The sequence below is a fragment of the Salarias fasciatus genome, chromosome 19 (genome assembly GCF_902148845.1).
Source record: "Salarias fasciatus chromosome 19, fSalaFa1.1, whole genome shotgun sequence".
Classification (NCBI taxonomy): Eukaryota; Metazoa; Chordata; class Actinopteri; order Blenniiformes; family Blenniidae; genus Salarias; species Salarias fasciatus.
The window spans coordinates 25,316,753-25,373,660 of record NC_043763.1 but is presented as its reverse complement, the minus strand read 5'-3'; the positions used below and the strand labels follow the sequence as shown (position 1 = coordinate 25,373,660).

The 56,908-nt window shown below is 49.3% G+C and overlaps 4 protein-coding genes across 10 annotated transcripts in view; 2 read left to right on the top strand and 2 right to left on the bottom strand.

Annotated features, from left to right (window-relative positions):
- Window positions 1-7,832: 7,832 nt before the first annotated feature.
- Window positions 7,833-15,763, top strand: LOC115406662 (uncharacterized). 7 transcript variants are annotated; one of them, XR_003933554.1, is made up of 3 exons: window positions 7,833-11,699; window positions 11,812-11,910; window positions 12,510-15,673. XR_003933554.1 is itself a non-coding variant. In XM_030116824.1 (2 exons), exon 2 carries the CDS (start codon window positions 8,770-8,772, stop codon window positions 14,740-14,742), a length of 5,973 nt encoding a protein of 1,990 aa, XP_029972684.1. In that variant the 5' UTR covers window positions 7,833-8,030; window positions 8,663-8,769; the 3' UTR covers window positions 14,743-15,673. The 7 variants fall into 7 exon arrangements, 5 of the variants coding, with proteins under 5 accessions (XP_029972684.1, XP_029972686.1, XP_029972685.1 ...); XR_003933553.1 differs by having other exon boundaries at window positions 7,833-14,992; window positions 15,625-15,763; XM_030116824.1 differs by having other exon boundaries at window positions 7,833-8,030; window positions 8,663-15,673.
- Window positions 15,764-16,819: 1,056 nt separating this feature from the next.
- On the top strand, window positions 16,820-21,292 carry LOC115406664 (uncharacterized). The gene is made up of 3 exons (XM_030116829.1): window positions 16,820-16,965; window positions 17,055-17,888; window positions 18,612-21,292. The coding sequence occupies exons 1-3, from the start codon at window positions 16,956-16,958 to the stop codon at window positions 19,322-19,324; spliced, it is 1,557 nt and encodes a 518-aa protein (XP_029972689.1). The 5' UTR covers window positions 16,820-16,955; the 3' UTR covers window positions 19,325-21,292.
- cfd (complement factor D (adipsin)) lies at window positions 21,221-23,154 on the bottom strand. Its single transcript, XM_030116831.1, has 5 exons — window positions 23,001-23,154; window positions 22,772-22,928; window positions 22,152-22,293; window positions 21,796-22,086; window positions 21,221-21,689 (listed from the first exon to the last, which is right to left on the bottom strand). Exons 1-5 carry the CDS (start codon window positions 23,083-23,085, stop codon window positions 21,510-21,512), a joined length of 855 nt encoding a protein of 284 aa, XP_029972691.1. The 5' UTR covers window positions 23,086-23,154; the 3' UTR covers window positions 21,221-21,509.
- A 33,442-nt stretch (window positions 23,155-56,596) lies between these two features.
- The window catches only part of foxi2 (forkhead box I2), a 2,160-nt gene continuing 1,848 nt past the window's right edge, over window positions 56,597-56,908 (bottom strand). The window contains exon 3 of the mRNA XM_030117226.1: window positions 56,597-56,908. This exon is cut by the window's right edge and continues 263 nt beyond it. Within this exon, the coding sequence (XP_029973086.1) occupies window positions 56,597-56,908 (312 nt within the window).

The following is a 56,908-nucleotide window of genomic DNA, read 5'->3' as shown; positions in this document are numbered from 1 at the left end:
TCCACATGCTCTGCCTTCTTCTCTCTGCTGTGTTTGTTTTTGCCAAAATGCCTCCAGAAGCCTCTTTTTTTCTTTTTCTTGGCCAGGACTGTTTCTAACAAAACTCTGTTGGCCTCCTCTAATCTGATCTTCTCAGCCTGGAGGGAGTCCCTCTCGTTCTGGAGGGACATTTGATCAGCCAACGAGGCCTTCTTCTCTTCCTCCATCCTCTTTCTCTCCTTCACCTCCTGCTCCAGCTTCTCTTCAAGAGCTCCGAGCCTCATTGTCCAGTCCTCCTCTTTTTGGAGCTCCAGCTGTGCTCTGTCTGCCAGCAGTGCAGACGTGTTCTGGAGCATTTGATAGAGTCTCCCATTTTCTGTCACATAACTAGACATAGTATGGTCTGAGTCTCTAATCTTCCCCTTCAGCTCGGTCACTTCTCTTTCCAGGTCTGTGATGTGCTGCTGGCTGAGGCTGTCTGCCTCTGCTCTGGTCGTCTTCTCCTGCTCCGGCAACACTACAGTCAACCTGTGGTCTTCCTCCACTGACTTGTCTGGGCTGTGTTGACTCTCCTGCTGTTCCGTCTGAACTTCAGGAACATCCACAGATTTCTGCGTGCTCTCCCTCAGTTCATTCTTCAACTGCAGAATCGTCATTTCGCGGTCTTTCAGTGTCGCGAGAAGCTCGTCGATATGAGCGCGCATGTCTGAAAACTCAGGAGGGTTTCCTTTATACCAGCGGCTGTTTTTGGTAAATCTTCCTCCACCCCGACGACCCTGTTTTTCTGCCAGTCTCCCATTTTCTGTCATATAACTGGACACAATATGGCCTGAGTCTGTAATCCTCCCCTTCAGTTCGGTCACGTCTCTTTGCAGGTCTCTGCTGTGCTGCTGGCTGAGGCTGGCTGCCTCTGCCCTGCCCGTCTTTTCTTTCAGCTCCGGCAACACTGCAGTCAACCTGTGGTCTTCCTCCACTGACTTGTCTGAGCTGTGTTGACTCTCCTGCTGTTTCCTCTGAACTTCAGGAACATCCACAGATTTCTGCGTGCTCTCCCTCAGTTCATTCTTCAACTGCAGAATCGTCATTTCGCGGTCTTTCAGTGTCGCGAGGAGCTCGTCGATATGAGCGCGCATGCTTAAAAGTTCCGGAGGAATTCCTTCAAACCCGCGAGGGTTCTTGGTAAATTTTCCTCTACCTTTCGGATGCTGATATTCTGTCATATCTCAAGCGTGTTTCTCAAACAAAATGGAACTGTTGGATTCTTTTGGATTCTAACTCTTCTCTGCTCTCTGTCGCTCGCTGCTTCGCTCTCTGTCGCTCTGCTCGCTGCTTCTCCGGTGACTCGATACAAGAGTGACAACAGAGTCCAACACCGCTGGGTAAACAGTAGACATGAAAGCTAAAGACATCAAAGTCAGCTGAGAGCACTTCCATCACCATGGTAACGGTTGCTAGGTTCCGCTGTGGTCGTCTCTAGCTCATGCTGCTTCTCCTGGCACAATCCTCTTGGGGTTGTGTTTTTTTACTGTCCAGCTGCACTGTGATTGTGTCTATGTAATCTGCCTTTTGTGAATAAAAACTGATACATAAATTAAATTCATGCTGTTAGTAATTTTTTTCCATTTCAAAGACATTCCAACTTTTTGTTTGCAAATTCAATATTTCACCTTAAATTGCAGAAACTGACAGGTTTTAATTAGATCTTTTCCAGTTTATTTTCAGCTTCATGTGAATTTTATTTTACAAATTTTGACTCAAGTTAGACTTGAGTTTGACTCAGTATTCAGCATTTATTCGAACACTTTATCTGAACATTATTTCCATGTCTTCACTTATCTGCAACACTGCTAATTTTTAATAGTCCTTTTTCTAATTTACACCAAAAGCTTTCCAGTGAAAACGCATCAATTTAGCGTTTTCGTTTCAGAAAAGTTTCACATTTATGCTGCAATATTGTGAGAAACGACAGAAACACTGAAAATGATGCAGTTTTCATGTTGGGCTACTAGCTGGAGCTGTTAGCCATTTTTGTAATGAAACCACACACACACACACACACACACACACACAGAACAGGACACCGTAAACATTAAAATGGTGACTCAACCCATCATTTTGACTTTATCTGCAGCACTTGAAGACTTTTGGGAACATTTCATTTCCACCTTCCATCCTTCATCTCACCATTTCACATTCACTTTCAACACTCTGGTGCTGTTTTGCATTTGATTTTATTAGTCCGGCCAGTTTCTGACTCTCTGGGATTAAAATTCACTCGATTCAACCTTCTTTTTCAATGATGTGTTCTGCATTACTGACTCACAGTTCTGCAACAGTCTGCAGACCGTGAGCTGCTACAGTCTATTTTGTTAGATGAACGTGTTTAATCATTTCTGGTATTGATGGCGTTAATAGCAGGATTTCCTATGAAAACATCTTGTAAACATGTTCAAAAGTTGCATTGATTCATCAAAAACCTTTAACAGAGTAAACTGTCGCCTCTTTGCACATCTGCTCCGCCTGCCTCCCCAGCTCTAGAAGCTCACTCTGAGTAAAGGAACTATATAAAGTAGCGTTAAGGTGTTGCAGGAGGCTTAAATCGTCTCACAGCCAGGTAGAAAAGTCATCGATCTTAATCAGAAAGGTGGTTTTCTTTACATTAGAGTAGCCTGAATGTAGCTCCATCCTAAACGACTAAATTCCATGAAGTCCTGAGATTTCATACTTTGGTCTATTTGTATTGTGTAGAAAATATGCAGAGAACTGATGCGAAAATAAACATAATAAAGACTGTAAAGGCTATTTTCTAAGTAGAAACTACTTTTCTGGGGGTTATTATAGCTTCCTCTAGACATTTCCATTAATGCTGAGGAGCGGTGCCGAACAATACCGATCAGTGCCGGGCAGCGCCGAGGACGAGGAGCGCGGTGCGTCGGACCGCTGCACAGCGGGGCACACGGAACACAGAGCGTCGTGGCGCCCCTTGTACGACCGCGGCGCCCCCCTCGGGACGTGGCGCCCTAGGCGGCCGCCTAGTTCGCCTATGCCTAGAGCCGGCCCTGCAACCTACAATGGCACCACTAAGAAAAGGAAGTCCTGAAGCAGCCCGAACTGAAGATTTACTGAACAGAAAGGTCTTAAAGCAGAGACTGTCTCAGCCTCCCTCACTGGAACTGGGAGCTGGTTCCACACGACAGGAGCCTGAGAGCTGAAAGCTCTGCCTCCTGTTCTACTTTCAGAGAACCGAGGAACCTCCAGCAGGCCACGAAGCGTTCTCCTGGGACAGTGTGGGACTAACAGCTCTTTAAGATATGATAGATTCTGGTTGTTCAGGGCTTTATAGGTTCAGAGAAGGATTTTAAATTCTATTCTAGATTTAACAGGAAGCCAGTGAAGAGAAGATAATATTGGGGCGACATGATCTCTCCTGCTGGTTCTCCTCAGAACTCTTGCTGCAGCATTTTGAACCAGTTGGAGACTTTTTAGGCAGTTGTAACATGGAATTCCAGTATTCTACTCTGGAGGAACAAATGCATTTCTCAGCATGGCTTTGAGTCAGCATGTTCCTGATTTTAGAAATATTACGCAGGTGAGAGAAGGAGGTCCTGCAGACCTGTTTAATGTGGGAGTTAAAGGATAAGTCCTGGTCAAAGGTCACTCCCAGGTTCCTCACAGTGTTACTGGGAGTTAAAGCAACACCATCTAGGGTCACTATTTGTTTATATAATTTTTTTTTAAGCCACTGGTCTGAGTCCGACCCAACTCATGCTTGGAAGACAACTGAGGACCTACTTTGGAGACGAAGCTGCACCCTGCATGGCCGGACCTCCAGCTCGCCAGAGAGACGGATAAGAGAACAAAAGAAAAATACCGACGGACCCACGACAGCAGGTATGGTGCCAAACGGCTTCCAGAACTCAAACCAGGACGAAGAGTCGCAGTGAAACTGGACAGCAAAAATGGATGGACAGAACCGGCAACTGTTCTGACAAGGTGTGATTCTCCAAGATCTTGTCCAAACAGAGGAGTGCCGAGGAGGAACCGTCGACACCTAAACCTATCGTCAGTGCCCCAGCCACTCCTGTGGAGGACCAGCCACATGCGTCTCCTTCCCATGAGGATCCTGAGCCTCATCTACCAGATTCAGTTGATGTCAGGCAGAATGCAACTCCAGCTCGAACGACCATGAGTGGCAGAGTTGTTAGACATTAATGTTTGAAGATAATTATGGAAAGAAATCATGTTTACATATTTGGAGCATGCACAATGTGAAAAAAAATGAATGTGATTCATATATTAATCTACTTCTTAGTGTCTTGAAAGACTCAAAGAAAGGGCGATGTGATGTGAGGTGTTATTTTATTGTGAAAGGCAGCACTGGAAGTGATACACTGTGTTTCCGTTTTCTTGGCTTTATGTTCAGATGCACACGAGCGCCAGAGAGCGGCTGTATGTTTGCATGTGCTATGCTGAATAAAGAGACTTAAACATGACCTGGTATCCTTATTGACTCTGCGTAACACCACAGCCTGCTCTTCCCCACCGCTCCACATCTGACCACCAGGCAGTTTCCAACTCTTCCTTTTATTTATTTATTTTTTTAACCTGTCCTGTCCAGCATGGAAGCAGCAGAATGGGAGTCCGGCTGCTGTTATACGCCCGACAGATTTGCTTTTCCAAGAGAAGCTTACAAGTGTGAAGCTCCTCTTCTCCTCTTGTTAACATGCTTTTTTTTTCTTTTTTAATTATTTTATTTACTTTGAGTGTTGATACATGATATTGCTGGAACTGACAGAGAGACAGAAAGTGAAAGAAACAGAAAGTGAACAGGCGATCTAACAACGACGAAAGAGGGCGAAGAGAAAGGAGAGAGTGCAAGGACAGACAATTCTTTATTTTTTTTTAACAATAGACAGTTGGCTACTGCACCTACATAAAGACATGACAGAGGGCATCTTAAGGACTTTTTGTTGGAGAATATAGCTGGCAGTGAACTGGGGCGTGCAAACTGAGGATTCAAGTATGAAATTACAGCAGAGCATCAGGAGAGGCCTACAGATCCCCACTGGTCTAACCCACTACAAGAAAACGAGGGAACTGAGTCCACAGGTAGAATGTGAAGAGTGATTAAAGATCAGCGTGATCATGGAAATGTGATAGTGATCATGCATATATGACCTCTGACCCCTGAGAAGACCAGAAGCAGGCTAGAGAGGCACCCAGGGCCCAGATAACTGGCGGCAATCCCAGAGCCCAGATCCGAGCCACTCCCCCAGGCAGACGCCCCCCGGCTGGGAACCCCGGTGGCCCCTTACCTCAGAAGTAGCGGCTGTACCGGTCTTGCTCCAGCAGCGGTGTGCCGCATCCGCGGCGGTCGAAGGGCCCGACGCCGGAGGCCGACTCATATCGAGCCGGCTTGTCCATCTTCGTGATCTTCTCTTTGTCTTTGTCTTGAAAAGCAATGATGTATCTCAGGCTGAGAAAGAAGAAGGGAGTTTGTACGGAGCCGCTCGGATTATATCCTCTTGACGCGGGGCGGGGCGCGTGCCAGCGCCCGGGCATGATTGGCACGGCAAATTTTTTGGTCTGTCTCAGTGACTGGCTGGCGCCAAAGGAGGGTACCAATAGCGAAGCCCGTAGGTGGGCTAAGCACCACACGAACTAGAACTCCTTCTAATTTGGCATTTTATGCACTTATCAGATAATGGCAGACTCCTTTACAATTCACTTAACAATTCACCATATTAGACGACAGATCTGAGGTGGTGATGGGAGGTGGCCCAGTATAAAAGCAACCTTCCTCCCACCGATCTTCCTCTCGCGCCCCTGCTGACACTGGCGCCTCATTTCCGGGTCAGAGGCTGCCGACTGACGCTGTTTCACTTTAGTGGCTGCTTCAACTCGTGGTGGGGAGCGGAGGGGAGAAAATTCTGCACTCTCCTCAAACAAATGCATCTGGAGAGAGAACCGTTTTAAAAAGAGAAAACATGAAAGCATTGGGAGAATCACAAGGACTGTAACTACATTTTGATGTAGAATTTACTCAGTGTTTAAAAGTTGGAAAAATCTGTTTTTTTTTTTCCTTCTTCATTTTAGTCATTACTTTCCCCCATTTTATAGGTTTGAGCCTATTAAAATTAAGCGATATTATTTTAAAAATACGGTGCATAACTTTCTTTAATCGTAACACTGATGTTGGCAACCTGCATGTAAGAACAGGAACTGTAGAAAACAGCCACAGAAAAAGAACATCTGAACAGAACAACTCCCAAAACTATGGTCTCTGTTATTGGACCTGTTGACTCCCCAGTCCATCGTTCGCTGGCGCTCCTCGCTGGCCCTGATGGAGAGAGGACAGAGATTAAAAAGACTCCTCTTTTGACTATCTCCACACAGTCATTCAAAGCAGTCCTGGTCATATGTGTACATTTCTAATTATTAAAGTCTGAGCATTTTCCACAAGAACAACTTCCACGAGAACAGAGCAGAGATGTGAGAACCACAAATAACACGGAGCAAAATCACAAGCGCTGAACTGACTGGAGTTCAAGCTACGATCCGGTGCCGGAGTGGAGTCTGAGGTCTGCTCAAATAGACGGCCTGCTCATCGAGAAAATGATCTCCACTCCCAGTCGCAGGTGTGACGGCCAGGCCTGTACCCCCAGGGTGACAGACTGGGTGGAAAACTGAACCGCCCGGGACTATTTCTCACACTATTTTAAGTTATTTGGTTGTTCATACAACTTAAAGGTATAAAGATCTAGCAGTACTTCCCATCCGTGACCACTAGATGTCAGTGTGTGACCACAGGACACTGCTACAGTACTGCAGAGTAACTTCCATTACTGCTGGATTTGACTGACTGTAACTACTTCCTGGTCAATTATAGAGTCCACACTTCTTACTGATGATAATAAAAAGATTACATTCTTCTGAACTTGGTTAAACATCTTCATTAAACACAGTGAAAGGTAAAATGAAGAGATAAACATCTCAATTAATATATTTTCATGACACCAAACTCATCAGTCTTTCAATTATACTTCATTCAACACAAAAGTCCGATCTGACAACATTTCAGGTTGTAAGCATTCACACTTTAGTCACAGAATCAACTCAATTCAGGGTCTTCATGTAAACAACAATCCAAACTTCTCAAACAATCTTCACAGTGGTGCCTGTGAAAATGAGCACAGGTCAACCACCTCACACACAGTCATTGCTTTTCACACCACAAATCACCTCTTCAATCACACAAAAGTTGCAAAGAAAGAAACTATTTACCGTGTGCACCCTTGACCTCTTGCACTTCTGTCTCTGTTTCCTGTGTCTCTGTCCATCACACTGATGTGATCATAGATATCATATAAGAACCAGATGCCTCAAGGCGGACTCAGCAACGTCGTTCACTGGCGGCCATCTTGGGACAGTGGACCACTCTGGGGCGCTCTGGGTAATCTGAGGGAAGGTGAGTGATTTACACTAATTAAAATGCTCAAGTCATTGAATTCTTGACGGATTTACAGACAGTTTGATTTATTACTAACGTTACGTTGCTATGATGCAGACTGAATGTTAAAATCACAACTTTTCTTTTTGCATGCGGTTAAATGTCTACATGTCTGACGTTCATAACAAACCAAGTCGTTTGAAAATCGATTGACATTAATGTGATGAGTGAGTGAGCGGCCCTGTACCAAGATGGCCGCCATGTGACGACGTTAGTCCCCATTGGGTTACTGCTATCTATGGATGTGATAGTCACACATCATGTCCATCTACTTCCTGTTTCCCACTCAGCTCTGTGTCCGCCCAGTGGTCAACAGGGGGAACTGATGAACTGTTGTATAAAAGGCGGGGTTGGGAAGTGTCCGGGTTGGTTCTCAGCAGGCGGAAGTAACGTGAGGCGTCAGCGGTCGCTCGCCGGCGGTGTGAGTTGTGGACTAGCCGACCTGCGGGTTGGACCAGATCTGCCATTGAGTCTGGTACTTGCCTTACCTCACAGATGCGTACGTCGTGGTTGATGCCCGGATCCTAGTAAATGACAGAACGTGAGTGCCATTCATCCGCCGTGTGAGTTTGTTCCCGTGATCTGTGCGTCTGTGCAAGCCGTGCTGGCCTCCGCACCGCAGGAAGATGTTGTTTGTTCCCGTTCCTGTGGCTGTGAAGGTGCCGGGCCACTTGTTTAATACTCTGATACATGTTATTCCTGAGCGAGTGACCGGTGGAGTGTCGGGTTCTGTGCCGTCAGGGGCGCTCGTTCTCCTCCCCCTGTGCAGTCCAGGCGGGCGGTGATAAACTCCTAATACGTTTCCTCGTCGTTCAGTAGTGTTGTTTCCGCCCCGGTGGGGCGGGAGCCTTTGTTTCCACACTGGCTCTCGTCATGCAGGCAGCGGTGAGCTCCTTAGGTTTCTATTCCGCGTGATTTATCTGTATTGTTTCCGCCCTGCATATATGTTAGAGCGCTCGTCTCCTTCACCTGTGTGTCCGGGCGGGCGGTGTTTATTCTTCAGCTCCTCTTAGTTATTTGCCTTCGATGAGATGATTCTTTGTTCTGGTGCCTATTGGATAGTAGACTTAGATAATTTACGTTTATCCCTGAGTATGGCAATTTATAATTTATATTAATGTGAGTGGAATATAGAGGCTGAGGTTGATTTTTCTTTATTATTGTTTATTGCAGAACTGCTTGTGGATCAGGATACATCAACTAATAAACACATCTGAAGAGCAATAAACCTCCCTCCGTGTGTTCTTACCGACACTCCTCTTGGATGCTGGATCCATTTCATGAACTGTGCCTCTTCCAATTTACCTCATTTACATTGGTCCTTCGAGCCGGATCCAGCATTCCAGATGGATTCAGATGAGGAGCTCTTCCCGGATGTGCGACCCAAGCGGCAGAGACAACGGCCGGCCAGGTTCCAGGACTTCGAGGTGGACTACCTGGGTCGTCGTCCTCCCAGGGGACGACAGCGGGGGCCGCCTCTCTCTGAACCTCCTCCAAAGCAGCATGCGGCTCTCTCCCCTTACGGGCCAACCCCTCTGAGTCCCCGTTATGCCCTCCGTCCTCCTTCGGGTGGATCCCCCAGGGATGCTGCTCATCTGGAAACATATCAGCTAGCCCAGGACCACCTGCGAAGGAGAAGCGCACTGAAAGAGCCCGTACCTGACGCCCCCCCTGCCGATCCATGGATTTCTTATGGAGGCCCCCCCTATTCCGATCCTCGAGTCCTCCACGAGGAGAACGCCAAGCTGCTCCAGTCTCAGCAGGCAGTTCGGGCCACATTAGAGGAACTGCATGAAGCTCGCACAGAAATGAGGGAGCTGCTCAATGTGGTCCGCGAACTCAGGAACGACATGGACCGGTCTGCCAGTTCAACCCCCAGCCATAGCAGTTCCAGACCTCGGGGGGCCAGTGCCGCCATGTCCCAGCAGAAGCCCGTTCCACCACCGCCTGAGAAGGAGGATGAGGAGGACTGGCCCCCTCCCCCTCCCCCTCCCCCACCCTGGCCTGAACCTGAAGATGACCTGCCAGCAAATATGGGTGGTCTCAACCTGGGCCAACAAGTCTTCCAGCATAACCCCCCACCTCACGCCTATGGATACTCGGCTCAAACACCCACTGTGTTTGCTTCACCACCACCACAGTTGGTGCCTCCTGCACCCACCAGTGGGATCATGCAGTATCCTCCAGTGCAGCCTCCTCAACCACCTTACAACCCTGCTCCCATCTCCTCCGGCTTCAGACCTCCAGGACAGCAGCAGGCCTTACCCCCTCCGATAGCCACCAGAGCCACACCTAGCTTCCCTGTACAGCTCCCTGGGGCTGAAAAAATGTATAGAGGGCCCACACCAACGATTCCCAAGTTCACCCGGCCAGACCCAAGTGAGTTCACTCGACTCCGTATCGCCTTGGAGAATCTTCTACCCCCAGACTCCACGGAGCTCTTCAAATACCAGATACTCACAGATCATCTAAGGCTGGAGGAGGCCCAGCTCATCGCTGATGCCTATCTGCACTCCCCTAACCCGTACACGGATACCATGAGAGCTCTGTATGACAGATATGGCCAACCTCATCAGATCGCTCTGAGGAAAATAGCTGGGGTTCTGGAAGCTCCTGAGATCAGACGTGGGGATTCGGCAGGCTTCCAGCGGTTTTCACTTCAAGTTCAGTCCTTGGTGGGCTTACTCAAGACCCTGGGCCCCGCGGGAGAGGTGGAACTCAAGTGCGGTTCACATGTAGCGCGCCTTCTGACTAAGCTCCCAGCAGACCAGAGAGCTGACTTCCGCCGCCATCAGTTCAGGCAGCCTGGCGCCGTTCATACCCTGCGTGATCTATCGGAGTGGCTCAGCTACGAGTCCTGGTGCCTGAGCTTCGACAGCCAAGATGGCGCCCGACCGAACAGGGAGCGGCAGCTTCCTAAAATGAACCCTCGCACCAAGCAAACTGTGGCAGTCTTACATGGCCGAGAAGAACCTTCTGGGGCTGGGTATGCACCAGAACCTGGGAAGAAGAGACCAGTGGGGAAAGCTCATTGTCCCTACTGTCAAGGCGATGACCACTACCTGAGTCAGTGCAGTGAGGTTGCCAAGCTCAGCCAAGAGCAACTTAAAGGGTGGATCAAGGCCAACAAGCGATGCTGGCGCTGCGCGCGCAACCATCATGCGGCTCAATGCAACTTAAAGAAACCGTGCCACATCTGCCAGGGGAAACACCTCCTCGCTCTCCACGAGATAAACCTTAGGCCTGGGAGAAGGGACAAGGAGTCTGCCTCTAAGGAAGAGAGCTGTCTAACTAGCTCCGCCTCAGGCTCCCTCTACCTCAACAGGCCCGAAACCAGTGATCGAGTCATGCTGAAGGTGGTCCCAGTATTGCTGCATTACCGGGGGAGAACCATAAGCTCCTTCGCCCTGCTGGATGATGGTTCGGAGAGGTCTATGCTGTTACCTGCCGCAGCCGAGTCCCTCGGCATAACAGGTGTTCCGGAAGACCTCCCACTACGGACAGTCCGGCAGGACATCGAAGTGCTGCACGGACGGAAGATATCCTTCCGGGTTTCCCCAACTACTAACCCCAAGATCAGTTACAAGGTTGACGGAGCCTTTACAGCCAGTCGCCTCAGCCTAGCCCAGCATACTTACCCTATTGAGCAACTCCAGAGGAAGTATAGACACCTCCGTGGTCTCCCTATCCCTGCTCTGAGGGACGTCAGACCATCGCTGCTCCTTGGCTCCGATCAATCCCACCTTATCACACCAATAGAACCGGTCAGGCTTGGATCACCTGGTGGACCTGCAGCAGTCCACACTCGGTTGGGGTGGACCCTCCAAGGTCCGGTCCGTTCTATGGGGCGGCCCGATAACTCTGTGCAGTGTCTTTTCACCTCTCTCCCCTCCCAGATGGACGAGCTGTACCGCCATGTTGAGAGACTCTGGCAGATGGATGCAGTACCTCACCGACCTGAAAGAGAGGTGACCCGGTCCAGACAGGACCAACAGGCAGTTGCATTGCTGGATGCCCGAACTGTTCGGACCGAGGTTAACGGGATACGAAGGTATGCCACCCCACTGTTACGTCACACAGCCATGCCTTCACTACAGGCACCAAAGGAGTCGGTCATGGCCCTTCTGCGGAGTACCGAGCGACGGCTCCTGAAAGACCCTGAGCGGGCGGCGACTTACCAAGCAGAAATGCAGAAGCTGATCGACGCGGGGTTAGTTGAAGAGATTACTCCGGACCATCCACCGGTGGAGTGCTGGTACATTCCCCATCATCTCGTAGCGCACAATGGGAAGTATCGGCTTGTCTTTAACTGCTCCCACCAGTACCTTGGACATACTCTGAACCAGTACCTGCTGCCTGGTCCTACTCTGGGATCCTCCCTGGTCGGCGTCCTGCTACGGTTCCGGGAGCGTCCAATTGCGGTGAGTGGTGACATAAAGGGGATGTTCCATCAGGTCCGCCTCCTCCCCGAAGACCGATGCCTGCTGAGGTTCCTGTGGCGTGACCTGGAAGTGCACAAGCCCCCACGGGTTTTCGAGTGGCACGTTCTGCCCTTCGGCACCACGTGCAGCCCCTGCTGTGCTACGTATGCGCTACAGCGCCACGTGGCTGCTCACTGCCAGCCTGATGACCCGGTCAGATTTTCTGTCACCCGCTGCTTCTACGTCGACAACTGCTTACAGAGTGTGAGCACCGCTGAAGATGCAAAGCAGTTGGTGGACCGCCTCCGAGATCTCCTATCTTCAGCAGGCTTCGAGCTACGACAGTGGGCCTGTAACGAGCCGCGTGTCCTGGACCACCTCCCTCAAGAGGCCCGGTCACAGAGTCTAGACCTGTGGTTGGCCAAAGACAGAACCAGCCCTGAAGAATCCACCCTGGGGCTTACCTGGCACTGGGAGAGAGACTCTCTGGGTTACAAGCACAGGCTGGTGTCCTACCACGATCTGACTCTGAGGAACATGTTCAAGGTCCTAGCTTCACAGTATGATCCTCTGGGCTACTTGTTACCTTTCTCCACTAGGGCAAAGCTCATCATCCGACAACTGTGGGACAAGCAACGCGGATGGGATGACACAAACCTACCTGCAGCCCTTCTTCAAGCCTGGTCAGACTGGGAGGATGAGCTGAAGTTCCTGCCTCACATCACCCTCCCGCGAGCCTATGCACCTACCGACCGTGGCTTCGGGACCTCCTCAAGAGGAGTGCACATCTTCGCCGACGCTTCGGAACAGGCTTACGGCGCCGTGGCCTACCTGAGGACAAAGACCAAAGAAGACCAAGTCCATCTGGCATTCCTCCTCGCTCGTTCCAGAGTGGCCCCCAAACGTGTGCATTCCATCCCACGCCTGGAACTTTGCGCAGCTCTGGTGGCAGCACAACTGGCCAATCTCCTCACCAAAGAACTCACCTTGGAGGTCGACCACACTATCCTGTGGTCTGATTCGACCACGGTCCTTACCTGGCTCCATTCCCAGTCCTGCCGGTTCAAGGTGTTTGTTGGAGCCAGGGTGTCGGAAATCCAGGAACTGACCGAAGGCTGTACCTGGCGCTATGTAGATTCAGCCCGGAATCCTGCAGATGATCTGACCAGAGGCAAAACCCTGGATGAGCTCCAAGATCCCAACCGATGGTCCCACGGACCCCCCTTCCTGCTGCAGAGCCCAGACCAGTGGCCAGAAAGGCCTAGTGTTGAACCTCCAGAGGAATATGGGGAGCTCCGGAAGACTGCCTTCTGCGGTACTGCATCAACCTCACCTACCCCCTGCAGCCAAGAAGACAAGGGATATAGTTCCTGGCAGGAACTCTTAGATGACACCGTAGCGGAGCTCCAGGGTGTGACCTCCACTACCCCACCGACAGCCGTGGATTACCAACACGCAGAAGTCAAAGTCCTCTCAAGAGCTCAGAAGGAGTCCTTTCCTGAGGACTACAAGGCCCTTGTTGCTGGGAAGTCAGTGTCATCTACAAGCCGTCTCCTCAGCCTAGCACCTGTTTTTGACCAAACCACTGGCCTGATTAGAGTAGGTGGACGGCTTCGACGGCTGGAAGAGGTCGATGTCCCGTTGCACCCGGTCGTCCTAGATCCTGCTCATCCCGTGACCCATCTGCTCATCCGAAGGTATGACAGCGATCTACATCACCCAGGTCCTGAACGGGTTTTCTCTGAGCTGCGGCGGTCATTCTGGATCATCAGAGGGCGGGAGGCAGTCCGTAAACACCAACGAGCTTGTGCCGAATGTCAACGTTGGAGAGGTCAACCTTCTGTCCCTAGGATGGCTGACCTTCCAGAGGCCCGCCTTCGCTTACACAAACCCGCCTTTTACTCCACCGGTGTGGACTGTTTTGGGCCCATGATAGTGAAGGTGGGGAGACGTCAAGAGAAACGCTGGGGGGTCATATTCAAGTGCCTAACGACCAGAGCTGTACACCTGGATCTCCTTAGGAACATGGACTCTGATGCTTACCTGATGGCGTTGAGACGGTTCATCGCAAGACGAGGGGCACCTGCTGAGCTGTGGTCGGACAGAGGCACCAACTTTAGAGGAGCGGAACGCGAGCTCAGAGAGGCTTTCGACGGCATGGTCCCGGAGCTGCAGCAGCAGCTTGCCCGTCAGAAGATCAAGTTCTGCTTTAATCCCCCGGCCGCACCTCATTTTGGAGGAGTTTGGGAGCGAGAAGTACGCTCGGTGAAGTCCGCGCTCTACACGTGTGTTGGGTCTCAGCCAGTTCCTGAAGAAGTGCTGCTTACTGTGCTCCTAGAAGTCGAGGCCATCCTGAACTCCAAACCGTTAGGCTATGTCTCCGCCGACATAGCAGATATCGATCCGGTGACCCCCAACAGCTTGCTGATGGGGCGGCCTGATGGCTCGCTGCCCCAGGTGGTGTATCCGGAACCCGAGATCCTCAGCCGTCGCCGCTGGCGACACTCTCAAGTCCTGGCGGACCAATTCTGGGCCAGGTTCATTCGAAACTACTTACCGGGTTTACAGACTAGACAGAAGTGGCAGACCTCCCCACCTGGTTTACATGACAACGCGGTCGTCATGTTGGTGGAGCCCCAACTACCTCGGGCCCAGTGGCCGGTTGGGCGTGTGGTCAGGTGTCATCGGAGTGACGATGGTTGCATCAGGTCTGCAGACATCGAGGTTAAGGGGCGCTTCTTCACACGGCCGGTAGCCCGTCTGGTCAGGTTGCCAGCTCTCCCCTCGGGGGAGGACCTTCCTCCGACCTCTAGACTTACCAAGACTGACTGAGCCTGTATACAATGCAAATGTTCTATGCACATTTGGGGGCGGCTGTATAAAAGGCGGGGTTGGGAAGTGTCCGGGTTGGTTCTCAGCAGGCGGAAGTAACGTGAGGCGTCAGCGGTCGCTCGCCGGCGGTGTGAGTTGTGGACTAGCCGACCTGCGGGTTGGACCAGATCTGCCATTGAGTCTGGTACTTGCCTTACCTCACAGATGCGTACGTCGTGGTTGATGCCCGGATCCTAGTAAATGACAGAACGTGAGTGCCATTCATCCGCCGTGTGAGTTTGTTCCCGTGATCTGTGCGTCTGTGCAAGCCGTGCTGGCCTCCGCACCGCAGGAAGATGTTGTTTGTTCCCGTTCCTGTGGCTGTGAAGGTGCCGGGCCACTTGTTTAATACTCTGATACATGTTATTCCTGAGCGAGTGACCGGTGGAGTGTCGGGTTCTGTGCCGTCAGGGGCGCTCGTTCTCCTCCCCCTGTGCAGTCCAGGCGGGCGGTGATAAACTCCTAATACGTTTCCTCGTCGTTCAGTAGTGTTGTTTCCGCCCCGGTGGGGCGGGAGCCTTTGTTTCCACACTGGCTCTCGTCATGCAGGCAGCGGTGAGCTCCTTAGGTTTCTATTCCGCGTGATTTATCTGTATTGTTTCCGCCCTGCATATATGTTAGAGCGCTCGTCTCCTTCACCTGTGTGTCCGGGCGGGCGGTGTTTATTCTTCAGCTCCTCTTAGTTATTTGCCTTCGATGAGATGATTCTTTGTTCTGGTGCCTATTGGATAGTAGACTTAGATAATTTACGTTTATCCCTGAGTATGGCAATTTATAATTTATATTAATGTGAGTGGAATATAGAGGCTGAGGTTGATTTTTCTTTATTATTGTTTATTGCAGAACTGCTTGTGGATCAGGATACATCAACTAATAAACACATCTGAAGAGCAATAAACCTCCCTCCGTGTGTTCTTACCGACACTCCTCTTGGATGCTGGATCCATTTCATGAACTGTGCCTCTTCCAATTTACCTCATTTACAAATGTATTTAGGCTTCATTTGCACGGATTGAATTTGAAGTGAAAGGCAACTATACATCCATCGTAACCAACACTGCAGTTACGTCTGTACAAACGAATGCAGCTTGTTTATGTTTTTTGGTTCCTTGTGATCACACCCGTTTTGACAGATTGGATTTTTTGGTATGTTTTTCACTGTTAAACACGCAAAACATTTCTGTTTCCATGAAAACATTATCAGGTCTGCAGAATATGAAGGTCTTTAAAGTCAACCTCGTCTCATGATCACTGTCGTCTTATATTTGGACCAAGATGCTAATCATGAGAAATGTACTTCAGTGGCCTGCTGTGTGTAGATTTCACTGAAGTAGGAGTAAATTTACAGAAATAGAAAAAAATGGCACACGCAGGAAAAAAAAAAGAAGAGTAATCTGAGTATTTTTGAGTCTTTATTTTCACTCCTGCAAAGAGGGTTAAAGGGTACTCATATTATCGTCAGTTATCGTCATCTGGCTTTTATCCGTCACTCAGATAAAATCTGGCTCATGTCTCACACTTCAGAAAACTTCACTGGTCAAAATCGTGTCACATGGGAACAAAAGTCTTCAACAAAACCCGTCCAGCAGAAAGCAGGAGCTTGATAACAACCACAAGCTGTGACTTGGAACATGTGGTCTGTGTGGGGGACTGCTGATTGTCCGTGTACAGAGGGGTGAATGAACTCACCGATACCTCGAAGTCAAGGTTGGGCTAATTGTCACTTTTTTTTTTTTTTTTTTTTGTCTGAAAACATGATTCTCTGCACATTGAAACTTCTTGCTGTCCACGGAGCATGCCAGCAGTAATGGAATTAGTGCAATTTAAAAAAAAAACTGTGTACAATATGTAGAAAAACACAGAACAGAATTAGGTAAGAAGAGTTTAAATAACTTCATGAACGGTTTGAGCTGCGGCCTGCAGCAGCCTCGGGTCACTGAAGCTTGTCTGAAAGGGAAGAACAAGGCAAAGGCCTCCAGAGTGTTTGAGTCAGGCATGAGGAAGAGGCGCTTCCACCTCGATGGTATCGCTGAATGCATTTGCTTTGCGTTCCACCTGAACGCTTGTCACCAGGAAGCGCCCTCACCCTCCATATAGTGGCCGTTTCAGAAGCAGAGAATCCAGTTTGGTGGTTTTCCTCGTCGGGCTCGAGCGTCGGAGCAGACCGGAGCAACATGTCCCACGGTGAGCGCCGCTCATCCACTGCGTGCTCGGTGCGAACGCCTGGCTTGGGTTGTGTCTTGATGGAGCCACATGTTTGTGTTGTGTTGCAGACAGCGCAGCCAGCTCCAGGGAGCTGATGGTGGTCCTCTCCGCGGTGGAGCCGTGGTCCGCTCTGCGGTCCCTGCTGCAGGACGGCGGGACAGACCCGGGCCGGCAGCTCGCCGTCACCTCGCTGGGATCGGACCAGCGGTGTGATCTGAGTTTCGAGGGCCGCTCCATCAGCCTGCGCCGGGCAGAGCTGCGCCCGGACGTGCCGGTGGAAGACTTCGGCCGGGCGCTCCACGGCTGCTTGGGGTCCCGCCCGGACGGGATCGGTGTGTTCCTGCTGCTGATCCGGGGCGGAGCGTACACCCAGACGGAGAGCAGGGTCCTGGAGGCCCTGCAGACGTGCTGCGGAGCCGAGGCGCTCAGACGCCTGGTCGTCCTGTCGGTGGAGGACGCTCAGGTCGTGGACCAGCTGGACGACGACCTGCTGGATCTGATCAGAGCGTGCGACGGCCGATACTGCAGAGTGGCGCCGCCCGCCGTGGTCGACGGACTGCGCGCGCTCGTCCGGACGGTCGACGACATGGCGAGGGAGAACGGCTCCGGCGGCTACACCGAATCCATGCTCAGCGCGGCCAAGCGGCGGAGCGGCGAAGACCAGGCCGTGGAGATCCTGAGACAGAAGCTGGAACAGGCGCGGGAGAGCGAGCGCGCCTTCAGACAGCTGGCCGAGCAGCGGGAGGCCCGCAGAGCCAGGGACGTGCAGGAGCTGAAGGCCAAGCAGGCCGACGAGAGGCGGAGGGACGAGGCCGACAGGAAGGAGCACGAGAGCCGGAGGCAGAGCCTGGAGGAGGCCTTCCACAGCCTCACCGTGCAGCTGCAGAGGACGCCCCCTGCTGGTGAGCGCCGCTTCACACCAACAACACACTCAAACTGTCTCGGTGGGCCAATGACAACAGAACCTGACCTGTAACGGGAAGAACGTGAGAGTCACGTCAAACATTTACAGTCACATCTAAGATAGTATGTCATCAATATGAGAACGTTTCCATCCACAGCATCTCCTTTAAATAAGAAATTAGCACATATCGGTGCTTTTAAAGACAAACTCTGAAAAGGTAAAGACAGTCGCTAAGGCACCGTTTACACCACAGTTTGAAAATCAAAAATATTTACTGTTTCGGGACTCGGAGCCACTGGAAACACAACTTTTACAAAATGCTCCCACTTCGTCTCCATAGAAATGAGGGAAAACACAACCCTCGTGTGCTGCTGGTCCTGGTTCTGGTCCAGATTCTCCTGGTCCTGGTCCTGATTCCAGTCCAGATCCTCCTGGACTTGGTGGTTTTAGAGTTGACAGTCACTGTAATAACAGTCCAACTTGGTGTTCTGTCCATATGAATGCCTGAGCTCTCCATTGCTAATGTTGAGAGTGTCTCGTTCTCTGTGTGGTTTCATTACACAAGCAAACAGCACCATCTAGTGGACCAACATGAGAACTACATCATTTTCAGTGTTTCTGCCGTTTCCATGTAAACAGATGCAGTTTTCAGATCGATGTGTTTTCTCTCGAGGCGTCGTCCCGTGAACAGATTGAGAGTGAACTTGTGGTTGTGCTTCAGATGAGGAGTCCCAGAAGACGTCGGTGGTCCTGCTGGGTCTCTCCGGCAGCGGGAAGTCTTCCGCTCTGGACCTCCTCCTGCAGCGGGCGGGGGGTCGGTACTGGGCGGCGGGCCCGGCCCCGGACGGGGCCCCTCCCACGGCGCGCTGCCAGAGGAAGGAGGTGTGCGCGGCGGGGCGGCGGCTCATCCTGGTGGACACTCCGGAGCTGTGGGACGAGGACGGGGTGGAGGACGTGGAGCTGGTGAAGGACTGCCTGGCGCTGGCCCTGCCCGGCCCGCACGTCTTCCTGCTGGTGCTGCAGGTGGGCCGCTTCACGCAGGGCGAGAGCGACATGCTGGGTCACCTGCAGAGGCTCTTCGGACGGGAGTTCGCCGAGCACGCCGTCGTCCTCTTCGTCCAGGCCGAAGGCGGCCGGCACAGACCGCGGTGGATCGACGACTACGTGGCCGGGGCTCATCCGGCGCTGCGGGATCTCGTCCGGAAGTGCGGCAGCCGCTATTACGAGCTGAATGTTTCAAAGTCCCACAATGCTTTGAGCTATCCTCAGGTGAAAGATCTGCTTCTGGGAATCAACAAGCTGGTGGCCGCTCATGGAGGAAACCCCTACACCACCAGGAGGTTTCCTCCCCAGGAGTTGAAGGAACGGAGCAAAGAGATCGAAGAGAGGAAGGAGGGAGGAATGGAAGGAAACTCTTTACTGAGAGATGCTTAATCTGTTCCTCAATCTCTGACAAAAACCTGTATGATGGGATTTAATTTCAAAAATCAGTACAAATCTAACCAGAATTCAGCCCGAATGATTCAAGTCAAGTCAACTTCTTTGTGTCCTTAAAGACACGCTGCTACTGTAAGATTAATGCTCCACTCACAGCCTTCTGATTAGCATCTTGGTCCAAATGTAAAGCGACGGTGATCATGAGACGAGGTTGACCTTAAGAGTTTAATATTCTGTAGACCTGATCATGTTTTCATGGAGACAGAAATGTTTCAGGTGTTTAACAGAGAAAATTACCCCAAAAACCTCACATCTGTCAAAACGGGTGTGATGACGAGGGACGGAAGACATAGATAAGCTGCATTTGTTTTCCCATGTACAGATGTAGCTGCACTGTCGGTTAAATTCAGTCAGTCGAACCCGGCAGTAATGGAAGTTACTCTGCAGTACTGTAGCAGCGTCCTGTGGTCACACACTGACATCTAGTGGTCACAGATGGTAAGTACTGCTAGATTTTAATACCTTTAAGTTTTCCATCCAGTCTGTCACCCTGGGCCGGTTCCTGCCTCAGATCTCCGGCCTCCTCGGTTTCTTCCTCCTGCTCCTCCCCGAACGCAGACAGCACTTCCTGCTGAGGCTTCATGGGACTTTGAGAAGCAGCATTTTAAAGAAACGTCAGTTTACTGTGATGTTCGAACCGTCTCCGTCAAATGTCTGCGCATCACATCTGCATGTTCGGCTGGTTTCTGAAGCCTTCATGCTGCTGGAATGAAAACTCAGAGAAACACCGAAGCTAAAAATACAAATAAACCAGCTTCAGCAGATAAATACAAACCTCTTATATTTGACAGTCGCTTCAAGTGTTTGACTCACAGAAAACCCTGTCCCAATCAGACATATTACCGACCTACACTGAAAAGATAAGCATGCATGTTTGGGGTAGAAGAGACTTGAACCAGTTCATTTAACAGGTGTGTAATAAATAATACCTCTTCACTGACTCTTTATGCTTCATTTTAGATATTGATTAAACTACATGGCAGTTCAGGTTTCTTCATTTGGACTCAACTACTTCACAAAGTTCAAAACTTTAGAACTAAACTGATCTTTAAAAACATCCAATCACTGTAGATCCAGAGGAACCATGCTCTTTATATTTTACTAAAACAACTCAATCAATGCATAGTTTTTTTATATTTTGGTGTTGGGGATTTTCCAAACTGAGCTAATCAGCTGAGAACATCGAGGGGTATTTTTCTTTCTTTTTTTTTAACCTTTCTTCTCTTCATGATTCAGATGCTCACTGTGTTCAGCTGAACTCCGTCGGTATGAAGACTGACAGGTTTTCAGATTTGTTTCACTGATTTCTCACTTTATTGGTCAATAACCCTGTGAAGGAACACAGTGATAAGAAGGGACGGTTCCTGAATCAAAACATGTCAGATTGACGCTGTAATGACTTAAGATTGAAGAGTTATGGTTGTTTTTTATGATTCTTTGTGAGTCTGTTCCACGTTTGCAGAGTGTATGAAGGGAGAACACGAAGAAGACATCCCATCAGAACCAGCTGGATTTGAATGAATTTAGTGATAAACGATGTAAAATGTGTTTGTTTACCTGGATTAATGTGTGTCTGCCATGTCAAGAGAGAGAGTAAACAATAACAGACACGCAAACAGCTTGATGAATCATCCTCAGTGACTCAGCCGAGGCTGATTCTCCAGATATCACCAGATCTGCTTTTGGATCAATTATAAGAATCAATATTCTGAAATGATCCTGCTGGTTTGGTCCCGTTTCCCGTCTTCTACATGATGCTGAAACAGCTGCCTGCTAACAGAAGTCAAATAAAGAACGACAATTAATAATGTTTGCCTCGGCTTCTTTTTAATAGTCAGAACTGAAAGAAAGGAGAGAAAGAAATAAAACACTAAAACAGCACAGAGGGATTTTTTTTGTACATTTATTGTTAATCAAAGGTTTTATTGTTATTTTCTTGGATTACATTTTGAATAAATGGAAAAGTGCCAGTGTGTGCTCTTATCATGAATACTGATCAGAACTGGGCTGATTTAACAGCTCGGGCCTCCATATCAGGGTCAGCGTCAGGGGTCAGGGTCAGGGGTCAGGGGTCAGGAGTCAGGAGTCAGGGTCAGGGTCAGGGTCAGGGTCAGCCTGGAGTTCACTGGCTGGTTTCCGGAGTCGCCGCCGGCTGCGGGTTCATGATGCCGTCGATCCACTCGGTGTAGTGCGACACGATGGTGTAGATTCCGGGTTTTTTCACCTGGCCGCACTTCTTCCCCCCGTTGGAGGTGATGCCCACCGCGATGCCGTTAAAGAGCAGCGGCCCCCCGGAGTCGCCCTGGAGACCCCACAGGAAGAGAAGCAGGAACACGTCCGAGTGAGAAACGCCACTTTGACCTGCGGCCATCAGGAAGTGGGCGTGGCCCGGCAGCGGTCGCACTCACGTCGCAGGTGTCCTCCTTCTTGTGCGGCTGGGCGCACGGCTCCGGACACAGCTTGTGAGCGCAGATCATGTTGGCGGTGAACTTCCTGCCGAAGTAGTCGCTGCGCCGGCAGCGGGCCGGGTTGACCACGTCCATCACCACCTCCCGGAGCCGGTCCGGTCTGGACCCCAGGTTGTCCAAGGACCCCCAGCCGGCGGCCTCCACCTCCGCGTCGGTGTCGGGATTGGCGCCGCCGGCTCGCAGGAAGCCCACCGCCGCCACGGCCTCGGAGGCGTTGAAGGGCCGATCCAGCTGCAGGCGGGAGACGGAGGACCGTCTGACTCCCGCTCTGAGACAGCAGGACAAACACTCTTTACCTTAATTAAAGCGATGTCGTTGTCGTAGTTGGACTCCAGGAAGTCGGGGTGGTTGTGAAGCTCCAGGATGTCGAAGGTTTGCTTGGTTTCTTCCGGCTCGCTCAGCGAATGGACGCCCAGCACCACCTTCCTCCCGTTTGCTCTGTGAAAACACAAACGCTGAGCCAGAACATTTCAGGTGGAATCCTGAGTGTGCCTGCCAGCAGATGCTCTTCACAGCCCTCCAGTCACTTCAGGCGTACCTCAGGGCTCCATCCTGGGGCCCCTCCTCTTCATGGTCTATCTCTCACTTGGCAGTATTTTTAAATCCACTTTCACTGCTTTGCTGATGACACCCAGCTCTGCCTCTCGACTGAACCCACCCCCCTCCCCCCATCCTGCCTCCCCACTTCCTGGCTCACCTCAATCCTCAAGCTGAGCAGTGACGAAGCAGAACTCCTCCTCGTCGGTAAAAACATCCTCCCTGTCCAAAGCAGTTTCTCCCCCGCCATGGGCGGCTCCTCAGTTTCCCCCTCCCTCAGGGTTAACCCTAACCTCAAGTTTATACTGGAACGCATCATGGTTGCATAATCAATACCTTTAGAATTAAAAGCTAATTTTCGTCATTTGTTCGGCCTCACCCGGTCGGCAGGCAGTGAACGGCAGTCATCACCCACTGCTCGGCCACCACGAAGCCTCCACACTCGTGCTTCATGTTCTCCCCTTCCGGCGCCTGGATGGACGCCATGTAGGGCCGAGAGTGCGGCGCCGCCTCTCTGCCGCCGATGATGGCGTCGCCTGGGACCGTCGAAGACAGAAAGCGTTAAAAACAGGAGTGGAAGGAAACAGTGGAGAAGGAAACCGACTCACTCTGCGAAACGAGAGCGACGATGACCAGAGCGGCGCCCAGCAGCTCGTCTCTCCCCGACAACATGGCGACACTTCGACTGGCCATGCAGCAGCGAGGGCGCCGTTTTAAAGGCTTCCTCCATTGAGAGGGGAAACGTAAATCAGGCAGCAGAGTGAGACGTCCCGTCCCCACCTTCCTGGAACAGAAACACCGGAAAGCAGCTTTATCTGCTCCATGAGACTTTCCATCGGAAACACCGGACCTGACAGCAAACTGTCAGCGTGCGCACACACACACACACACACACACACACACACACACACACACACACACACACACACACACACACGCACAGAAGTTGAGACATCAACATTTTTGTTTATAACTCGGAGCATTGCCCCAACTGAAGATTGCATAACAGCAGGATAATGCCCCCCTCAACCCCCCCCACCCCCCCACCCCCACCCCCATTAACCTCACGCACCTGAACACAACACCCACAGGAAGAGAACACTGTTTTCTTCCCGTAAACGAAGCAGGAAAACTGGAATCACACCAGCAGACATTGTTTTTCTTACAGTTGAGGCACAAAATGAGCCTGTTTGTTAAACTGAACTTTATTACAGTTATTACATCGTTGCATGAGTTGGATGACAGAATCATCATTTCACTGTGTTATTGGTAAAGTGTTGGGAACATTAAAGGGCCACTTATGCATTGATAACACTGATTAACTGTTTTTACAGTGTCTTTTACTATGTTTGATTTGATTTTAAGACAGTTTGTTCTCTTTATTCTCTTCGTACAATAATGTGCTGCATACAGTGTGATGAGCCGCAACCTAAAATAAAAAAAACTAATTAAACATTCACACAAAGTGTATTGGCAGAAAACTTCAATATGGGTGAAGTGTTTCAGGACAGGATTCTACTTCAACTCTAATCAATCACACAAAGCATGACATTGATTATTTAGGCTCCGTTTACACAACGATTCAAGACAAAAACGCTCTTAACATTAATAAAGGAGAACAGAGAGAACAATACGCTCTAAACATTATGAAGAACAGAAATTCATATGGACAGGACACCAAGCCGGACTGTTGTTACAGCGACTATCAAACTCTGAACCGGGAGTCATGACACTCTGGAGAGAACATTGTTCTGACTGTCCATCTCCAGCAGCCTCGGAAACCAGCCCCGCCCACTCCTCATCCAGATTTGGATTTTGGAGTTGGGCTCAGTCTGGATGGGAGCCCATAGAAACTTCTTGCAGGGGGCGTCGGTTACTCCTCTGACTGACAGGTACTTCAGCCAATCAGCGCTTTAAAACAAATACGTCATCAAAATGCGTTAGCTTCTCTAAGGGTTAGCATTAGCTCTTTAGCTCTGGCTTCTCTACACGCAGAGACACGCAAAAACGGCTTTTCCTGTCAGAACCTCACCAGGCAGACTCTTGCTCTTGCTTGATTGTTGTAATTCTTGGTATTTTGGCTCTAACTTTACTGATTGCAGCTTTCAGACGATGGTTAAAGTTAAAGTCCGCTACTCGCAGCGATAGCGTCACTTCCGGTTTAACCACTGGAATTTGCCAAAAAACATTCGAAAACAAAAAGCGGCAACGCTGATTGGCTCGGTTGTTTCACAACTGAGTGAAATCCCCTTCTATGGGGCTCAGACCCAGACTGAGCCCAACTCCAAAATACAAATGTGGATGAGGAGTGGGCGGGGCTGGTTTACGAGACAACATCTCCAGAGCATGGTAAAAATAAAGGTAAAATAAAGATTTAAAAAAGGTCAATGAAGGTCAAATAAAGGCTGTAATAAAATCAAATAAATAAAAATGAAAAATGTGCAGAACACCGGTTAGCTAGCAGCGCTTCAGACGGTTGCATTTCCCACGTTTCCATAGAGACGGACTCGGAGCATTGCCGAAAAGTTGCACTGTTCAGTATTTCCACTGAGTTGGAGTATTTTCTAAAAGTAAGAGTCCAGTGACTCTGGGAACGAACCCCCAGAATGAAAGACCAGTCCTCAGTGGGGAACCTCTCCACGGTTCCTGGGTTCCCGGCGCCATGTGGCACGGTGGAGTAGCGGTCGGCCCTGTTCGTCCCACAAGCAGGGGCCTCATTGTTAACACATGGCGTAGAATACAGACGAACACCCAAAACTGGCGCATGGCAAAAAAAGCAAACCGATGAAGCGGCTGGCTTCGGTTCTTCTCTCACGCTCTGCGCCGCCGGGTTCTCCGGCGCTGCTCCAGAGCTAACGTTAGCATAGCGGCGCCTCATTCTCACGTCAACACATTTGTCTTTAAATACCGAGCTCGGCACAGGAAGCGGCTGACGCCACTTTCAGGGCCTGTTTTGAGCGTAAAGCAGCATTTATAAATGAGGCCCCAGAGTTTGCATGTTCTCCATCTGCCTGTGGATGTTCTCCCACTTCGTCGTCCACGTTGAGGTCATTCCTGACACTTGTCTCCGGCCAATAACATGAGGTAGATCGGTGTTCAGCTTGTGATTTTCACAGGAGGATGCATGTCTGTGTCTGGTTTCAGAGTTCACTGTGTTTTTTCTTTTTCAGAGGATATTTTGACCAGATTCCCGTCTGACCGGATCGCGAGCCGCACGGTTCTGCGTTCAGGACGCGGCGCCTTTCAGGCCGCTGCCCAGGAAACGAGAGCTTGGAGGTCACTTCCTCCTGTTCCAGTGCAGGAAGATGAGGTCTGCCACACACTCACACTTCTCAACATTGAGGCTGCACTGCCCCCTGCAGGCGGAAACAGGAATCACTGCTAAAGTTCAACATTTCACTGGGAGTTCAGGTGAGGTTTTCTTCTTCAAACCAGTGACTCATTTCTGTCAGTGCTCCTGTTTACGTTGAAACAAGCCAATTATGACCAATTTAACACTTTCTAGATGTTAGTTCCTTTTTGATTGGACCTGCTGGTAATGGCATTTCTGCAATGAGGATGAATTTCTTCAATTTGATCCCTGTATTGCAGTTTGCCCCCCGGCCCCCGTTAACTCCTGACTCATATTCTGACAATTACTAGTTGGAAAGTAGATAATCATTAAAAATTACAGGTTAAAGCCGACAAAGCATCTGTATCCACCTGCATGAGGATGATGAGTCAATTTGGATCCAAAGAGTTTGACTGTGAAGACAAACATCCAGCATCTGTGAGTCATTCACCAAACAACAACCTCCAAAGAGACGGAATTCATCCCTTCACTTTCATGGCGTCATCTCTTCAGCGTACTCCATCAAATACGCTTTAAAGAGAGAGAGAGAGACTGGAGCGGCAGAGGACGTTCAGCACGTGAGTTCATATCAGTGTGAAGTGTGTGTGGTGCTCCTCGTCCCTCTGCTGTGTATTTACATCTGGAGGTGAAGATGTCAAGCTGGAGGGTCGACGTTAGCTTGTTGTTTAGTTATGGTGGAGTTTATTAAGCCTGCAGTGTCCTGGAAAACATACTGACACCGATGTTACATCCACTGTAACGATAAAGACAAACCAGTTCAAGCAGAACTGAACTCAGTTTCCTGAAAGAAAGGGAGCAGAAAGGAGAATCACCTGTTCTGTTCTGTCGCTTTATCTCATCTTTAAACACAAAACAGCAAACAGTAAAGACAGTAAGTCTGACTGATGATAGAGAAACAGCAGTGCAGCGTCCTGCTTTCACTCCACAGCCAGTCGCTGTTTAATCACATCCTGGGTTTTAGTCAGAACTGTGAGATCTGGAAGGTTCCAAAACCAGGCCTCATCCTGCTGTGCTCCGGATGGAGTGATGGACTGGTGGAGTGATGGAGTGATGGAGAGGTGGAGTGATGGAGAGGTGGAGTGATGGAGAGGTGGAGTGATGGAGTGATGAATTCTGGGAGGGAACCTGTCGTCTGGTCAGATTCTGCTCAGAGTTCATGTTGTTGTATAAATCAGACTTACTACTAGAGCTTTGAGCGAGTGTGTGTGTGTGTGTGTGACATGAATCAACAAGACGGTCCCTCAGGGTGTGTGTGTGTGTGTGTGTGTGTGTGTGTGTGTTCATCAATGTGTGTGGTCTGGCACCAAACCAGTTATCAGAGGTGAGAGAACAGAGTCATCTTCAACTCTATGTTACCTCTCTCTCTCTCTCTCTCTCTCTCTCTCTCTCTCTCTCTCTCTCTCTCTCTCTCTCACTCTCTCCCCCCTCTGTCTCTCTCTCGCCCTCTCTCCCCCTCTCTCTCCCCCTCTCTCTCCCTCACTCTCTCTGTCTCTCTCTCCCTCACTCTCTCTCTGTCTCTCTCCCTCTCTCTCTCTCACTGTCTCCCCCCTCTGTCTCTCTCTCCCCCTCTCTCTCCCTCACTCTCTCTGTCTCTCTCTCCCTCACTCTCTCTCTGTCTCTCTCTCCCTCACTCTCTCTCTGTCTCTCTCTCTCCCTCTCTCCCCCTCTCTCCCTCTGTCTCTCCCTCTCACTCTCCCTCTCTCCCCCCTCTCTCCCTCTGTCTCTCCCTCTGTCTCTCACTCTCCCTCTCTCTCCCTCTCTCCCCCCTCTCTCCCTCTGTCTCTCCCTCTGTCTCTCCCTCTGTCTCTCCCTCTCTCTCTCTCTCTCTCCCTCTCTCTCATTCTCAGACACTGAGTCAGTGAGCTTGTCAGTCGTCTGGCAGGTTTTCTTCTTCCCTTCTTTTTTTCCTCTGTCAATCACTCCTTCAGTCACTTTGTTTTCTTCCTCATTCGTTCTCTTCTCCCTCTTCCAGTCTCTGCTGCGCCGACATCCAGAATGCAGACGTTTCATTAAAGGCCAGAGGAGGAGCGAGTCGACAGCCGCTCACATTCCGCCTCTTCAGACCAATCTGGACCGAACGCTGCTGCTCTTCATGTTTGGCATTTTGCTTTCAGGTTTTGACGAACTCACCCTCCTAATGAGACTCAGTTTGGTTTCAGACCCCCCTTCTGGGCCGGCCCACTTCGTTAAAACCCCCAGGTCTAAAAAAGTTTTTTTTTTCTTCTTGTCTGAAATCCTCAGTGCGTGAATTCAGCGGTTCTGCTGTGAATGGAAGGAAGATTTTAAGTGAAAAAACAAAACATCTGGAGCATTTTGGTTCAAACGACAGCGGTCCCAGTCCAGATTCTCCTGGTCCCAGTCCTGGTCTCAGTTCTAGTCCCGGTCCATATCAATCCAGGTTTTTTTGGAGGTGAAACATGAATCCAGACCGTGTTGGTTTCTTAGTCTTAAACTGAAACGTCCTCGATAATCCTGATTCCAGTCTAATACGGGCTGTTTGGTGTTTCTAGTGTGTTGTTCTCTGTAGTGTGTGTGTGTGTGTGTGTGTGTGTGTGTGTGTGTGCCACAGCTACAGCTAGCGGCAGGACATGAAGACTACATGGTTTTCAGTGTTTTTCTTGGACATGGTTTTCGAGACGTTGTCATGGAAATGCGAACCCGTCCATCGTCCGTGGGTCTGTTCCTGCCGCTGACGGTGATCCAGGTTCTAGATAGACCCGGAACAGAGACAGAACAGATCAGATTGAGAAGTGAGACCCGGAGCTCCCGTATCTCCAGATGATGAAGAGGAGTTTCGGTTCGACTGAATTCTTCCTAATAAAGTCAAACTGCAGCCAAACGGCCCGAATCCTCATTAACGCCGGTAAAGTCCCAAACCTGGTCAGAAAGTCTGTCTCTCTGTGAGTTTGTCTTTGTCTCTCCAGTCGAGCGGTGGTCTTCTGCTCCGCTGGCGGAGCTCCAGCAGGGGGGGATTACCGCTAAACGCACCTAATCTCCGCTGTTTCCTCCGTGGGGTCCGGGCCCATCTGATGGGAGCTTGTGTTTGGGAGGGGCTCCACGGGACCAGATACTCTTTAACTGTAATCTCTCTAATCTCTCTGCTCGGCGCAGGCCGGGGTCTCACAGCTCCGCCATCGTCACACTCCGAGGGTCGCGTTTCTCCCGGAGCGGCGGTCCGGCGGCCCGGATCGCCGCTCGGGGGAAACGCTCTCGGCTTTCGTCAAATACGGGACCGTAAGACGTAATTATGGGGCTTTCAATCCAGGAGCGCTTCATGAGGAGGTCAGAAGGGGGGGAAAGTGGAAAACACCATAAATTAACTCCTTTTTGATTGTAGAAACGGAATTCAGACAAATTCAAATGTCTCGTCGTTAAATAAAAGCCAGCAGGACTGAATGTTTGCCTGCATGTGTGAATAATGACTGAAACTATGGAAGAAATAAGGTAACAGAGAGACTTTTATGCTCTACTGTCATGGTATTATTAACCCTGTATTTGAATAAATAACTCAGAAATCAGACGATGTTTCTTCTTTCTGTTGTCATGCAGTGAAACAGTCACATGTTGGCAGTGAAACTGAAGAGGAGGAACACCACACTTCACAAAACGCACACCAGATTTAACATTTTCATTCTTGTTTGAGAATATGTTTCAATTTTCCCACCAAAAGCTGAATCCACTGACGTGAAAAACAGCCAGCTGCACCAACAGTTATCGAAACGCCGCCGCAAACGAGAGAAAAAGGCGAACATGAATGTGTTCATTTCACAAACACTTTTTTCTGTTGAGCTTCTGTCTTTTTCCACCCAGGAGTTCGAGTCGAAGCAGCAGGCTTTGGGCCAAAACTGATGAAACTGAAAATAAAAATAAAAAAATAAAACAGTGAATCCAATGAATGAAAGAAACTGAAGCTGCTAAAAGCGCCACATGAACCAGTTTCTGCTGAAACATCAAGTCTATTCAAAAATCACACCTTCGAATTTCAGCACAATTTCTTAATAAGTGGTATCAGTATTGGTATTTTATGTAGCTGTGAATTATCCAAATAACGCATGCAGAGACACAGAAACGTCAAACTGTTGCATGTGTGGATGTGTGACTGTGTGACTGTGTGACTGTGTGACTGTGTGAATGTGTGACTGTGCGGTACTGTCCCATGAGGGGCAGACTCCTCTGATCTTTCACTGCCTGTCAATCGGTATTTTCGTGGATTTGAACGATCACACGCCTTCAGCGTGGCGGCTGTTCCACCTTCAAAGAATCCTGCGACTCTTCGTGTTGGAATCTGCCTCCGAGTGTGTGTGAAGCCCGGCGTCTTGTTTTCTCATGGACGCCCAGATGTGTGAAAAGTGTTTGCCGGCGCTCAGCCTCTTTATTTTTCCCAGTAAAATGTGTGTGAAAGTCAAACGGCGAGTGCGTCAAAACCTCCACGTTTCCCAGGAGAACTCTGAATCCCGTAAATCTGACACTTCTTCCCTCCTGGTGTTTGTCCCAGGAGGATCAGCGGGGAGATTCCACCTTTCCCACATCGCTCCTTGATCCGCCCGACTCCTCCTCGCCTCGCCCGTAAGCCGGGCTTTTGTCCCCATCTGCGCTCCAGCGCTGGGTTTGTTTGTACACCCAGAGAACGGGCTGAGAACGCGCGACAGTCCCACAAACCGCCGGCTCACGTTCCCACAAAGACGGTTCTCCGAACACGTTCTCAAGAAGACACTCGGGGATGTGTGTGTAATTACAGCCGGCGGCTCGATATTAATCTCTAAATAAGCAAGTTTGAGAATAACGTGAGGAGGTCAGAGGAGGCAGAACTGAGAACCTTCCTCATTCTGAGAAAGTCAAACTGTTTTGGGAAACTGAAGTTAATAAAGTTCAGTTCTGAGACGAAGGTTTGAGGTTGGTGTCGAGATGAAAACATTTCTCCACTGTGTCCTGCTCCTGAAACGCTAGTTAGCTAAACCAGGCCAGAGCTCAGTGGCTTCGCTGTCATGCAGCCTCCGGCCACTAGGCGGCACTGCAGAGCTGCCAGACAGCAACTCTCATCCGGAGAGAAGAAGCATCTGAACCTTTACTGAGAAAACGGACACCAGGCAGCTTGTAGACAGGAGCCAGAGCCGCTTAGCCTGGAGGTTAGCAGCTAGCTAACGCTAACCGAGGCGTCGTTTACCCAGAAACAGCGACCTCCAGTGACCCCACTGACCTCTAGAGATCTTCAACGGAAGACAAACCGTTCAAGACGTCAATAACCGGAAAGCAAGGTGGGAATTTACGGCTGTTTCACGGCCCGCTGACGCGACGGCGTTCCAGGTCAAAACATCTGGTTTTTCAAGTTCCAGGTTTACGCAGCAACATTCTAAAATGGAATAAAACCTTTCAGAAAACCAACAGATTAGATTAGAAGCACCCACCATGAACACCTGAAGACGCTTCAAATGAATGCATCGATTAACACACGTCCATGTAAAGCAGGGGTGTTCAACCTGTGGCTCTGGAGCCACATGTGGCTCTTCAGTCCCTCTGTAGCGGCCTTCACGACATGATACGTGAATAAACATTTCACTTGTTTTTAAATTATTATATGATTCGTCACTCTTGGTTGAAAAGGGATTAAAAAAAGTTATAGTAAAATTATGGAAAAAAAGCAAAAACCATAAGAAATGAAAAACAAAAATGATTGAACAGCCTAAAAAAACCTGAAATGTCTCCAACTTCTAACTTAAGAAAATTAAATATGGCAAGAAAAAGCACAGAAAACTGTTTAAAAAGAGGTGAAATGGCTAAAATTTCAAAACTTTCAACAAAAAAAGCTAAAAAACAGGAACAAAATCGTTAAAATCAGGTACAAAAATAGGTCAGATAAATTAGAAGATTCTACGTGAAGAGCATATCAGTCCAAAGAGACGGTGAAATGTAGTGAAAATGTTATTTTGTTTGTGTTTTGAGCTCCATCGATCTGTTCTGTTGAAGCACTTGTTGCATGTCTGTTCTCTCTACATCCCATCAGAACGGATGCAGCAGGATCACAGAGGAACAGTTAACATCTCATCCTCGTCGCTCCCAGCTGCTTGGTTTGTTCCGCGGAGCAGACGTCGATACAAATTCTAAAAAAGGAGACCTTTCTCAGGCGAACATGATAACATAAGACTTTAAATGAGACAGAGAAATGCAAATGCAGGCGGCGAGAAACGAGGGAAAACCAAGAGAGGAGCAGAGCACAAAGAGAGCGAGAGGCAGGGCGGTGTGTGAGCGCGAGCCTCGCCCCGACATGTCGAGAAAGTGAGGTTTTCAGACGCTGTAATTTACTCAGATTCAGATTCAGATCGCTTTGGCAGAACCGGGGACCACCTGCACTCCCGCCTGCTGCAGAGCGCCGCCGTCCCACTGGAGGCATGAGATCTGAGGCTCAACTGATCCTCTGACAGGCTGACACCGCGTGTGTGTGTGTGTGTGTGTGTGTGTGTGTGTGTGTGTGTGTGTGTGTGTGTGTGTGTGTCAGCCTCCAGGGTTTAAAGCAGCTGTCAGTGCTAAGGAAGATTAATCTATATTGGAAGCTGTCAATGCCTGAATGAAGGCGGATCGGGCCGCTGCGCGTCCAGCCCTCCTCTTGAGCGTCTGCTTCATTATTCCTCGTCTCAGTCCAGGTTTGACGACGATTTCGAAACACCTTGAGCCGAAATGTTGCCTTATTTAATTCACTCTGTGGGGTAATGTATGGGTACGCTCATTAAAATGACTTGTTCGTCTGAAAAGAGCAAAAGGAATATTCCACACTGATGCTGGGAACAGTGCGAAGTGTGTGTGGAAAAAAAACAACATCAAAAAACAAACATACTTATTTCTGTTTAATTAAAAAAGACATAAAGAATTGATTCTTGCAAGCTACGGTATGCAGCAGTAATTGTGAAGAAAATGAAATCAGTAAGAGGAAGTAACGCCGTCGACTCTTGATGTTAAATTCAGGGAAATGATGGTTCTGAAGACGAGAAGCTCTTGAGAGGCACAGCGGTCACATTAAATACGTTTTCATTTTTCACTCACAGATTAGCAACAGTTGATCTTTCCTACATTTTTTACAATTATTTAAGTTTTTGTTTTTTTCTGTTTAAGTTGTGTAAAAATCAATACCAACGGAGGAAGCAGGCATGAATCAGCAGATTTCCAGGAGCCCAGCAGAAGACGTGCAGTGGAACGGTTCTGTTTCCGACCCAGAGTCCAGAAAACGGGTCACCTGCCGGACCGGGGAGTCTCGTCTTCTCAGTGGAGAACCGGCTCGCCGCTGCTGCTGCACTCCGATTGGCTGAGCTCTGAGTGGCTGGGCTCTGATTGGCCGAGAGCTCTGATTGGCTTGTGCTTGGACTTGAGCGGCTTTGATGTGCGGGATGTGACGACCAGCCGCCATGTTGGAGTGTCGGATGCAGACGTCTGACACTCGGAGGGCTCGGGGTCACTGGCAGGCGCTGGGGGTCACTGGCAGGCGCTGGGGGTCACTGGCAGGCGCTGGGGGTCACTGCCAGGCGCTGGGGGTCACTGCCAGGCGCTGACCCTTCCAACCATTTTCACAGAAGATTGAGAATCAGTCAACAGGAAAAGACACTGACTGAATGTGTCCATCTTTGATCCTGGCTTCACACACACACACACACACACACACACACACACACACACACACACACACACACACACACACACACACACACACACACACACACACACACACACACACTCACACTGAGCACCTCTGTCTCCTGGAATCACCCTGATACTGGTCTTGCGTTGACCTGAGTTTATCACTGAAACAGGTTCTCCCCTAATTCTCAGGTTTTCTGTGAAGGAATTTGCTCTTTTCCTCCACAGAGGGACGAAGAAACCGGATTTCAGTTCACACTAAACACATAAACAGACAGAAACGCACACATGGTATCGACTGCTGTTCATTTCCTGCAGACTCACCCAGAACTCTGCTGTAACTACCGTTTACTGAAACAGATTTTACTCCATAACCATAACCTGAACTAATCTTAAAATAAAATAAATCAACAGACACACACACACACACACACACACACACACACTGTGAGACTGGCATGTTGGAGTGGATGTCTTCAGCCGTGCCCGTTCACGACCGCAGGAGTGAAAACAAAATTCCAAATCTGAAGGATCTGGCCTGTCAGTGATGAAGAAAGGAAATCTCTTTCATTTGGAGGAGTGTAAACAGCCGGGGATTCAGGGACTAATTTGTTGAACATAGTTACAGTCGTCAAGGTAAAATCTGCCACATTTGAAGCCATGTTTATGTTGGAGGAGGCTGATTCCTCCGCCGCCGGCGTATTTTGGCTAGACACGGGCTGATTGTCAATAACTGTCACCCACTAGGGGGGGGGGGGGGGGGGGGGGGGGGGGGCATCTGCCTTTGCCTGCCATGTAATTAGCACTGAAACAAAATGTTTTTGTGTTGAAATGTGGAGCCCGGCCCCCCTGCCGAGCCGGCGTAGCGTCGATGGGTGGCGTGATGGGACATAATCGCCCTTCTGCTGCTCGCTGGGGACGCAAATGAAGCCGATCGGGGACACAAAGCCACTATTACCGGCTGATTAAAAACATTTGAAGTGCGCCGTCCAGTCGGCGGCGCCGTCTCCCGGTGCGTGCTGAAGCATTGAGAGGACGCATCGAAAACCCACCTGTTCCCCCTGGGAAGGACGGCGGCCCGCTGGAAACAGACGTAAATGGCGCCTCTCACCATCCCGCCCCGCGCCACCAAAACAGCGCGCCATTGTGCTGGATATTAGCTCCTGTTTTCCACCGTGGCTTTGAGTAATGGGAGCGATGAAAGCAAGTCTCTAAGTGGCCTCCCTCTGCTGGATCGTCCACGCTGTGGGACAAATGCGTCCGGCACAACAAAGCAACAGCTTGAACACATACAACATCACTGAAGGTAATGAAAGGCAACGACACTGACTGCGTCTGGACGCTTCCCTCTGAATAAGAGGCGCTTTCAGCACAAGTGGGCAGAAACGCTGAAGGCCGGCTGTCGCTGTCCAGAGCTGCTTTCTTTACGCCAGTATCTTGGCTTTTCTGATTTGTCCATTAAACACTTCAGTACATTTCATGATCAGCTGCTCAGCGTGGATTTATGACGACGTCTGAGGAAGAAGCGGATCCTGGACGTCCAGACCAGGCCGGACTGTTCCAGCTGGGTCCAGTCTGCAGGTAGCTTGAAGGGATTCGGCCCCCAGCATCCTGCTGAATGAAGCTTTGTGTTCAGTCTGAGTCTCTCTGCTCGCGTCTGAGCCGATGCAGCTCAGGTACACCGATCTGCCGGAGGTGAGTCGGCGCCAGTCACCTGACTTCGTCGTACGTTTGGGTGGTATCCACTCCGTGACTTTCTCCCCTGGCTTTCATTCCTCCAGATGGTAAAGTGCTTCCTTTAAACATTGCGTGCTTTGTGTGTTTTATTCCTTAATTCTGTCTCTATTACCCAGAAATCCAGGTTCTTACCAGCTAATCAGCATAAACCTGCGAGATCAGAGAGATTCCTCCATCTTTAGTTGACAGGATCAGAAGTGGAGGCTCAGTCATTCATAACTCTGGAGGAGAAACAGTGGCAGGCTTGTTCGGCTGCAACACCACAAACGAATTTAACCCCTTAATCGAGGCACACGGCTCAAATCCTCACCAACTCAAACAAATCCGGGAACCACTCTTAATCATTATGATGCCACAGGACAAACCGCTGTGTGCTGCGTTCACAGGCTAATCATGAGCGGGAACGCTAGCATGTGTGGGCAGCGGGAAGGCAGCGAGGTGGGTGACCTGCGAGAGCGTCATTTCTCCTGTCGGGGTTGGAGCAGTGGGCGTCGCTCCGTGACGTTAGATCCTGGATCAGGAGCCGTTCTGGTCCAGGCTCTTCCACAACACTGGAGGAAGCTTCAAGACGCCGGTTCATTCAGTGTACTGAGCTCGTTTCCCTCTCGTCCTGTGGATCCAGCTCAGCTCTGATTGGTCAGAGGTCACACCTGAGAGGGGAGGAGCCCAACCTGAAGTCAGGAGAGGACATGGACGCCTTTGGGCCGTGGCGGTCCAGCTCAATTCAGAGTTTTTTTCTCCACACTGAAGTAATTGTTTGGCTTGTTGGGATTTTAAAATGAGCTGACTTCTTGAATCTTTAAATTTCAAAATTTCTACTCTAATTCCTCAAAGTCAGGCCCGACCCGGTGGCTGTCATCCACACCCTGATGTGACGAAGGTCCAATCATTCCCGATGAGTCGTCCGTGTCTTCCAGTATGTGTTGAACTGGTCCATGCAGAGGTTCAAGGAGAAAGTCAGGTTTTCTATATCATATATTTCACTTATAATATCAATAATCCACTGAGGATCTTCATCTGACAGCTTTTTTACTTGCAACTCACATATTTATCAATGATGCTGATTGTGGGAGAAATATTACCAGGACAGACTGAGCAAAATCAAATTTAATCTCAAAGCCTCCAGTTGATTTAATTTCCTCCACTTCATCTCTACAACAGGATGGTATAACTGGACAATCCCAGAAAATATGGAAATGACCTGCATGAACATTTCCACTCTCTGCAGCACCTTCCATCATCTGGCTGATCTTTCTGAATCTGGTTAATTTTTGGAGTGATAAAAAAATGAAGTACTTCCAGGTGATTTCCCTCCAGTGACCTGGACTGGAAGTGAACTGCTTGTTTGAACTTTACAGATGTCCAGCCATTCATCTTCTGAATTTTTTCTTTGTGGACGCAAACCACAGGCACGAGCGTTTCACTAAGCTGCAGTTACGCCCAAGGCCTGCAGGGGCCGTTGTTTCGCATGAAACTCCTTAATGCATCTTTAAGAAAGAAGTTTTGCTCTTTAACTAATAATAATTATCCACAAATACTCGTCTATGCATTAAAGGTGCTGTAGGCAGGATTCTGCATCTCCGCCATCTTGCTTAGGTTTACCTAAGCAAGATGGCGATTTGACCCATCTAAGATGGTGATTTGAAACCCAGCACAGCCAATCCTGTCCTGTTTTCTCTGACATCACGCCCTTATGCAAGTTAAGCCCCTCCCACAAGAACACGCAACGAATGCCCCTCGACCAATCACGGTTAGAGCCTCATGGGCTCTTCTGATTGGTCAAAGATACCTGGAGCTGTGGAGATTCCTTCTCAGCTCAGAACAGAGACAGATGGAAACGCTGAGCCCTCGCGGTAGAGCAGTGATGCTACACTCCTAAAGGATTATCAATGGATACTCTAACATTTAATCCAAAGAAAGCACAGAAGAATTAGCATTGACTAGCAAAATCCTGCCTACAGCAGCTTTAAATAACAACTTCAGTTTTTATTTCCCAAAGAACATCTATTTGTTTATTTTTGATTCAGTGGTGTATTCATACTGCTGGAACAATCTTATTATAGTTTATTATAGTTGTATTATAGTAAGAAGTTTATTATAGTTTCCAGAGGCCTCACAGTTCAAGTTTCATCTCAGTTTCGCTGTAGAGGTCATGAACTAACGACCACCGCGGTCATCTGAGTTGGAGGACTTGTTGGCTTGCTGAAGGTTTCACAGCGTTCCGTCTTATTTCACAAAACTGTTTTTAGAAACTTAACGACAACTAGAACTCAGAAAACCCAGATTTCTTCAGATACCTTCAAGTCAGAACTTATTGTGACATAAAAACAACAGAGGAAGGAGTTTCTGATTTCATTAATGTTTTGATCAATGCGTACAAATGTAAAACAAACTGGAAGCTTATTAGTGGAAAGTTTTTCAGTTTGACTTGAAATCGTCGGTGATTGAAACGTAAAGCTTCTGCTCTCCTGAACGTAACGATCACATCTCCATCTCGCTGGTGAGAAAGTCCAACATGAGGCTCCTCATGGCAGTCAGGTGAGCTGGAGATGGGAGAGACCTCAAGCAGCAGGACCGGACTGGACCCTCCAGTCTGGGACGATCCAGGTGCTCCAAACCACGCAGACCCGTCCGAGCAGCCCGAGGAGCTTCCCTGAACCTCTGCTGCCGGAGCGGCGTGGGATCACTGAACGCCATTCACCAGCCGTCCCAGAGTTCCTCTGCCCGGCAGCCGGGACGCCTCTGAGCTGAGCTCACAGATGTTCTGCCGTCTGTCTGCTCACCTGTCTGCCCGTCACACCTCAAAGAGCCGGGCGCTCCGCTTCAGCTTGTCAACAAGCCCAGGAAGCCCCGCCCACCCTTCTCCCGCCCGCCCGCCTCACTCACCTCCTCCTCAAACAGCGGTTTGATTTATGGGCTCGCCGGGCTCTCCGGCCCGGGACGACGGGTTATTTCCATTACGGCGGTAATAAGGGGATGGGGGGTAATGGCACGGTGCGCGGCCGGCCAGCTGTCCTGTCCCAGCTGAGCAACAACAACACGCCTCCGTCCGCATCCAGCCAACAGACTCACACACTTTTCTTGTAGCGCTTCATGTTGTTGCATTTATCTCTGACAGCACGTGTTTCAGCCATCTTTTTACTCGCCGCACCTCCAGCGGCGCATCGCTTTCTCATCTTTATCTGTAATTAATGTTTGAGTCATGCGAAGGGAATCCTCAGAGAGGAACGTGTTCACTTCTGCTCTCAAACAGAGGAGCTGCAGGCCGGCGGGCCGTGGGCTGAGCAGCGTGGCGGGCGGCAGAGAGGCGACGGAACGCCGCTGAGCCGTCCAGAGGTGGAGCACCTCTGTCTGCTCGACTCTCTGGAACCTGGCGGGTTGAGGTGGGAGTCAGCTGCAACACTTCACGGTGTCTCTGAGGGACGGAGTGTTATTGATGTGACGTATCACACACGTCTCTCTACTATTAAAGACTGAAATGACAGGTTTTTAAAGGCTCTTGATCGATAAATAGGTTTTAAAATGAGAGCTCTGTGGAACACTCGAGGCAACAACAGTGAGAACGGAGAAAGAACAAGAGAAGTAAAGTGAAAATGCAGACCTTTTGTAGCGTTGTGGATGTCCGTTTCCCCGGCAACGGAGCGCAGAGCCACTGAAAACTCAACTTTTAGAAAACAGCAGCTAACTTTTAATCTCGCTTCTTTGGCTCCAAAATCAACCATTTCAGTTCCGTTTTTTAAATTTGAAATAAACTTTGGCACATCCAGAGGTCGCCCGGTTCGATCCCGTCATTCGGGGTTTTCATGGTCAACCAGAATTTCTTCCCTGGAAACCTTCAAACCCTCCAGACTTCTTTGAGTCTTTACTCACACATTCATGGACTCATTACAGAGATTCACTCTTTATGGGGAAAGAAACATGATATGATCACATCCAGAACAAATCACTTTACTGATGAAAACACATTCTTGAAAGAATTATTGAAGTCAACCAATGAGAATCTTCCCCTCCTGAGAAACTTGGTAACATATGTCAGTTATCTCAGTTTTACACTTTCAAGCAGTGATTTCGAACGGTTTGTTGAAGTTTCAACAGGTTTCTGCACAAAGTTCATCCGAAACAACACTGAACTGCGGGATGAAACCGTATCAGCCGGAGGAAACCAGCAAGAACATGCAAACTCACCAAGCAGCAGAGCGAAACACTCCACCTGCAGCAGTCTGGCGACGGGCGGAGACTCTGTGCCTGAACGCAAAGACGAGATGAGGAAGTGACAGATGCTTGGATGGAGCTGCTGAAATCCTTTAACACGCACGCACACACACACACACACACACACACACACACACACACACAGGTGTGATGAAGAGCAGAGCTGGCGCTGTGGGAAGCAGCTCCAGACTGTGGAGCATCTTCCTCTCTCTTCCTGTCATTCCCTTCTTTTCTCCAGCAGACAGTCGGTTTTCCATTTTCCAAACTCTCAGTAGATTCTTGATAAAGTGAGGTTTCTGTTTGCGGCCTGGCAGCAGAGGCGGGCGTGGCAGGGCGCAGTGTGGGTGTTCGACAGCGTGTGTGTGTGTGTGTGTGTGTGTGTGTTCGTGTTCTAACTTATTCAGTGTCATGTGACAGTGGAGGACTGAACGCGTTCAGCGACGTTCCCTTCGTGAGGAGAGAACACGCTGCTTTCAGAATTAGACTGAAGTTGAGATTTTTCCCGTTTCTTTGTTTTGAAATCAGCAGAAACGCGACACTCCTCTCTCGATGCTAACTCCGCCCCTCATACCTTTTTCATGACCTGCATGACGAATGCTCACATTAGGCCTCTTGTAATGTTCCCCATAAAGCTTTTTATGTGACTGTTAAAAGGACAGAGCTGTGAATTAGAGGCGCACCGCTGGATCTGCCCTCATTACACGCTGAAAATGCTTTCTGGAAGCCGCTGGAGATGAAATGAAAGCATGAGCTGCACCGCAGAAGCAACCAGGAGGGAAAACGTCGCTTCTGCAACAAAAACGAAACTTTCAGGAGAAAGTGGAAGTGGCGTGAATGCAGGCTTCTCTCAGAACGCCGTCCTTTCTCCTCGGTCGCCCCCGACACGACGCTCGCTCACAGCCGATCCGCCGCTGTGAGGACAGCAGCAGGGGGGTAATTTGAAGCTGAATTAGGGCCTTTTATACTGATGCCATATTGTCAACACGGCCCGTAAACCCTCCTCCTCCTCTGCTCGCCCTCCTCCTTCGCCGCCGCTCTTCCCTCGGTTCCTCTTTATTTGTTCTAATTCCAGGGACCCGCTGGGTCTTGCCTGGATTTGGAGAGTGCTTGGTTTCAAAGGGTAATTGACACCTTCGCTGTAATTTCATGGTTTCACTCCACCTGCCTTTGATGTCTGGGTCTCCGTCGGGTTGGGATGCGGAGGGGAGAGCAGGCCGAGAGCGAGCAGCAGCGCCGGTCTCTCCCCGCCGCCGCCGCCGCCTTTTTTCTCCCGTCACATGAATGACGTCTCACGCAGACCCGGGTTATTAAAGACCGGGGCTTTTCTTGTGGTGACAAATGGATGTGAGGAGGTGTCAGGCCCGAGGAAGAGACGGTGGATCCTCCACTTTCAGAGCATCGCATGAAAACCACATGAAAAAAAAACAAAAAACAGCAACAACAAAAAGGAGGTGAGGAACTTTTCAGGAACTCAGAGGAGGAAAATCAGACAGTAGAGAATATTAAAGATTTTAAAATTCATGACACGTTTTATAAAGAGACTGAGGCCAATTCTCAAGAACAGGTTTTGTCATATAACTTCATTAAACTGTGATCCGATTTAAAAACAAACAAACAACAAACAAACAAACAACTCAACTGAGATTCTTTCTGCAGCTGCACAGATCTTCACTGTCTTGCCAGCTACTTGTTGGAAAAAGAAGATATGACAGAAGTAACAAAAGACGGGAAAAGTTGTGTAACGCTGTGAAAATACCTTGTGAAACATTTCACACCTGATTAAAAGAAACCCGTTCGGATCTGTCCGGGTTGAAAAGCTCATCGGAGGAGCGCCGTGGACACGAACATTTCACTGCTTCAAAATAAGACACACCACTTAGTTACCACTGCTGTCAAAATAAGAGTCAAAGCATGTAGAAAAAGGTCTGTTTAGGATTCCCTCTGCTGGCGACCAGGGCCCCCCTGGTGACCAGACCCTGCCTCCCCAGGTGTGGGACAAAGACTCAATCAATTCCACGCTGCCCCTCGCAGCGCTCTGCTGTGGTCGGGGGTGTCGCCAGTGGCCGCCGGTGGCCAATAGGAAACCTCATCGCTCTTCAGTTTCAGCCAGTATTGTGAGTGTTAATTTAAATCCGGCGCATTTACAGTAACCCTTGTCCACTTGTCGGCTGGTCCTTCGGCTGCCGTTCCTCGTCTGCGTTTGAATCTTCTCTGGCTTCGGAGAGGAACATGCACACAGAACAGGAAGCCTCCTTTTGAGCAACACTTTTTCTGGGAGTCTCTCGTTCTCTGAGCGGTTTGACGTCGTTTTCACCTCCGTGTGAAACAGCAAGACGACTTCAGTGAAGTCAGAGACTTCCCCGTCTTTCCTTTCGTCGTCCTGATTCCGGCTCACTGTTCCCTCCATCCCCTCCATCTTTCACGGTTCTGCATTAGCTTGTTGCTGGTGCTCGTCTCAGGTACCGTATATCCAGCGTCCCCGGTGGACAGACATGATCAACCGGCGTGGTCAGATGATGAAATATGCATCTGACGCCTTACGACTGTCAGTGAGTGAAAAGTGTGAAAAGTGATGGAAATGTAGGACGATCCCAGACAAAGCAGGACATCTGGTCACCCTAGGCCCCGCCCCTCTGGTCACCCTAGGCCCCGCCCCTCTGGTCACCTGGCCCTGCCCCGCTGGTCAAGTTGCTGGTTGAGTTGCTGGTTAAGTCGCTGGTTGAGTTGCTGGTTAAGTCGCTGGTTGAGTTGCTGGTAGAGTTGCTGGTTGAGTTGCTGGTTAAGTCGCTGGTTGAGTTGCTGGTAGAGTTGCTGGTAGAGTTGCTGGTAGAGTTGCTGGTAGAGTTGCTGGTTAAGTCGCTGGTTGAGTTGCTGGTAGAGTTGCTGGTTGAGTTGCTGGTAGAGTTGCTGGTTGAGTTGCTGGTTAAGTCGCTGGTTGAGTTGCTGGTAGAGTTGCTGGTTGAGTTGCTGGTTAAGTCGCTGGTTGAGTTGCTGGTTGAGTTGCTGGTTAAGTCGCTGGTTGAGTTGCTGGTAGAGTTGCTGGTGTTGTACCAACTGTCTCTCTGCTCCTGATATTTCAGCAGAGCATAACTGAGCGTCCGTCTTCCTCGTTGATATTTGGGAATCTTCGCTGCTGGAGCTCTTCTCCTGCACGTTTCTGGCATCTTGTAATTCTTGCAGGTTGCACGGAGGAGTTTATACGTTGTGAACAATCAGACCGGATACTGCTGTCGGTGCGGAGCATCCCTAACTCTAATGGAAATAATCCCGTCCTTCTAGCACTTTTAACAGAACTGTCATTAAATTGGTTTCAAACTGTTTTTTTTTATTATTTCTGTTGTTGCTTTAATTTCCTTGAAGTTGCTCCGATGATAAAGACTCTTTGGGATTTTTCGTCTTGGCTCCACTCTTCTCTGAGCGCTGACTTCTTCAGCTGCGCTGTGAGGTTTGATCCTTTAATGTCGCAGGCATCTAAAAGGTCACAGATTACGTAACCCTCCCCGAAGAAAAGCTGCTCTTTTTTGGTGTCTGTGGTTTTTTTCCTTGTAGATTCACCTGCCAGGCTTTGTTAGTCAGTGTGAGGTCTCCATCTGCCGCGGCAGGCACAGCCGAGTAATAGAAGGTAATGAAGCACCCCGTAATAGAGCGCGGCAGAGGAGGTAATTACAGTGAGGGGTGCCTTTTAAAGGGTTGTTTGTAATGATTCATGGTTGCACAAATGCAATTTTCCTGTCACTCCCCTCTCATCACTCATTTCTGCTCGCCTGGATCTGCAGGTAGCCTTCCTCTCACCCCGACCGCGAGCATCTCCGCCGCTCCAGACACAACAAGACAGAACTCTCCGTGAAGTCTGCGGCGTTCCCTCCGCTGGCGTTCCTCTCCTCGGCGTCTCAGTATTTCCATCTGTCGTGCGTCCATGTGCAGATCTGAGCGCCGAGCGCCGTTCGCAGAGGCAATGAGCTGAAAACAGCCCCAGATTAACAGACTCCGCCGGCTGGAAACAGCAGGAAACTCTGGCTTTTTAAATGTTATCGAAGGCTCCAGCAGGGTTTCCCCTGCAACTTATCAAAGATCTCAAAGAACGATCAAAGTCAAGGTTTCCATGGAGCGTTTTGGAAAAGTTGAGTTTTCACCGCTGTCATGTAAACGGACACACAACATGCTCTTTTTATCGCGACTGTCAGGTGCACCAGGCCGAAGTAATGATTTCAAAAGGATTCTGTTTCGTCAAAAATACTTCACCTCAAGCGTTCGTACCGTTTATGCTGAGGACAGTTGAAAAGAGTCCCGGTTCAGACTCTCTGTGTTGAGACGTAGTTCCACGTCCATGTGGAACAGCTCTGCTGTGGAGTATGAAGGCCCAGTTCCGCTGGACTGTCGGCTCCGGGTTGGAGAACCGTCTGTGATCTGATGCTGAGTTTGGGTTTCGGTACCAAAGTTTTTGTTTCTTTGAAAAACACAGCGATGCGGAGAGGAAGTAGAAAATAAATCCCTAAATTCAAACGTCTTCCTGCAGGAATGCGTCAGAAACAAAGGAGTCGATGAAGCATCCGGACGAAGCCGAGCACCGAGGAGTGGATCAGTCCGGGGGGGGGGGGGGGGGGGGGGGGGGGCACTGGCAGGAACATGAATGAAAACATATCGGTCGTCCTGAGCTCGGCCCCTCCCCCCCCACTGCGAGCCCCGGCTCTGCCGGGCCGCCGGGCACCGGTCCAGTTCTCCCTTCAAATTACCAGAGGAAGCCAGCGGGGTGAGAAGATCTCACCCTCCACCCCCCCTCCACCCCCCCCCGCCCCCCCCCCCCCCCCCCCCTCCGCCCCCCCCTCCCCTCCGAAGCTGACGGAGCGTCGCGGATGGCCCTGGGTTGCACCTGCACCGGGGCTTTCCACTCCACCCCCCTTCGGTTCACACACATGCGGCCCCCCAGACCAGAACCGCGCCCCCCCCCCCGCCGGCCTCCGTCAGGTGGTGCAGCCTCAGGAGCCTCCACGATTCACACAACGCTCCGGTTCTCCGGCATGACGGGGTTTTCCGGACGATTCCATGAATGAAAACGTCTCATTCAGATGAAAAAATTCGATGTGATTTTTTTAAACTTAATTTTAGTTTTGTTTTATTTATTAGTTTTTTTTTTTCAAACACTGCACCAAATCAGCACAGAGGAGGAGGAGGAACCTGCAGAACCAGAGTCAGAGGAGACTGTCTGCTGTTCCTGTTTCTTTCAGAATAATAAACTATATTCACTCTCAAAACAACCATGTTTAATGTAGGTTTTTTCTCTCAGTTTGCTTTTTTTTTCATTGATTACATTTTTTTTTTAGGTTATATTTCTAAATCCAGAGCTACTTCTTTCTTGCATGTAAGAGGTTTTTCTGAAGTTTTGCTGATGATCGAATGAAACGGACTTTAAATCTGTGAGAATCAGATCTGCGTTTGCCTTTCTGCCCCTGTGGGGAAAAAAACCTGAAATGACTAGTTTTCCTGATTCTGTCGGATGACGAAACCTGGAAAACAAGGAGCACGGAGCTGGAGCTTCATTCATTCATTCATTCATTCATTCATTCATTCATTCATTCATTCATGCTCATATTTTATTCAGTTGTTCCGTGCTCTCTTCTCTAATCATCTGCTGAACTGAAACCTTCCCGACGGATGAAAACGTTGATCTGTGAGGAGGAGAAGTGAGATTTCTGTTTGATGAAGAGTTTTTATGGCCTCAGTGGTGAAAGGGGGAGGAGTTTCAAAAGAGGGGAGGAGTTTCAGGAGAGGGGAGGAGCTTCAGGCCTGGAATCAGGGTTGGGGATCATGTTTACCTCAAAACAACCAGCTGCCTGATTTTGATCCGCTGCCAGTGTGAACTGTGCAAACTGTCAACCACACACACACACACACACACACACACACACACACACACACACACACACACAAACACACACACGCGCACACACACGCACACACACAAGGCGGCTGCTTTCACCTTTCATCTAGATCAACAAACTCGTCTGAGTCTGTTTACACGACAACGTTTCAAGTGAAAATGACTCAGAAAAGTTGAGTTTTACTGGACCGGAATGCAGAGGAGTGTTCAGGGAGCCGTCCAGGCCAGGAGGTGGCGCTGTGCTGAAGGAGAGAACCCGCAACAAACATCAACAACCAAGGAGAAGAAACCCGGAGAGACACTGGAGCCGCAGAGCGGCGGCCGTTTCAGGAACCGCAGGAAACGCTTCGACTCCGTCTCCATGGAAACGAGGGGAACTGAACTGAAAAACAACCTTTTAGTGTGAACCAGTGAATCAGTCAGATGTTTGAGTGAACCATCGTCCGGCTGTTCAGGAGCTTCTCCCTCGTTGTTTTCGTCTCTCCGTCTTTCCCTCCGAAACGTTTCCCGGCGGTGAGCCGTCACGACCGGGAGGCGAGCGGCGGCTCGGCGGTGACCCCGGGGCCGGCGTTCAGGGCGCTGAACCCAGACTCACACTCACACACACACACACACACACACACACACACACCTCCAGGAGGGGCGATGCTTTCTCTCTCATACAAATCCTTCAAAACACACACACAGATGTACAAATTGAAACGCCCGCCCGGAGCCCGCCCCCGCCCGACTCCTCGCCATGGAGGCTGATTCCGCCCTCTGGATGAACCTTCGCTGAGGACCCTCGGCTCGGAGGGGGCTGGATTAGAGGGTGTGTGTGTGTGTGTGTGTGTGTGTGTGTGTGTGTGTGTGTGTGTGTGTGTGGTTAAATACCATACACATTGTGTTTTACTGTTGTACATTCATGTTGTTTCTAGAAATCATGACTCGGTGAATCAACTTTTTTTCTTTTTTTAACATTTTCGTCTTTTTTCTTTCTTTCATTCATCACATTCAGTTTCTTCTTTAAGCATAAGATCTGTAATTCCTGCTGCTTCATTCTCTGATTTTCTTAATCTGATTTGATTTCTGCCTTTAATGATACAAACCGGTCTGAAGTGTCAGGATTCAATACGACGCAACGTGGTTTCTCTTGGTTTTTACGTGTTCAGTTCAGAATGCCTGCTGCTCTGATCACTGCTGACTTTTTTGTTTACTTTGAAGCTTTTTTTCCTACTTTTGGTTCATTTTCCAGGATTTAATAAAATATTTCTATTCTGCTCTAAACCACAGGCTGCTCGTATCGCTGGTGAAACTATCGAAACTACTGATGCTGCTGAATAAAGAAGGAAAATACGAATCAAAACACATTCCATTATTATCTGTTATTTTGCATTATTATCAGAGTCACTGTTACTGGGAAGAACCTTAAACACACAACACAGATAACAATTTCAATTCACTGTAAAATAAATAAAGGTTTGGTATTTTTAGGTGTCTTGGCTGGAAAAGTGATGGAGGAAATACTTTCCTTGAACAAGTCATTTCCAGCGGCTGGAGCCTGTTGTTGAGATGCAGAGCAGAAAACCGCTCAGATAAGTTGGAATCTGTGAACAGAAGCACTGCCTTGACGTTTCCCTTCCATCAGCAGCGTCTCCGCCACATGCAGTCAGAGCAGCAGGGATCCAGTCGCTAATATTTTATATTAAAACCACCTAAGTTCCATTTCTAAAAGTTTAAAGCCCAAAAACACGAAAACAAGAGAGAACGTATCGTTCTGGTGTTTTCTGGAAACGATGCCCGTTTCCATGGAAACGGCAGAAAACGACGTGGTTTTCATGTTGGTCCGCTCGTTGGTGCTGCTGGTTGTTTCTGCAATGAAACCTCGGAGAACAAAACACTGTAAAGAGTGAGAACGGGAGAACACGGAGAACACGGAGAACAGTGACTGGGACTCGTGACTCTGGAGGAAGACGCCGTTCTGGCGGTTCTGCTACTGAGCATGTGCAGAAGAGGCCTGGATCACAGTTTCCACCGCCATCGGTTCTCACACCGGCTCGTTTCCGGCGCCGGCTCCTCAGCATCTTTAGAGTGCCGCCACGGGAGCAGTTTTCAAAAACTGGCTCCAGACCCCCCCCTCCCCACCCCCCAAAATCCCCCGACCAACACACCCGCCGACCTCGGGTCCAGATCCACCAGGACTCCTCCTCCATCATGCACCTGTTCACAGCTCTGTCCCAGCCTGCCCTCCAGCATTCCCACACACACACACACACACACACACACACACACACACACACACACACACACGCCGGTGACGCCCTGTTCCTTCCCGTGTGTGTGTGTGTGTGTGTGTGTGTGTGAGCCAGACTCTGTACATCCCCACCATGCCTCCCCTCCTGCCAACGCCAGACGTGCCGCTGAGCCAAGGCCTGGTCTCACCCTGCCGCTCTGCCCGGAGGCGTCGGGACTCGTACTTCCTGTTCCGCGCTTCGTGAGCGGCGCCTTCGCCACGCAGCGCCTCACGGCATACGTCCCGAGCCGGGACTTACCGGACTGGTACAGCACAGGTATTCTCACCATGGAGACACAGGGGGGAGGGGCTAATGGTCAGGGAATCAAACCTGCACGCCCCGGTCCGGCTCACCTGCAGCTCCACCAGGAGTCCAGACGTCAGAGTCTGACCGGAACCGGTCCTCACCGAGTCCGCGGCCAGGGAAGAACCTGGATTCACCTCCAGAGGAAGAACCAGAACGTCCGGCAGAGGAAAGGAGCATTGGTTTATATTTAGAAGTCTTGTCTGCTTCGTCACGGCTCCACTCGATCTGAAATCCAGACTAGAGAGCATCTTCCTCCTCTAACGTCCAGATTATAGAGCATCTTCCTCCTCTGATGTTATTTCAGCAGACTCCAGCAGGTTTCTGGCAGGTCAGACCCTCCATGATTAAACTGAGTTTTATTCAACTCCAGCAGTGTAAACAAAAAAAAGTAAATGTTTGCACCGTTGTGAAAATGTCAAAGGTCACGGCACGCCAGTGTTTCAGTGTCAGTGATGGAGGCCTGGACGGACTCGGCAGCAGTAACCCGGAGCGTTTTTCCTCTCAGGTGTTTGATTGTTTGAGGACGAGGCAGAAAGTCAGATTTCCTCTAGAGCAGGACGGCCGAGCCGAAGTGTTACAGTTTGTTTTGCTGAGTCCTGGAGGGCAGAGAGAGTGAGTTCACCTCTGCTTGACCCCACCCCTCCAACTCTTCACCTCCTCCTCCTCCTCCTCCTCCTCCTCCGGCCCCCCCGCCCCCCCTCCTCGGGGTGTGGGCGTCCCGGGCTCTGATGTCCGGGCCCTAACAAAGCGGCACTGTGCCGTCCTGAGTCCGGTCCCACACAATGACCACGTCCATGTCGATTAGCGCGGGGTGGCGGCGGGGCCGGGCGGCCGCGGCTAATAGCTTATTACGCCGTGTAAAGTGACAGTGTGATCTGGAGAGGTGCCAGCAGAACAGGCCCAATTAAAGGGGAAAAGAGCGGAGGCGGGAGTGTGTGTGTGTGTGTGTGTGTGTGTGTGTGTGCGCTTCGGGAGAGGTGGGAGTGTCGGGGAGGGGGTGAGGACGAGGGCAGCCATGTACATTCCTCCCAGCTCTGGTCTAATTCGCCCATGACGGGCTCCCTGGGGACCGACACCCTCCTTCTTTGAAAATATTTGAGTGTCCTCCTGCTCTGTTGTTGCCAAACACCTCGGAAACAAACCCCCAGCGCCGCGCTAGCGCCGCGCCGCCACGGGTAAACAGCCCTGTTTACTTGTTGATACAGTTTTGGGGGGGAGCAGACATGGAGAATATGGAGGACGGGAGCCGGGATTCGTACCGACGCCGTCACACACTCCGAAAACACTCAACGACTTTTCACTGTAAGCCGGCGCTCTTAAGACAGATTAACACTGAGTGATGAAGCTCGATGAGATTACAGCAGCGTCCGATCCGCACACACACACACACACACACACACACACACACACACACACACACACACCTGACAGAGGGAACCGCCTGCAGCTCGTGGTTCTGACTCTCATTATGATCGATGGCTCCTATTGACGCTTCAGTTCTGCACCTCAGTAACTTTATTGAAGCTCTGCAGAGGGAAGAATCACGTTACACTAGTTTTACTCACACTTTGCACTGAAAAACAACAAAAACAACAACAATAATAATAATAACAATAATAATGATTGAGTGCTGTCGGCTCTCCATTGACAGAATTAAATTGAAATAATAACTGTATGGACTGTTTGTGTGAATCTAACATAAACAGGAGAAACGCAGCAAGTTTTGATGACAGATAAATTGGGAGTAATGAATATTTTGTGATCTTCAGCGGTGAATCAAACAGATGACTTTTGATGATGGTTATTTTTAATGATTATTTTTCATCATTATCGTGATCGTACAAGTACAGTATCCTCAGAAAACATGCATTTCAACCAGTTTTTGTTTCATTCTTAACAGCTGCATCAGGAAACTGATTATCTCTCCCAAGGTCTGCAATTCTTAATGTTTGTTTGCAACTAATAATGATTTAATTATCACAATCATTGGCGATGTTGATGATTAAGCCTGTGTTTCTGGCTGGTGGAGCATCTTTCTCCGTCCAGAAAGTTCGTCTGATTGATACTTTTAACCAGAGAATAAATATTGTATGATTGAGCTGCGTTGGTTCCTTCAGTTTTAGACTGATCCTTTTCTCCCTGAACGGTTTCAAATCGATCAGTCGGGACTGAAGCAGCAGAGTTAAGAGCAGCGTCTAAAACATCTCCTCAGGGTTCATCAGTTTACAGAAAGAAACCCTGAAACGGGGAGAAATGTGACTTTTTCCCTGTGATCGGTGCTTGGCGTCTGAGGTTGGACCTGGTTTCTCGCGGGGAGACGCCGGACTTCCCCGCCGGTGGATAAAGCGGAATAAAGCTATTGTAACGTTGTGTTACTGGGATTTCTCTCGATGGGATGTGGAGTCTGTCAGTTTGATGTTTAAGCTCCAGGAGGAAGAACAACAGAAGGGGTTAATGTAATCCATTACATTAGCGGGGGCCTCTAATAACTGCTCTCTCCCCGCGCCTCCATTGGCCCGCGGAGTTTCCATTGTGCTGGCCGGTGCAGGTGTGGGACATGCTTTGTTGATCATAATCCCCCCGGCAAGGGGAGAGGCTTTGAGTGTGTTTGACGTACCCCACCGGCAGGCCCTTTGCTCCCCGGCCGCCGAGCAGCCGCCGTCTCCAGCGGCCGCTCATGGGATCCGACAGGCGGAAAAATAATGAACAACACCTCAACCCGGGGCTGACCTGGCTCCGATTCGCCGGCTCCACACGACGGGTAAACCAACCACTTAATTGAGCCTTCCAGGATCAAATCGGGCTGGGGACCCCCCCCGGGCCGGCCCGCTATCAGGCCTCCCTGCTCAGCCTCCGTCCCGGACACAACCCATCAAGATGTTTTCCTACAACGCCCCCCCCCCCCCCCCCCCCCCCCCCCCCCACCCCCACCCCTCCCCCCCCCAACCCATTCCTCCCGGACAGCTTTGTTCAGAGACGAGCGGCTTGACCGAGCAGAGGAACGGAGGCTCAGTCTGGACTCTTTCACCGCCGGACACGTGAAGACCAGAGGATCCACGATCGCCTCCGGACGGGCCGGATCCAGCTGATCATCGGGATCAGCCAGATCCAGCTGATCATCGGGATCAGCCAGGTCCAGCTGATCGGAGGGGCTGGGATGACCAGGTTTAGCTGACCAAAACTCACAAGTTGCAGGAAATGCATCACAAACAGGAAACAAAACAAACGGGTCTCATTCATTCTCCATGTCCAGATGAGTCCAGGATAGTCAGTCCAGGTCCATCAGCTGCGGTTCCAGAACCTTCTGTCAGATCGTTCCTCAGCGGTTACACCACAGGAACAGCTGTGTTCTCTTCTCACATCAGTCGCCTCATAATCTCATGATCAGTCAAACCAATAACCAGGTCAGTTTAAAGTCCTGAAAACGCAGAATAAACCAGCAGATTTCAGTCGCTCCATTACTTTTAGGTACAAACTTTCTCTGTGTTCTTCTTCATGAGCCAGAATTTTGTCAAAGAGACAAATTGTTGTGTGAAAGCGACCTCTTCCTGATCCGATCACATGATCGGAAATCAGGGCTGATCTTGTGGTTTCACACTCGATCGGAGTCTCCTGCTACATCCTGATCAAGGATTGGTGGTCATAGAGCATCTTCCTCCTCTAGCGTCCAGATTATAGAGCATCTTCCTCCTCTAACGTCCAGATTATAGAGCATCTTCCTCCTGTAACATCCAGATTATAGAGCATCTTCTTCCTCTAACGTCCAGATTATAGAGCATCTTCCTCCTCTAACGTCCAGATTATAGAGCATCTTCCTCCTCTAACGTCCAGATTATAGAGCATCTTCCTCCTCTAACGTCCAGATTATAGAGCATCTTCTTCCTCTAACGTCCAGATTATAGAGCATCTTCCTCCTCTAACGTCCAGATTATACAGCACCTTCCTCCTCTAACGTCCAGATTATAGAGCATTTCTTCTCTTCTTCTTGGTTGGCTGTGGTGATATTTCAGATTCAGATTGTCAACCAGCTGCATCAGGTGACCCACGACACCACCTGGTGGTGCAAACTGGTGTTGCAAGACTAAATAAGCAGACTGGGAAAACTTTGCGACCTGAGAATATTTTTTTTCCTAATATCCTCTGATACGTCGTCACAGTGTTTCCTGTGATTTGGGTGATTATTGGAGCGTTAAACGATGACACGTTTTTGTCCGTGACCATGTCTGAAGTTCAGAAGTTCCAGAGAGCAGAGGACCTCAGCTCTGTGGCCCGTCGGAGTTCAGATGTGACGATCCGGCCGGAAGAGTCGAGCAGCCCGCCGGTTCCAGGTGCGACTGACGTGTGGTTCCTGATCCGGGGTCGTCTGAGGACACGGCGCCGGCGCGCTGTCCTGAGTTCACACCACAGCCGGCGATGCCGATCGCTCCGTGTGGAACAGTCGCCTTCTGTGCTCCGTCCGAGGTGCTTCTCATTAGCGAGGCGTCGCCTCTTCCCTCTCCCATCACCGGAGAACACCCTGGGTTCTGGGGAAGGGTTCACGCCGGGGCATCAGCGTACAGTATACAGTCACCGATCGAAATAGCCCCCGACGGTCCCACGTACAGCCCGCTTCCCAGCCGCCGCCGCCACAATGGAGCTTTTCAAAATGGAGCTGCGCCGATGCCAAATTAGGACGAGGCGGCCGGCGTTTCGGCCGCAGAGAAGAAGGCGATGGAGCCCCGCCTGGGCCGGTGGACCCTCTCTAATTGAGAGGTTCACACTCGGCAGCCGGTATTCACGGCCTGCCAGGGCGGAAAAGGCCCGGGAAGCGTCTGCTTGACGTCGACAGTCAGATCTGGGTCGTCCGATCGCCACCGAGGAGTCATTAGGGAGCCAGAAACATCCAGCCGCTGATTCAGACTCCCAGGATTTGGACGCTTCCACAAATTAGATCAGTGCTGTATTAGTCTTTGGCTGCGGAGCCGTGTTTATGAAGAACTAAATTCATAGGGCTTAATTAGTGGGTCACAGCATAATTAAACCAGGGTCACATTAGTGCAGAACAAGAGGTGAGATACTTTTAACAATGTTTTATTATGATCAGGGTTCATCGTGAAGGGAGGCAGAAAGCTTTAAAGCTTCTTTATTGTTCAGAAAAAAGACGTCCTGATGCAGTGAAGGGACAGAATTCATGTCTCAGGTGTTCAGATTCTCATCGATTTGTCTCTTTGATCGACGGAAATGAACAGAAGAGATGAATTCAGAGGAGATGGAGCTGCAGCAAAGACGGTTAAAGCCCCAAACTTCCTGTTTTAACGTCAAGTCCAGACAGATTCTCATGTTAGAAAAGGACGACGTCAGGATGTGAGTGGATGAGCATTCAGGACTTTCAATAAACTAAACTGTAGTTTTTTTTTCTTCATTTATTTACTTCAGTACATTTCAGAACCTGCTTTTGGAATTTCAGGCTGTCAAAAGATTAATTTTTAAAATCGAGATTAATTGCATTATTTCCATAGTTAGTCACGATTATTCACGGTTTGAATTCTATTTTTAAAACTGTGATGTTTTGCATTTGAAGGCAGTTTTCAGCTCAGAACAAAAAACATTCTTCAGTCCAAAAGCTGAATTTAAAGTCACTGTTGGCGTTTCTTCCTGCAGCAGCTGATTTCTGACCAGAGCATCTTCATCGGGAATCGAACATAGAAAGAACTTCCTTTTTCACCTGGTTTAATTTTCTTTCAAAATAAAGCACCATGTAGACCAACTTAATACATTCTTCAAGTTAAAGATAGTTTTCAAACTGAAATAAATCCCCAAGCCTAATTTATGTGATTAATCACGATTAAAAAACATAATCTTTAGTCATCCTTACATTAATTAATCACAATTGATTTGATTACCTCTGACAGCTTTTGTGGAGGTCAGTTTTTACGTGGTGATAAAGAATCTAATAACTTTAAACGCTTTTCCTTGAAGACGAGCTGGAATCCAACCTGAAGCCCCGTTTATGACTCAGACCTTTCAAAATAAAATGCATCATCTCAGCGTTTTCGGTTCAGGGAAGTTTCGCGTTTCGCAGAAACATTTTGAGAACCGTGTAGTTTTCACGTCGGTCCACTAGTGGGTGCTGTGGGTTGTTTTAGTAGTGGAACCACACACACTGCAGAGAACACGGAGAACAAAACACTGTAAACGTCAACAACGTGACAACAGGAGCCGTGTTCTCACATTGTTAATGTTTACAGTGTATTGCCCCAGGAGCATATGGACCAGGACCAGGACCGGGACCAGGCGTGAAACCAGAACCAGGACCGGGACCAGAACCAGTACTAGGACCTGGATTTCCTCCTCCTCCCACCCCCTCCTCCAACACAAAGCTGCTCCTGCTGCTCTTCAGTTCGCAGTTCTTTCCACAGTCGAGGCCAAAACAGACCCAAATCCAGGATAATGGCAGCGGAGGATGATATCAGTATCGCTCCGTGACGCCAAACCACCTGTAAACACGCACAGTGTGAAAACCTGACGGGAAAACAAACAGAGGCGTGAATCCCGCCGCCGGCGAGCGCCATGGGTGGCGGGGCGCCTCCTGGGCTGCTCAGCGGGAGGCAGAGCAAGATGGCCTCCGCTCAATTTAGGACAAACGCCGGCTGGATAAAGGAGACAAAGGAGACGCCGGGCTGCCATTGGTCGGCAGGGACGTCTTCACCTCTCCTCTGATTGAAGCCCGGGGATCGGCGTGACGGCCGCGGCACAATGGAGCCATTGTTTCTGAATCAAGACGTCTGTCAGCCGCCGTCTTCGCTCCGCCCTGAACTCCGCTCCACACACCACCGCTAACTCAGACCTCAAGTGATCACAAACCTCTGCACACGACAAAACAGAACCCAAACTGCACATTCTGTGTCTCACTTTTCTGCAAATAATTAGGATTACTCACATTAATAATTGTATTTTTTGTAAGTTGTTTTCATGAAAAAAAAAAAAAAATGTAATTCCAAGAAAGCAGTTTTCATTATACACATTTTACCTCCTTTTAATTATTTGTCAGTCTCAAGTCATGTCAAACATTTTAATGTGTATTTTAAAGTCTTTGAGTTGATTCCCACAAAACTATTAAACATGGAGTCATTTTATACTGATGGACTTTAAAGTCTAATAATTAAATTAAATCCAATGCTTCCTTCAGACCAAAGTTATACTTGAATTCTTTCAACAAGTAGTTTTAGTCACGTTTGTAATTTGAAAACAATTTGAAAAAAACTATTTTTTTTTTTACTGACATCTACATAAAGTACAATAAATACAGAGTAAATGTTTTTACTTTAATTGGGTGGATACTGTGGCTTTAATTGAGTCAAATATTAACAATGCAATGAAACAACAGAGGTTATGAAGCCACTGATATTCTAAACAGTCTCTCAGAAAAGTGCTCAGGTATTTTTAAACAGCAGTACTTTTACTTGTAATAAAGTACATTTCACTGTCAGAGCACTTTTTCCTCCAGGTTCCAATTTTAAACACATTTTGGAACAATTTCAAAACAAGTTCAAGCTTTTCAATTTTCTTAATAAATTCAAATTTTCTAGATTTTTTTGAAGCATCAAATGAAAGGAGAAGGATTTTGTGTTTTCAGAGTTTTAGGACAGTGATATTCAACAAAGAAAAGAAATACTTCAATTAATCCCAGAGGGATTTAAAGAGTGTTTCATTAACTCCTCACTGCCATCATTCATTAGCAATCATATTAAAAAAACAAACAAACAAACAGAATTCTGTGCATTTTTGTTAAATGAAGCACAAGTTGATCGTTTCACGACAGATAAAGTTAAGATGTAAATACTGGACGGAAAAGATGAAAATGCATCTAAAAAGTGTTAAAATGCCCAAAAAGTCACCGAAACATGAAGAAGGGCCTGTTTAAAGGAGAAAAGGGAGGAATACCTCCACTGAAATGCGTGAATTGATGCTATTTACTGGAAAAGGATGCGTGACACTAAAGTGGAAAAACAAAACATGTTTATTTGAATCACAGTCGAAAGCGCCTGGAAGCTGTGTGCCCGGTATAAAGGTAAAAAAGAGACAGCAGTAGATACAACAGCCATTCAATGATTGTCACACTGAATCCTGAGAGAAACCATGATATAAGATATAGCTTTCAATATATGTAAATAAAGATATATATTTGTATATTCATATAAATTTATGACATCTGGGTTGGACTGATACTGTTTCCGGTGCTAATGTTCACTTCTGCCTCAATCGAACTATCGTCAGACAACAGTAGAAAAATGCCTGTTTTGCATAAATAGCATAAATAGTCACCAACTATTCTTTTTTTTCCTTATAATTTACAAAAATACACATTTTTCAGTCCACATGTATTTACAGCAGCAGCCGGAGCTGCGCTTCAGTCGGAGCGTTTCAAAGATAAGGCGACTTCCTGTGAGTGTGTGTGTGTGTGTGTGTGAGTGTGTGTGTAATCAGTGATTATTACTGCATTTGTCTGAAGATACAGGCGAACTGGGTCGTCTGTGGCTCTGAGGTAGCGGCGGTCTCACCAAGGCAACTTTGGTCGATCTCTGTCATCGAGTGAAAGAATTTGGCCGCTTCATAGAAATGTGGGTCGGATTTGGCAAAGAAATAAGAAAAAAACAAAACAAAACAAAACGAAACAAAAAGAACCAGAAAGCAGTGAGTTCGACGGTGAAACAGGAAGACGGTGAACACGAGGGGAGCGAGCCGAGGGTCCGGGAGCTCCGTCAGGGTTTCTGGCTCATTCCGCCGCCGGAGTGTGTGTGAAGCGTTGCGGCCGGCGTCTGACGGCGTCCCCCGGCGCCCCCCCTATAGCTCGGCCCCCTCCCGGGGGTAGATCAGGCTGTTGACGCTGAAGCTGTTGTAGAAGTGGCCGTTGAACTGTCCGCCCTGCCCGCCGCCGCCGAACGCGTTGTAGTACACTCCCCGGTTGAAGTGCAGCCCGTCGCCGTGCTCCGGCGCCGCCGAGTCCTGGCCGCCGTGGTAGGGCCCGAGGGCCGTTATGTTCCTGTTGGCCAGCTCGTTGACCAGTCCCAGGGAGCCCTGGCGGCCGGGGCCCCCGGCGCCCAGCGCCGACATGTTGCCGTAGAAGTTGTTGAAACAGGCGGCGGTCGGGGCCAG

What these genes read in the sequence shown, in the direction of transcription:
- LOC115406662 (XM_030116824.1), top strand. Translation starts at nt 8,770, where the DNA reads ATGAACTGTGCCTCTTCCAATTTACCTCATTTACATTGGTCCTTCGAG.
- LOC115406664 (XM_030116829.1), top strand. An exon ending in GCAGAGGACGCCCCCTGCTG is followed by an intron (nt 17,889 to 18,611) that starts GTGAGCGCCGCT and finishes GTTGTGCTTCAG; the next exon opens with ATGAGGAGTCCCAGAAGACG.
- cfd (XM_030116831.1), bottom strand. Translation starts at nt 23,085, where the DNA reads ATGGCCAGTCGAAGTGTCGCCATGTTGTCGGGGAGAGACGAGCTGCTG. An exon ending in CGTCGCTCTCGTTTCGCAGA is followed by an intron (nt 22,929 to 23,000) that starts GTGAGTCGGTTT and finishes CGACGGTCCCAG; the next exon opens with GCGACGCCATCATCGGCGGC. An exon ending in ACGACATCGCTTTAATTAAG is followed by an intron (nt 22,087 to 22,151) that starts GTAAAGAGTGTT and finishes TCCCGCCTGCAG; the next exon opens with CTGGATCGGCCCTTCAACGC.